Below are 71,528 nucleotides of genomic sequence, written 5' to 3'. Positions count from 1 at the left end.
ATATATAGAGAGAGAGAGAGAGAGAGAGAAAGTTTGCTTTTCGTAGAGTGTTTTTATCAGAGAATATTAATTGCCTTTCACCTTATCTCTATTTCTATTTATAAGGGACATGCCCACCCATTAACCCTAAAAGTACAAGCGCAGAGAATATTCAACGGAATATTCTCTTAAAGATCCTGCTACTAAAATAACCGTTACTACCCCTTCTGATTCTTGACCTTGGCCATCATTGTCTACTCGGAGTTGAGTCCTATTGGTTACTAATCGACCTCGGCCAAATCACTTTTGGTAGCACCACTTCTTGTCGAATATTCTTAGGCAGATTTTGACCCATACAGTTAGTCCTTCCGCTTATCGAGGCCGTCTCTCAAACAACCTCGATGAGCGGACTTTGCCGGTCGTAGTTGGGGAATTTAAGCGAGCAGGTCGAGTAGTAACGCTCTTGGCGTGATGGTAACGTGGCGCTTCATGAGCCATAACCTGCTGTTACGTCGATTCAGAATGATGTCATGACATCATGCGTCATTATTACGCGTTTTCCCGATGTATTGCATCATTTCTCGTGCCTCTACCGTTTCGATATTCGAGCTGGGCATCGACAGTTTGCATTCTCGATTATGGTGCCTGGGTTTTTATAATAAGGGACAGAAGGGCCCTCTGTCTGATCCTTTGTGTTTTCAAATATTGAGTCTCTATCTCCTTCTTTCTTCTCCATTCAGCGTTCTTGCTTTCATCACCTTCATTCTTGCATCCCTGTTTTCACCGAATTTGATAACTTCTGCTACTCATACCTCTTCTGTCTTTGCATTTTCTTCATATACAAACAACTAAAGATGGTCAATACTTCTTCCAACTCTGGGAGGGGGGAGGGGGGGGGGGTCATCTGACCCGACCCCATTGGCAGTGAGTATGCCTCCTCACGACGATGGGGCTGCCATTGTTGCAGAAAATGAAAGCTTCCCTACGGTAGAGGAAATAATTCCTCGCAACGAGAAAGCGAGGTCGGACTTCTCAAAGTGGCTCGAGGACGACCCTGAGGCCGTGGAATCTGAGATGGATGAGGCTGCCCTTGCTGACTTCAGGGCCAAGTTCAAAATATCGGCCCACATCGACCTGGTCTCGGCCGGTCATGTGCAGATTCACCACCCTGGATATTGCGCATTCTACGCATATCCATTATACGTGGGCTATTCTTTTCCCCTTACATCTACAAACTCATCCTCATGCTGACAAAACACGCGGAGTTGGCCGGCCGCAGAATCTCTATTCACCACCTGATGACCCTTTGTTTGCCGCTGCTGTGATTTTGTATGTGCCGTCCCAATTCGTTCCCTGTTTGCCCTTCCGCTGGTCTTTGCTTGCTTGTGTTTTGTCTTTGAGCATGTAGTCCCCGACTTTCAGTGGTCTGACCTTGGCCTTCTTGTTATAGTAGCGCTCTGCCTGTTGTTTTTGGGCGATCATCCTTATGTAGGCCATATCTCTCCATTCTTCGGATTCGTCGAGGTCCTGCCTTCTGCTTTCGTCGTTCCTCTACACGCTCTCATGGGAATACCTCAAATTGGGCTCTCCGACTTCAACTAGTATTACTGCATCAGTCCCATAGACTAATGAGTAAGGTGTCTCTCATGTGCTTGTCTTTGGCGTTGTGCGATATTCCCATAGCACTTCTGGCAGTAGTTCTGGCCATATTCCCTTGGCTTCCTCGAGCATTTTCTTCATGATGTTCAGTATTGATTTGTTGGAGGACTCCGCTTGCCCGTTTCCCGAGGGGGTGGTATGGGGTGAAGAGTATTCTTTTGATATGCCACTTCTCGAAAAATTCAGCGACCTTTTTTCCAGTAAATTAGGGTCCATTATAGCAGCTGATTTCTTTGGGGAGGCCGAAGCGGCACACAATGTTCTTCCATATGAAGGCGATTACTTCCTGCTCTTGCATCTGAGCGAATGCTCCTGCTTCTACCCATTTAGAAAAATAGTCAGTTAAAACCAAAAGAATACGTATGTTACCTCGTCCTGCGGGAAGAGGGCCGACGATGTCCATCCCCCACTTGATGAAAGGCCACGGGAAGAGACCGAGTGGAGGTGCTCGCCTGCTTGGTGGATCATTGGGGTGTACTTTTGGCACTGCTCGCATCTATTCACGAAGTATGCAGCCTCTTTTTTCATAGTAGGCCAGTAGTAACCTGCCCGTACTCGGTTTCGGAAATGAGCTCGGCAGTGGCCTTCATGGACTACTTCTACGCACCGCGTTTGATTCGGGCCCAGGCATTTCGCTAGGGGGCCGCCATACGTCCTCTTGTATAGATCATTGTGAATGATGCTGTACCTGGCCGCTTTCATCCGAAGTTTCTTGGCCTCCTTTTTGTCATTTGGGAGTATGCCATCTTGCAAGTATGTAACGATACGGTTGCGCCAGTACCAAGTTAGATTTATAGTCCTTACCTCAATTTTATCTATCGACGAATGGAGGAGGGTAACCACGTTTCCTTCGCTAGTTATACTTTTGGTGGCTGCCGCTAATTAGGCGAGGCCGTCGGCTTCAGTGTTTTGTGCCCGAGGGATTTGGTCGAGCTGTCATTCATCAAACTCGGGCAGTAATTTGCAGATTTCGGCTTGGTATTTTTGCAGCCTTTGCCTTTGATCTGGAAAGTCCCTGTGACTTGGTTGACAACGAGCTGCGAGTCGCAGTGTAGGATGACCCGCCTCGCTCCGTATTTGAGTGCTAACCTTAATCCTGCAATCACGGCATCATACTCGGCCTCATTGTTAGTCATGTCCGGGCACCTTATGGACTGGCGAATTACTTCACCTGTCGGGACCTCGAGCACGGGTCCCAGTCCCCCTCCAGGCGCATTGGAGCGCCGTCGATGTACAAAATCCATTGATCTTGTGTTTGCGGAGAAGCGTGGGTGGCTTTTTTTTCGACTTCGGGCATTATTTTTGTGCTAAAGTCGGCGACGAAGTCGGTGAGGACCTGTGATTTTATCGTCGTCTGTGGTTGATACGTGATATCATGCTCTCTCAGTCCTATAGCCCCTTAGCTAACCTTCCCGATAGCTCGGGTTTATGTAAAATACTTCTCAAGGGGAAAGTCGTGACTGCCGAGATGGGATGGCACTGGAAGTAGGGCCTAAGCTTTCATGAGGTGGGGGTACCACGTCTCGGTGTCGATTAAGGTTTTGCTGATGTAATAGATGGGAGATTGCGTACCTTTGTCGTCTCGGACCAGGACTGCACTCACTGCTACTTCGGATACGGCGACATAGATGAGGAGACGTTCTCCAGGTTCTGCTTTGGCGAGCAATGATGGTGATGATAGATAAGCCTTTAACTCCTTCTGGGCTTGAGCTCACTCGGTAGTCTATAGGAGACCGTTGTCATTCTTGAGTATGCCAAAAAATTTATAACACCTGTCAGACGATCGTGTGATGTACCTCGACAAGGCGGCGATGCGGCCGGTCAGCTTGAACCTGTTTTTTGTTGGTTAAGTGTTCTGGTATTCCCTCTATGGCCTTGATTTGGTTGGGGTTGACCTTGATGCCTCTTTGTGATACTAGGAAACCCAAAATTTTTCCTGAGGTTACGCCGAACGCACACTTCTCGGGGTTTAGTTTCATCCCATATCGCCTAAGTATGTCGAAGGCCTCTTTCAGGTTGTCGATATGATTTGGGCATGCCGAACACACACTTCTCGGGATTTGACCAACATATCTTCTATGTAGACCTCCATGGTTCTGCTGAGTTGGTCTTTGAACATTCTTGTCACCAACCTTTGATATGTTTCCCCCGTGTTTTTCAATCCGAAAGGCATTAACCTGTAGCAATACGTTCCTTGGTGGGTGATGAAGGTGGTCTTCTCCTTGTCTTCGTCTTCCATGGGGATCTGGTTATAGCCCGAATATGCATCTAAGAGCTCAGCAGTTGGTGCCCATCTGTTGCGTCAATGAGCTGGTTGATATTGGGTAGCGGGAATGAGTCCTTTGGGCATGCTTTGTTAAAATTTTTAAAGTCTACACACTTCGCCATTTTCCGTTCTTCTTTTTCACCATGACCACGTTGGCGACCCATTGGGGGTATTTTGATTCCCTGATGGAGCCGTTTCCAGCAATTTTTCAACCTCCTCGCGGACTGCATCGTTTATTGCAGAGTTGAATTTCCGCCTAACTTTCCTTTCCAGGGGGTAAAATGGATCGACGCTCAACTTGTGTGTCGCTATCTCCTTCGGGATACCTGGCATGTTTACATGGGAAAAGGCAAACAAGTCTGCGTTACTAGTTAAGAAATGATGGAATTTACCTGGCTCCTGAAGCTTGTGGCCGATGTAGGCTCTCTCGCTGCGGTCGTTATCATCAAGCTGGACGGGATCGAGGTCTTCTACGGTTGTTCCCGTGGCCTCTATTGTTCCGGGGTCTTTGATGAGGTCCTCCCTTTCATGTTGCTCGACCTTGACCCTGTTAATTGCTATGCTTCTTTTTCTTTACCATTCATTTGTTGGGTGTAGGTGCAATCTTGGGCGATGCGATAACATTCTCGGGAAGTGCGTTGTTCTCCTCGTATGCTGAACACTCCCAATGGGGTAGGAAATTTGATATCTTGGTACAAGCTGGAGGGGATGGCCTTCATGGCGTGTATCCAGGGTTGACCTATTATGGTATTATATGCCGTATCCTGGTCCATGATGTAGAATGTGGTTTCCAGAGTGACGCCGTCGGAAAGGACGGGGAGTGTGATTTCTCCGAAAGTTCATTCCACTGTATTATTAAAACCGGTTAGAGTGATGTAGCGTGACACTATCTTATCCTCGAGTTTCATCTGTGCAAGTAATCGAGGGTGGATAATACATGCGCCAATCCCATCGTCCACTATAATGCGCTTTACATCTGTATCTAATATTCGTAATGTGATAACAAGAGCGTCATAAAGAGGGAAAACCAAACCGTGGGTATCTGACTTATCGAAGATGATACTTTCTTCGAGTTTATTGTGCCATTCATGAATGATCAACTGTTTGAGTTTGTGGGTCGTGGTGAACTTTACGTTGTTGATCGATGCGTCGTTGCCGCCTCCGATGATCATTTGGTTGGTACGAGTTGGTGAAAGTGGTTTTGGTGGACCCTGGTGTTGTTCACGTCCTCGGGCAAAGTTGACCCTCATCGGTCGCTCAACAGCTCTTTCAAGTGCCCTTGGTGAAGCATGTTCACGACCTCTTGCCTTAGAGCGATGTAGTCCTCAGTTTTATGACCTCGCTCCTGGTGGAATTCTCAAAGGGCGTTCTACTTCCGGGTGCTTGGATCAGACCTCATCTTTTGTGGCCACTTCACTTTCGGGCCGAGCTTCTCCAACGCGTTGACTATTTTGAAGGGAAAACACAGAAACTGTGAGCAAACAGTAAAGGGGGCATACCTCTCTCGTTCCGGTGAGTCCCTGTCCTTGGTCTAGATGGGCCTTCTTCATGACAGGAGGGGGGCATGATGGCACCCCTGATATATGGTTGATGCCTTTCTCGGTTGAGTCGTGGAGCTGCCAGATCTCTTCTGGCATCATTTCTTCGGTCTTTCCTGGACTCGTCTTGTACCGAAGTCAACCGTTGGGTCGGCCAATTCAAGTTATCTTCGTCAGCACGGACTTCGGCACAGTAGGCGTTATGTATTTCGTCCCAAGTGGTTGGGGGATATTTCATAAGCCGACTTAGCAACTTTCTGGTCGCCCTCGAACTGTTTCTGTTCAGCCCGTCTTGGAAAGCTGCTACAGCCATGCCTTCTGATACATTTGGCAATGTCATCCTTACACGGTTGAACCGGGCGAAGAAGTCCCCCAGTCCCTCTCTGGGTGCTTGTTTGATTGGCGAATATGTTGTTCACTCTTGCTTCCGCCTTTTTTGCTCTAGCGTGGGCCATTACGAACTTGTTAGCCATTTCTTCGAATGTTTCAATGGAGCGCGCAGACAGCTGTGAATACCAAGTTAATGCGCCTCCAGTGAGGGTTTCGCCGAACTTTTTCAACAAGATGGAAGATACTTGTTCTTTGGCGAGACGTAGTGAGTCACATGATCTTCGTGGTCAGTCGTACTGTCATATATTTTTAGGTAGTGAGGCATTTTGAAGGGTTTGGGTATGGCATGCGGGGGCGGCCTCATCACTGTAGGGTTGTTCCACGAACCGACCAGCATCCCTTTTTGGTAAGAGTTTTGGGGCGCCTGGTTTTTTGTCTACCCTTTCTTGGTGCTCTTTCATTTGGTCTCGAAACATTTTGTTTTTGTTTTCCATTTCTTCCATGTTCCTCAGAATGGCCGTGAGGGTATCGTCACCTGCATTATTAATATTGTGTGTGGTACCTGTTGTTGGAGGGAGAGGGCCGTACTGCTCGGCCGTCATTGGCGCAACGCAAGTTGCATTTTCTCTGATTGCTTTTTGGTCAGGCTTGTCGAGGATGCCGGTCAGCGAGTTTGTTAGCCAAGCCTCAAGTAGTTTCTTCACTGTGGGTGGCGCCTCTTCCGTTGTGGACGTGGAAGCCCCTTTGCCGCGGGACGTTGTGATGCTACCATAAGGGATGGGTGAGCCACTTCGCCTGGGAGAGGCGTTTGGCGCCACATTGTCACGACCCAAAATCCACTAAGGGTCGTGATGGTGCCGGACACCGCTGTCAGGCAAGCCAACCATAAATACTTAATTAAATTCTCGTTTAAATAATTGTGAAAACTATGATTTTCCTTCAATTTGCTAGTAAAAGATAATCTTTACAAAATAAATAAAAGAATGTTTAGAAGTTAATACAGAATACCCCATAATCATCCCAGAACCCGGTGTCACAAGTGCATGAGCAGTTTCTAGGAAATAATGTAATACAACAACTGTCCAAAATATAAATTGGACAGAAAAGAAAATACAGTACAACACTCTGAAGGAGACTGTGCTGGCTGCGGGTCGTCTCGAGAGGTGCAACTCACCTAAGTCTCCATATCAACCATGCCGCTGCGCCCAACTAGGCCACTAGACATACATGTGCCTGTGCAACAAAAATGCACAACAAGTGTAGTATGAGTACAAAAACAATGTGTACCCAGTAAGTATCCCGTCTAACCTCGAAGAAGTAGAGACGAGAGGTCGACTTCGACACTTACTAGTGGTCCAATAATAATATATTAATAATGCGAATAACCATGGATTTATTAAAACGGCAGTATACTCAAGTAAGTCAAGAAACAAGTCAACTTTCCTTTTTATATTTAGAAGTCTCCAAATTCATAATCCATTATTCATCAATTTATCTCAGACCAGGGAGACAATATCAATTTGTAAATCTCAAGCAAGCATTACAAGCATGCCCAAATCATGCCGAGGTCGTACGGCCCGATCCAACAAATATTTAAATTGTGCACTGCCAGAGGGTCGAATGACGCGAACGATAGATGCATCTATTACGCCGCTCGCGAATCATACGTGCGACGCGGATAAATATAAATAATAGAGTTACCTCGCTCGCGAATCGTACGTGCGACGCAAGTACTCATAGATACACACATTCAAGCAGTCAATTAAGAATTCATCAAGAAACATTTATCTAAGGAAAAGTCAATTCTCTTAACGATTTAAGAAAATGAGGTTTAACCCTTTCTAGAAATTCTTTTACCAATTCGATATGATTTAGGCAATTTCAGTTGTTAATAAGATTACAAATATTTCAGGTATAGCATGCTTTTGGGCTACCCGGACTTAAACATAATAGTAGCTACGCACGGACTCTCGTCACCTCGTGCGTACGTAGCCCCCACAAATAGGAGCACATAACAAATTATTTCACCTATGGGGATAATTCCCTCTTACAAGGTTAGAAAGGAGACTTACCTCGCTCCGAAGTTCCATAACCGGCATTCCACGCCCTTTCGAAGACTCAAATTGATGCACAACATTACAAAACTAGCCAATAATTATGTAAACTCATTAATACATGCTCAATTACTCATAATAATCTAATTTATAGCAATCCCTAACCCCGATTGAAAAGTTGACAAAAATTCCCTCGGGCCCACGTGCCCGAATTCCGATATTTTTCGAAGATAAAGTTTACCCACAACCTCACGAACTCAAATATATAATCGGCTCTCAATTTCATGTCCAAAATCGTGGTCAAAATCCAAAAATATAAATTTCCCAGGTTTTCTTCAAAATCCCAAAATTTCTATTAATTTACATGATTTTCCATGTTAAAATCTAGATATAATCCAAGTAATTAACTTGCAATAGGTGGGAATCACTTACCTTGACATGGATGATGAAAATGGAGCTCCAAAATCGCTCCTAGGTCGGCTCCCATGGAGGAAATGAGATGAAATGAGCAAAACCCATTTCTTTACACTTATACACTGCTCAGACGACTCTTCTTCGCGTTCGCGAGACCCCCATCGCGTTCGCGAAGAAGAAAATTCCCAAAAACCATTTTCTAAACTCTTCTCAGACAGCCTCTAGTATAATGGCCATAACGTTTAGTATGAAACTCCAAATGACAAATGGTTTAAAGTTTTGAAAACTAGACACCAAGATCTACAACTTTCATGTTTTGGTAATCTCTCAATTCCTTATAGATTTTGATATATAAGCTGCCAAAGTCAGCCCTGTGCAACACAAATTTCTTCTTCATCTTCCCAGACAGCCTGTAGTGTACCAGCCATAACTTTTTGTACACAAATTCAAATGCTAAATGGTTTACTTTTCGGAAAACTAGACACAAAGGGATACAACTTTTGTTTTTGGATTCAGCCCTGTGCAACATAAATTTCTTCTTCATCTTCCCAGACAGCCTGTAGTGTACCAGCCATAACTTTTTGTACACAAATTCAAATGCTAAATGGTTTACTTTTCGGAAAACTAGACACATAGGGATACAACTTTTGTTTTTGGATCATCTCCAAATTCCTTATAGATTGCGAGATATGAGCCTCCGAACTCAGACCTGTGCAACAGAGATTTCCTTCTTCGCGAACGCGAGGATCTCTTCGCGAACGCGAAGAACAGAGTCCCTGAAGCCAAATCCTTCTACGCGAACGTGAAGAACAACACCAGACACTAGCATCAGCTATTGCAAAACAGCCCGAAATGATCCAAAACCACCCCGAAATACACCCGAGGCCCCCGGGGCCCCGTCCAATCACACAAACCAGTCCCATAACATAACACGGACCTGCTCGAGGCCTCAAATCACATCAAACAACATCAAAATCATGAATCGCACCCCAATTCAAGCTTAATGAACTTTAGAACTTCAAACCTATACATTCGATGTCGAAACATATCAAATCACGTCCAATTGATCTCAAATTTTGCACACAAGTCACATTCGACATTACAGACCTACTCCAACTTCCGGAATTGGATTCTGACCTAGATATAAAAAAGTCCACTTCCGGTCAAACTCCTCACAAACCTTTAAATTTCTATCTTTAGCCAAATGACTCCAAAATGACCCACGGACCTCCGAATTCACTTCCGATCGCGCTCCTAATACCAGAATCACCATACGGAGCTATTCCCAGACTCGGAATCCCAAACGGACATTGATAACATTGAAATGCACTTCAATCCAAACTTATGAAATTCTTCCAAAAATGCTAACTTCCACAATAGGTGCCGAAATGTTCCCGTGTCTTCTAAAACCCGATCCGGACATACGCCCAAGTCCGAAATCATCATACAAACCTGCTGGAACCTTCGAATCCCGATTCCGAGTTCGTTTACTCAAAAATCCAATCATAGTCAATTCTTTCAACTTAAAGCTTCCGAAATGAGAATTCTCTTTCCAAATCAACTTCGAACTTCCCGAAATTCAATTCTGACCATGCGTACAAGTCATAATACCTGAAGTGAAGCTGCTCATGACCTCAAGCTGTTGAACAACGCGCTAGAGCTCAAAACGACCGGTCGGGTCGTTACACACATCTTCACCTTCCATTTCAAAAACTTCGTAGATGGTGTTTAAGAGGTTGGTGGTGAGATCGGCCACTGCCTTCATATTTTCTTCTCCGTTACCTGCCATGTTAGATCTGTGTGTACAAGAGAATAGGGGGTTTTTCATTTTTTTTGGCTAGTTATAGATCTGGAAGAAACTAAAATTTTAACTAGGAAATCCTCACAGACGGCGCCAAATTGTTTGACCAAAAAATACGGATCTTTGATTAAACCAATCAAATGTGTAGAATGAGATGTTAAACCTAGTTAATAACAATAACTTATGATCTGTAACCGATTAATGTGGATAATGTAATCGATAAAAGAAGATCTAGTGCAAGGTACATTCAACGTTTTAAGACTATTAATGAGTAGGAAATATAAAGCAATAAATAACAATAAATGGAACTAGAGTAAATAAGGATAATGTTTAACCCAATATTGAATGAGGTGGATGATTCCTCCTTCTGACAATGATGGATAATAGACAAATATCAGAATATTGGGACCCTTCTCGAATCTGGTGGAAAAGGTATTGAATAATAGAAGATCGAATCTCTTTAGAAAGGTAATATTTGTATTTTATCTAGAGAAAGTTTGCTTTTCATAGAGTGTTCTTATCAGAGAATATTAAATGCCTTTCACCTTATCTTTCTTTCTATTTATAAGGGATATGCCCCCCATTAACCCTAAAAGTACAAGCGCAGAGAATATTCAACGGAATATTCTCCTAAATATCCTGCTACTAAGATAACTGTTACTACCCCTTTTGATACTTGACCTCGCCCATCATTGTCTACTCGGCGTTGAGTCCTATTGGTTACTAATCGACCTCGTGTCAAATATCCTTAGGCAGATTTTGACCCATACAAATTTCACTCAACTTGAGCTTGTACAGAATTGTGGTTTTACCAGCGGCATTGAGACCAACCATAAGAATACACTTTTCTTTCTTTGCAAAGAGGCGACTAAAGAGTTTAGTGAAAGACAACCCCATCTCTGTGAATCGAAGATCGACTGATTAGAGAGGAAAAATGAGTAGATCTCGATGGTGAAGCTACCCTTCACCACCACTCTCTTGCTCGTCCGACTCTCCCCGCTTCACGTTGAAGAAAAAAAAAGAGGAAAGAGAAAACCACAATTACCACCTAGGGCCTGCTCATGTTCTTCCCTGAGAAGACGATAAAGGTTATTCAAGGACTACGCTCTTTTATAAATTTTACTTACAACTACTTTCTTGAACTAAAAATTAGTTACCTTTTGTTTTGTACTTATATAGATTCTTGAACTTCACTTCTACATATAAATATTATAAAGAGAAAAATTAACCCACCGCTTAAACTAAAAATAATGGGTGGATGTATAACATATGTATAATTCATGGATATTATCTATATAATCAACTCATAATTTATATATATCGGTTGTTTGACCAAAAAGCATAAATCTTGGGCTAAACTAATTATTTTTATGTAATGAGGGGTTAAACCTAGTTAATAGTAATATTCCTAGATTTATAATCGGTTAACACAAATAACGTAGAACAATGTTGGTGGGGATTAAATGCAGTGTGCATTTAATATTCCAAACGGTTTGAGTAATGAGAGGTAAATATCAAGTACTCCCTCCGTTTCATATTAGATGAGGTAGTTTGACTCGGCACGGAGTTTAAGAAAAAAGAAGAAGACTTTTGAAACTTGTGGTCTTAAAAGCTTAAGGGGTGAAAGGTTTGTGGGGCCATGCCATTTGTGTGGCTATAAAAGCTTCTCATTAAAGGCAAAAAGGATAAAATGAAGAGTTTAAAGTTGAATTATTTCCAAATTTAGAAATGTGTCATTTGTTTTGGAACAGACTAAAAAGGAAAGTACCCCATTTAATATGAAACGGAGGGAGTAGTAAATAACAATAAACGACATTAGCGTAAATAAAGAGAATGATTCACCCAATATTGAATAAGGTGGATGATTTCTTCTTTCTAATACTGACGAACAACAGATAAATCCTAGAATGTTGGATATATTCTCGAATCCGGTGGAAAAGTATTGAATAATGGATGATAGAATCTTAATGAAAAGGTAATATTTCTATCTTTTCTAGAGAGAGAGTCTTCTACTTAAAAAGTGTTCTTATCAAAATGAATATTACATGCCTTTCCCCTTATTTCCTTTTCTATTTATATGAGACATACCCCCAATCAACCCTAAAAGTACAAGTAGTGAGATATTCAATGGAATACTCACCCAAATATCCTATTACAAAAACTAGTCGTTGATACTGCCCTTGATACTTGACCTCGGCCTTTATTGACTACCCGGCCATGAACCCCACTATTTACTAGTCGACCTCGGCCGCATCATTTTCCGTAATACCACTTCATGTTAAATCTCCTTGAGGCGGATTTTGACCTATGCAGTTAGTCCCTCCGCTTATTGAGGCCGACCCTGGATGATCTCGATGGGCGGACTCTGTTATGGTTGAGAAGTTTATGCGCGCAGGTTGAGTAGTAGCGTTTCAGACGGGGTGGAAACGTGGCCTTTCGTGAGCCACAACTTAGTGTCACACCTCTTTTTTTCCACACGACCCTATTACGAGGTTGAGTTAGAAGAGTTTTTTCAATTAAAGTGACGTTTTGAAAAGGAATTATTTATTATTTGGAGTCGCAACTTGGAATTGAGTTTTGGTGTTTCAAGTCACCTTTTATTTGATTCCCCTTTCAAATGGAAGGTTTGACTCTTAATTTATGGTCTGCGAAAACAGAAGACTGAGTAAGGAATTCTGTTGACCATGGGGAAGGTGTAAGGCATCCCTCGAGTATCGTGGTTCTAGCACGGTCACTTTTATTGACTAATGTAAGGCTTAAATCAATTTTTGGCTATTCTTGTATTGTATTGGTTATGATTTTCCTATTACCACTTAATTAATTATTGTATTTTATTAATTCCTTGGACCCAGATACGATACAAACACAAGGTATTTCTTTGAAATTAGATGTTAAACCAAGGTACTGAATGTACACATGGTTAAAATATAATTATTTTAAATTTAAAAGTCTCATGACGTAAGAATGCGCACATGATCCTTTTATTACTTAAGCATATCAATCCAAGGTTCGGGTATGAACACATGAGCTAATATTTAAAGTGTGTGTAAAGCTTTCCTAGTCTATTTATAGTATTTCATTCCTAACTTTGAGATTATTGTGATGCTATAATTTAGTGATATAAGGCTATGGAAAGAATATATGAAATCTTTTTGCTAAGTTATTTACCAGGTCGATTATACCACCAAGTTATAAAATAAATTAAAATTGTGACTTACTTGTCCTAGCGAATTTGGCAATTAAACGAGAATGGAGACCTCTATATATATATATATAATATATATATATATATATATATATATCTTTAACCATGTTAAAAATATAGAAAGAAACGAGCAAAAGAATGACATTCTCATTTTTATTTAACAATCTTTACGAAACTAGTGAAAATCATTATATACCAACAGAAGATAAAATAATCAATACTTAATGTTGTATAATAAAATACTTCCTATAATTAATTTTTAACCTTAATAGCAAATGAGTATTCAACTAACTATAAGTTACTTAGCATTATCTATGGCATCAGAATCACGATTAAAAAGAAACTAAGGAGATGACTAAACAATAAAAATAATATGAAATAAGATAGACATCACATTAAACATTACAAACACTAAAATACATACAAATTAAAAGACTGTAGAAACAAAGATAGAGGATATGAACCTTTGCAGAAGCTTTCAAGAATATAAATGAAGACCAAGCAATTACAAGAAAATGGATGAAGATAGCAAACGTAACCTGGACCGGAAACTCGAAATCAACCTTCGTCTCTTTCAAAAAAGCGTTTTCCCTTAATCCTTCTTAGTTAGTTCTCTGTGGAATATATCAGTCGCTTGCTATGAATATATGTCCTCCCTTTTTTCTCCAGAAAAGTCACAATATAGGCATGTATAGGAGTTGAGGGTGGAGGATGTGCAGATGAATAGTATTGATCGTGTGTATGTGTGTGATGTGGGTTGTGTGATCATGGGGTGATAGAGGGAAGAGGTTAAAATAAAAATTTGCATACAGTTAATGAACATCCAAAAATAAGATAACGTGGATGTGCAATAATCATGGGCGGGTTGAATCACGTTTGAAAGTTAAATTGGTTATCAAACTTTTAAAAGTCACGCGAATGCTTGTTATTTCTTCTTTTTTTTTTTTGTTTATTTTCTTTTATAAGTAGAATTTAATTTTAAACCATTAAGACAATAAATATTAATTAACTAACTCTAGTCTAACACAATATATATACATATAAGAAATTAAATATTTACATATACTTTAAGTAATACTAAGAAAGACTCTATAGCTTACTTAATAAAATTTTAATTAAACGAAATCATATATATATTTTTTTGTGAATTTTCATTTTCTCTTTACAAATAGAAATAAAATATGTTCTACAAGTAATGCAGCCAGGGGATGTAATACCCTGTATTGAAGATAGGGTGTTGATTCCCTATAATGAATCTAAAAATAACATGATTACATGCATATTGGAAGGAAATCATGGATTTGAGAACTTCACTTGGTTGTGTTCGTCTTTCCACGAACTGTTTTCTAAAATTGTTCTGTTCCTGTTCTGAACAAAGAAAGATTCGTTAGTTTTAAAATGGTGGTCGATTTGTGGCCTTGATTATTTCAATCTCTTGATCTCGACTCATCTTCTTCAATTATTTCAACTGCAACTGATTATTTCCTGAATACCAACTACATTTCTGACTCTGGAGAACCTTTAGCTTTTCCAAACTTTGCCATGACGGTACTTACCCTTTTTCAACTTTATGTTGGCTTTGTGGGCATTTCGCTTTTGACTTCTTTCTTCCAAATTCTTCAATTTCAGAGCATTGGGAGACTTTTGGGTTTTCAAACTTTGCCAATGACTGTTAGTCACGTGGGGCTTAACCTTTCAGCTTATTTTGCCTTTGCTGGCACTTCAATTTGATTTTCTTCTTCCAAAGTTTTCAATTTCAAAGCATCGGCCAATCATGATCAGTCGGGGTTGACTTGATGCCCTTGCCGAGGCTGGGTGCCTTCTTGAACATTGGATCATGTCAAACAAAAGTCCAGTAAATCAATCTTGCCATCCTTTCTTTGTCTTAGTTTCAGAACAGAATTAGACCGAAAGGGATTCAAAGAAAAACAAACAATGAAATGGACAAATGAACTTAGACGAGAGGTATCCCTTTCGGGGAAAGGAAAGAAGGACTTATCTGGAGTACATGCAGACTTCATTGAACATGACATGCCTCTTGGACTGGATGCCTGATCTGTGTAAACCGTCCAACTCTCAGAAATTCATCACAACAAGCCAAGAAACCTTGCCAGGGTTCTGTTGATGCCGAATGGTCGTGAGGATCCTCTTTTCGATCAGTGGCGCCCTTTGCGGGTTTTCACCAGCTAACCTCTCTCGTTTCTTTTCTTATCGTTGCCTTGTAGTGCTCTTTGCGAGTTTTCACTAAAAAGACTCTCTCATTTCAATTTATCTGCTTACCATCTCTTTACGGTACCCGGGAGGGTTTTCACCAATAAGACTCTCTCATTTTATTTCTCTCGTTTTGATTGTATCAGATCCAAACGATTGTATCCTCTAATTCTTTAAACATTCTCGCTGATTGATCGGAAGGACTTGAAAAGGATTTGGGTAAAAAGAATTTGGACTGAATTACAACTTTGGAATCTTTCAGGCAAAACCATTGCTGAAACATTATAATATCTGCCCCAGTTTCACTTTTTGGGGAATTTGGATTTTTATTTTGGTGTGACTGAACCTCAGAGAGAGGCTGCCCACGTATCCTTTCGGAATCAAGTCGAACGTAGTTCAGGGAACTTTGTTTTTTATTTTCTTTTGTTTTTCTGCTTTGTCTTTTTTCCTTTTTTTCTTTTGCTTTTTTTTTTCTTTTTTTTTCTCCTTTTTTTTTTGTTGTTGGTTTTTTTTCTTTTTCTTTCTTTTCTTTGTCATTTTTTAATAATAACTTCCAGATTCCAAAGAGGGTAATCAAAGAGAGGGAACCGACTCAAAGGGTTTGCAAAAGGGTTAATGGTGTTTGGGTAGCGAGAAAGAAAGCCCCCGTCATGCCAATTAGAGAATATTAACACCAAGTAATGAGACATAGTAACTTTTGACTGCATCTGTATTGACTGTTCTCTCGGGGACATTTCCTTTGATGTCTCCCAAATACAGCGGACCTTTGCAATTTGGAGCAAATTTTTCCTTAGCTTCTTCATGGTGCGGGAAAATGTGTCTCAGGACAAGTTGCCCCACTTCAAATTTCTTGGGATGTACTTTCTTGTTGTAAGCATGAGCCGTTCTTTGTTGTACAACTGCCCATGGCAAACTCTGGCCAATCACTTTCCATCAATTAAAGACAATGTTTCAATCGGGTCTTGACTCAATCTTCATCATCGATCTCGGCTTCAACAATGATCCAAAGAGAGGGAATCTCATTTTCGTTCCAATTTTTGTTTATTTTCTTACAAGCCTTATCTTCAACACATTATGCTTCTTGGTTCATTGTTTCAAAGTCTAACAACATTTTAGGATCTAGGCATGAAGTCCGCAAGCATGTCATGTTATTGAAATCTGCATTAACATAACTGAAAAAAGAATAAGAAAGGGACAAGATTAAGAAAAGATACATTCATGGAAGATGAAATATTAATTTTATTTCTTTGCATTTTAAGATAGAAGGGTTTATATCAGAAAGTAAGACAATAAAGTAAAACATCTAGATTACACCATGAAATATTCCGGACGCAGAAAGGACAACAAGACCGACTACCGAGATTCCCATCTAACGGAGAAATTTTCATGGCTTGGCGACCGTTTTAGGTTTCTCTTCTGTCATGGCAATGGCTACAATGGCTTTTAGTGCCGGATCAAGCTCCCTATTATCACAGATCATTCCAACGACTGGCCTATTGTTGTGAGTAGGGAAGGGATTGTTTGTCACATTAGGGGCCTCTTCTTCCATAAAAACTATTGCCTTGACCTCAATGAGGTCCTCCACTGCTCTTTTGAGAGTCAAACAGTCCTCAGTATCATGTCCGATTGTTCCAGAATGGTATTCACATATAGCATCAGCTCGGTGCGAGGGGGACTCGGGGTTTGGCCTGTTCGGGGCCACTCGCTGCAGCAGACCTAGCTTGGTTAGCTTTTGGAACAAACTTGAATACAATTCACTGATAAGGGTGAATTGATTCCTTCTTGGAGGCTCTCTTGGGCGGGGATTGTATTGGGGAATATTTTGTTGGGGATTATATGGAGCTTGGTAGGGACGAGCATTTCTGGGAGGTGGAGCTCGGCTTTGGGTGTGATTTTGTGGCCGCGTGTAAGATTGTGTGTTCATCACCGCATAGTGAGGCGGTGCCATGGCATATGCAGCATCATGATGCGGGTAGTAATGTTGTGAAGTTTTGGGTGGCATATATGATTGGCTGAATGACCTGCGGGCCTCTCTCAAGTTTGAAGCCATCATGGCTCCCTCTTCTCTCATGTTTCTGTTTTCCAAACCCCCCCGACCCATTCTAGATGGCCTGTGATATGGTTTTGAAGGTGGTTTGACTCAATATTCTTCCTATCGTCATGCCCCTATTTCTCCAATCTTAATCGCGTCAGGAAAAGGTTTGCCAATGGCGGCTAACATGTAATGGAGATAATCAGGATCCTGAGCTTGGAGAAAATAGTCAATCATCTCTGTTTCTTTCATTAGTGGTTTGACCCTAGCAGCCTGCTCCCTCCATTTGATTGCATATTCTCTGAAGCTTTCTGCAGTCTCTTCTTTATGTTGACAAGAGAGGAACAGTCAGGCACTATATCAATATTGTACTGAAACTGTTGGACAAAATCTTGAACCATGTCGTTCCAAACGTGCCAGTGAGAGATGTCTTGATCTATGAACCACTCTAAAGCAACTCCTGTCAAACTTTCCCCAAAATAGGCCACGAGCAAATCTTCTTGGCCTTCTACGCCCCTCAATTGGTTACAATACCTCTTCGAATGGGCCACAGGATCACCATGCCCATCATACTTGTCAAACTTGGGGGTCTTGAAGCCGGGTGGCAAATGAACATGTGTGGCCTCCCAAGCCCTGTATTTTTCTCATGGTTTGTTCCAAGCTCTTCATTTTTCTGGTCATTTCCTCTGATTCCATATTCTTATCGGGCTTTTCAATCTCAATTGGAAACACGTTCTGAGGAGTATGCTTGTATGAATCTGGAACCTCGAAAGTAGGTTCTGGAGATAAATGTTGGGCATCATGAACATTCAGTTGTGGATCATTGTTGGACTTTTGAGCAAGAGTCGGTTGAGGGACAGTGAAAGTATGGACAATGGATACAATAGGTGGGTCATTTCTGAGGGGCGCTATTGGAGGACGTGGAATGGAGGTGTCATGATCCAAAATCCACTAAGGGTCGTGATGGCGCCGGACACCACTGTCAGGCAAGCCAACACCAATTTACTTGTAATTTCTTGTCTTAATAATTTCGAAATCGTTTCTTTTATACATTAAACAATAAGTAATGAATTTCACTAAATAGATATTTATGTCTTTAACAAACTTAATATGAAATAATCCCATAATCATCCCAAAACCCGGTGTCACGAGTGCATGAGCAATTACTAAGAATTCGAATAAAGTACAATAACTATCCGGAATACAAATTGGACAGAAGGTAAATACAATACGCTGAAAGAGACCATACTGGCTGCGGGTCGCCTCGGGAAATTCAGCTCACCTAGTCTCCGTATAATCCATGCTGCTACGCCTAGTAGGCCATTGGAAATACATGTGCCTGTGCAACAAAAATGCACAACAAGTGTAGCATGAGTACAAAAACAAAGTGTACTCAGTAAGTATCCCGTCTAATCTCGAAGAAGTAGAGACGAGAGGTCGACTTCGACACTTACTAGTGATCCAATAATGATACACCTATAATATAATAAATTGAGAATTTTTATAAACATGATTGTAGTTCAGTAGAATGAAGCAAGTAAACAATTCTTTCTTTTATAAGAAATTCCCAAATTCCTTTTCATCATTTATACATTTATTCTCAAGCCGGGAAGAAACAATATCAACTTCAATAAATTTCAAGGCAAGCAATACAAGCATGCGCAAATCATGCCGAGGTCGTACGGCTCGATCCAATAATATTTAAACTATGCACTGCTAGAGGGTCGAATGGCGCGAACCATAGATGCATCAATTACCCCGCTCGCGAATCATACATGCGACGTGGTCAAATACAAATAAACAATCACCCTGCTCGCGAATCATACATGCGACACAGGTACACATAGAAACACATATTCAAACAGTCAATCAAGACTTCATCTAGGAAACAATTGTTCAAGGAGGTGTATATTTCTCTTTTACAAGTCAAGAAAATGAAGTTTAACTCTTTTAGAAAATGAGTTGCCACTTCGATATGATTTAAGCAAATTAAACCATCAATAAAGTTACAATTACTACAAGTAAGCATGCTTTTGGGTCCTAGACTACCCGGACATAGGCATAATAGTAGCTACGCACAGACTCTCATCACCTCGTGCGTACGTAGCCCCCACAAATAGCAGCACATATGTTCAATTAATTCACCTATGGGGACAATTCCCTCTTACAAGGTTAGAAAGGAGACTCACCTCGCTCCAAAGCTTACTTCCAATACCAAGAACGTGCTCAAACCCTCAAATTTGGAGCCGAACAATCCAAAACTAATTCAACGAGGTAGGAACTAGTTAATACAAGCTCACAAGATCGCATTCTAACTATTAAAGTAATTTTCCAACCCAAATCACAAGTTTCCTAAAATCCGACCCCGGGCCCACGCGCCCGGATTCCGAGATTTTCCGAAGAAAGTTGTTCTTTATAACCTAAGGAGCAATAATATATGATTTCTACTTCATTTCATAACAAATGTCGTGATTAAATCTAACTTTTATCAAAACCTTAGGTTTTGCTCTAACCCCATAATTTTCACTAATTTTAGTGTGTTAATCTACCCAAAACCCAAGTATTAAACTCACATTAAGTAGAAATAACCTACCTCACAATGTTAGGTTGAAATCCCCTCTTTGAAAGCTCCCAAATCGCCCAAGTGTAGAAGTGAAATGAAATAAATGGCCTAAGTCCCGTTCTTAAAAGCTATGCCCAGGCCTCTGATGTCGCATTTGCGACACCGGGTTAGCAAATGCGAGATCGCAATTGCGACAAAAGCCTCGCAAATGTGAAACCTGGGCTATGCTGCAGTGGTCGCAAATGCGACCCAGGAGTCGCAATTGCGACTTTTGATGGGATCGCAAATGCGACGGGGTTATCGCAAATATGAACTCTGCCTGGGTCGGGCTCCTTCGCAATTGCGAAGCCCTCCTCGCAAATGCGATGTTCGCATTTGCGAACAATATCTCGCAATTGCAAGATCTGCTGCAACAACCAAAAACACCAGAAATCTGGTGTGTTTTCTACTCCCAACCTATGCCCGAAACTCACCCGAGCCCTCGGGGCTCCACTCCGGACACTCATACAAGTCCAACAACATCGTACAAACTTGTTCGAGCGATCAAATCGCCAAAATAACATCTAAAACTACGGATACAACACCAAAACGCATGAAATCCTTAAGAACATTCAAATTCCTATTTTTACAATCGGACGTCCGAATCACGTCGAATCAGTCCCGTTTCTCACCAAATTTCACAGACAAGACTTAAATGTTATATTGGACCTGTACCGTGCTTCAGAACCAACATACGGGCCCGATACCAATATGATAAAGCATTATTTAATTTCATTAAATCCTTAGAATTTCAGTTTAACAATTTTTAACAAAAATTCATTACTCGGGCTAGGGACCTAGAAATTCGATTCGGGGCATACGCCCAGGTCCCATATTTTCCTACGGACCCTCCGGGACCGTCAAAACACAAGTCCGGATCCGTTTACTAAAAATGTTGACCAAAGTCAAACTTAGCCTTTTAAGAAAATCTTAGGGAAACAAGTGTGCCTATTACAACTAAAACTCTTTCAAATCCCGAACCAACCATCCCCGCAGGTCATAAATTAGTTAAAGCAAGCGCGGAAAGTCTTATTTAGGGGGGACGGGGTTCTAAAAGTAAAACGACCGGTCGGGTCGTTACAGGAGGTATTGGAGATAGTGGTAAGGTTAATGCTCGGACTAAATCCAGATCCAGGTTGGTACAATGGGTTACTTGTTATGGAGATGGGCACTTGAGTTGCAACTGACACATTATGAAGATAATCCGAATGCCCTATGGGTAGTGAGGGCGGTGCCTGTCCATTCATCCAGGCTTGATATATCTCTGCCAATTGTTGCTTCAACACTTTTACTTCTTCAACCAGTCCCGAACCTTGTTCGACCAATTATCCATGGACCTCATCATTATCTGACTCATTCTCACTGTTGTTTGTCATTCTACTTTTTCCTTTTGATCTCGTGTTGTAAGGGTGAGTCGCTAGTTTAAACCACAAACCAACCAGCTCTGTTTAACTTTATCTTTAAAATGACAAACAACAAACGTGTTAGAGTTAGGCATTTTGCAGATATTAATCATATATTGTATGTCATGCACCTAATGCCATTTTCATTTCTAAAATGAGCTTGGAAGGCTGCATGCTTCATCCCAGCTTATTGGTTTATTTCATCTTGAATTTAACGCTCTCTTTTCTTTCCTTTTTTTAAAATTTTGTCTCATCATTTTTTTTCTTTTTTTTTCCAGATTAATTATGGCTATGATCGCATGCGATTGGGATTGCCTACGTATCATGACGCTGCATGAATCAGACCATTACGTAGTTCAGGAAGATAGAGAATAAATTAAATAAACTAACTCTTTTTTGTGGGAATTTTCTAAAGAAAGACTTCTAAAGAAGATCTTTTTTTTTTTTTGGATTTTGAATTTATTTTTTGGGAATTTTTGAAAGAAAGACTTCTAAAGAAGAAAGAACATATTTTTGGATTTTGAACTTTTATTTTGAATTTATGAAAGAAAAAACTTCTACAGAAAAAAGAAAATATTTTTAAATTTTGAATATTCTTTTTAATTTTCGAAAGAAAAACTTCTGAAAAAGAACGAAAATATTTTTGAATTTTGAGAAGAAACTAAAAGAAAATATTTTTGGATTTTTGAAAATTTGGGCCGGACCCGATGAAGGATTCCTACGTATCTCACATCCGGTGAGAATCAGACCTGCGTAGTTCGGTTAGAATAACTAAAAAAAATTATTTTGAAAATTGTAATTTTACATACCAAAACCCTTCAAATTTTATTTTTAAAAAATGGGTATTTTATGAAAACTTAGAAATTTTCTCTTTCTCTCTCCTCTGTTCAATCAATCTATCCTAAAGGCGGTCAACATTTGAGTGAAGCCTACCAAATAATGCTACATATAACACATAAAGATGAACATGTTGGTCCGAAAAATTGGTACCTGTCCTAGACGGGCCCGACCCCTGTGCCGAGTCCCGCTAAATCCAATGCACATGATGCAAATAAAGCGTACCCTACTAGGGATATTCATTGGCTTGTTCTTCTAAGTTTTCAAATTCTAAAGGAGATGGTATCTAGACCTAGCTTACCCGGGCGAACAACCCGAGCCGAGGAGCATCTAGCGTCACCAGTAGTAGAATAGCACTGGCTAGCTAACGGCTCTCCCGCCTAAACATGTATGACTAAATCCTTCACCAGCAGCTGGTAGGCTAACTGGCTTTATCTCAAGACAGAAACTTTGTGATGCTGGTAGGCAAACACAATATAACTACCTATCAGAAGAGGTGCGAGAGAGGATACAATTTATATCACAGTTCAAATAAATATTAAAGCGGTAAATAAGCGCCAAATAGCACATTAGGCTCTGAAATAGAATAATATCCAAAACATGATAAAAGCCAAACAAGAATCAATATAAATAAGCTCGAATTCTAATTAATGATTCCCCAGCAGAGTCGCCAGAGCTGTCACACCTCTTTTTTTCCACACGACCCTATTACGAGGTTGAGTTAGAAGAGTTTTTCCCATTAAAGTGACGTTTCGAAAAGGGATTATTTATTATTTCGAGTCACCACTTGGAATTGAGTTTTGGTGCTCCAAGTCACCTTTTATTTGAATCCCCTTTCAAAAGGAAGGTTTGACTCTTAATTTATGGTCTGCGAAAACAGAAGACTGAGTAAGAAATTCTGTTGACCGAGGGGAAGGTGTAAGGCATCCCTCGAGTCCCGTGGTTCTAGCACTGTCGCTTTTATTGACTAATGTAAGGCTTAAATCAATTTTTGGCTATTCTTGTATTATATTGGTTATGATTTTCCTATTACCACTTAATTAATTATTGTACTTTTTTAATTGCTTGGACCCAGATGCGATACACACACAAGGTATTTCTTTGAACTTAGATGTTAAACCAAGGTACTGAATGTACACATGGTTAAAACATAATTATTTTAAATTTAAAAGTATCATGACGCGAGAATGCGCACATGATCATTTGTTACTTAAGTATATCAATCCAAGGTTCGGGTATGAACACATGGGCTAATATTTAAAGTGTGTGTAAAGCTTTTCTAGTCTATTTATAGTATTTCATTCCTAAGTTTGAGATTATTGTGATGCTATAATTTAGTGATATAAGGCTATGGAAAGAATATATGGAATCTTTTTGCTAAGTTATTTACCAGGTCGATTATACCACTAAGTTATAAAATAAATTAAAATTGTGACTTACTTGTCCTAGCAAATTTTGCAATTAAACGAGAATGGAGACCTCTAAATTTATATATATAATATATATATATATATATATATATATCTTTAACCATGTTAAAAATATAGAAAGAAACGAGCAAAAGAATGACATTCTCATTTTTATTTAACAATCTTTACGAAATTAGTGAAAATCATTATATACCAACAGAAGATAAAATAATCAATACTTAGTGTTGTATAATAAAATACTTCCTATAATTAATTTTTAACCTTAGCAGCAAATGAGTATTCAACTAACTATAAGTTACTTAGCATTATCTATGGCATCTGAATCACGATTAAAAAGAAACTAAGGAGATGACTAAACAATAAAAATAATATGAAATAAGATAAACATCACATTAAACATTACAAACACATAAAATACATACAAATTAAAAGACTGTAGAAACAAAGATAGAGGATATGAACCTTTGCAGAAGCTTTCAAGAATATAAATGAAGACCAAGCAATTACAAGAAAACGGATGAAGATAGCAAACGTAACCTGGACCGGAAACTCGAAATCAACCTTCGTCTCTTTCAAAAAAGCTTTTTCCCTTAATCCTTCTTAGTTAGTTCTCTGTGGAATATATCAGTGTCTTGTTATGAATATATGTGGCCGGTGGGTCTGTCTGCTTTGAGTTTTTATTATTTTGTGAGGGTCAACCTCTTAGTCTTTCTTCTTTTTGTTTTCAGCACCGGGATCCTCGAGGAGGCCGAGGGCTCCTGCTCCTACGTTCCACCAGAGGAACACTACAACGGGGTCTGCCCCTGCTGTTACTGTGGCCAGGCATGCCCGGTCACCCTGTTCTGTTCAGCCTCCGATTATAGCTAGATCGGCTCAACATTAACTGCCTCGATACCAAAGACTCCCGGCCTTTCCTGTGCTGCATTTAATAGATGAGTCATCACCGAGTGAGGAGGATTTGATCCCTTGCAAAAAGAGGTATGTGGACGTCGGCGATGGGACAATCCGAGCCGTGGACTCTACAATGGATGGTCGCGAGTCGGTCATCGTCTTGCCTGAAGACAGTGCAAGTCTAAAGTCCTTCTGTCGGCGAAAGTCGTAGAGGACGTGCCCCTTCCTGATGCCGACATCGGAGCTGGTGGACCATCTGCGGAGGTTCTGGATACTATGCGGCGAGATGAGCCATCGTCTTCGTAACCTGTTGATGTTCCCACCTAGTCTATCGGTGAATGAGGTAAGGGGTTGCTAAGGATGGTTATGAGATGGGCTCCGATCTCGATCCTGACGAGGTTCGGATGTTGAGCGAGGGGTTTACTCGTGTTGAAGTCAGGTTGGAAGGGTCCTCGAGGACCATCGAGGTCCCATGGATCGGGACCTATTGGTGAATACAGAGGACGTGGTTTCCTCCTTGGGTCCTCTTTGCTCCGATGTGGAAGGTAGGACCCTCGAGAAGTTAGACGATGCCGCCCTATCGATGGGTATAGCCGGCCTTGCCCTTAGAGTAAGTTTTCCCACCTTGCTAATTTCTGTAGTTTCCATGCCTTGTGCTTTGTTTTGGTTCTTTTGTTTAACTTTTATTTTCTTCTCCTCTCTTTTTTTAGACCATTATCCTGGAGATCGAGAGTGATCGCCGGGAGGAGAGGCGTAAGGCCATTTTCAAGAAGATGGAATGAAAGTACCACGAGTACCGTAGTAAACACCGCGAGATCTGCAGGCGATTTGGCGGGAGTGGCAGCTTCCAAGCTCTCCGAGACGAGCTGAAGGAAAAAGATGACGAGTTGGTAAAAGTCATCGGTAAATGCAGCGTCCTCGAGGGAGCGCTGATAGAGAAGGGGGTAGAGCTCGAGGTGAGCAAAGGGGTCGAGGCCCAATGTGCGGACCTTCAAGCCTAAGTGATTTCTCTGAGGGCCGAACTCGAGCAATGTTTGATTCGGGCCGATGCTCTGAGTGGCGCCGAGAAGACGATGGATTTGGAGAAGACCGAGTTGGCTCGGCTGGGGGCGTCGACAAAAGTGGAGGCTTTGGAGGCCGTAATCCGCGTTCTTCAATCTGAGTGGGCAAATGATTTGGAAACGACCAAACTTAGAGAAGAGCGACTCGATAAATGGATAGGGGAGCTGGAAAGAGATATTTCAAGCCTTGGTGACCAAGTCGTCGTCCTCGAGGCTGAGAAGGCGCAGTTATCGGTTCAACCGTCCTCCTCTCATACTTCCGCTTTCCCTTATATTCTGCGGGATTTTGTTTGAGAACTGGATTCGCGCTGAGGCCCAGCTGGATATATTCAGAGATTTGATGACGATGTCAAAGTTTCGGAGGCCGACTTTGAGGATGCTCCTGCTAAGGCGCATACAGCTCGGGTCACTTGTGGCTATGACCCTGATACACTAGAGGCCGGTGATGTTGAGGGAGATGTGGATAGGATTGAGCATGACGCTTGGTACGAGGATGAATATCCCGGCGGCGACGGCGATGGTGGAGAGACGGGTGGAGATGGTGATGCTGGGTTAGGTGGTGAGTAGTCGTTTTTTCTTTCTTTTTGCTTGTAACTTTTGTACAAGCTTTTGTGGGAACCTGTTCTGGCCTTTGTAAAGAATATATTTGAAGTATGGAATATCATTTTCGTTGTTCGTATCTGATTCTTTTCCTTCTGTTCGGGCTTGTATGCTTCTTTCTTTTGTTTTATCGTTTGGTCGTTTTAGTCGTAAAAACTTGGTTTATGTGTGTTGAACGAGGTTGAAACAGTGTTTAGCTTTGGTCATGGTCAGGGGCCATTAGGCGTTAATTCGAACGAGGTCCAATGTAACCTGTACTAAGTTAGTTCGAGCGAGGTCAAATGTCACTTAGTTTCGAATGAGGTCGAAAGTCACTTAGTTAATTCGAACGAGGTCAAATATCACTTAGTTAATTCGAATGAGGTCAGTTGATTCGAGCGAGGTCGAAAGTGAATTAGTTCGAGTGAGGTCGAATGTAACCCGTGTTTAATTGACTAATTCGAATAAGGTCGAATGTGAATTAATTCGAGCGAGGTCGAATGTCACTTAGTTAATTCGAACAAGGTCGAATGTGAGTTAATTCGAGCGAGGTCGAATGTAACTTAATTGTGGGCGAGGGCCGAGTAGGTGTTGATTCGAACGAGGTCGAATGTAACCCGTGTTTAATTGTGGCTAGGGGCCAGGTAGATATTGAGGCAATGTTGCTCTGGCAAAAATATGGGCGAACTTCATACATTTGTATTTTTCTCATATACGTGGAAATTTACATGTTCTTCGGGCTGGCATTCCAGTCCCAGTCTATCTAGTCCCTTCATTGGGCGACCTGGAGACGTGTTTAGAGGTTGGGAAATGAACTAACCTTCTGGTTCCTTCTCCCATTTGTATTTCAACTTAAAGTGTCCCCCTTGTCACCTCGTTAAAAACATGCTCGAGAAAACTCAATTGGGACAAAATTCAAGTAAGGGAAAAAAGAGTGCGACTTGGAGGACGCTATTTCTTAAAAGTTTAAGTACTTGAGGTGTGCGACGTTCCAGTTGTTTGGTAGTAGTTTTCCTTCCATTGTTTCTAGTTAAAATGACCTTTTATTTGCTGTTGCCGTGATTTTGTATGGACCGTCCCAATTTGTTCCTAGTTTTCCTTCCCGCGGGTCTTTGCTCGCTTGTGTTTTGGCTTTGAGCACGTAGTGTCCGACTTTGAGTGGTCTGATCTTGGCCTTTTTGTTATAATAGCGCTCTGCTTGTTGTTTCTGGGCGATCATCCTTATGTAGTCCATATTTCTCCGTTCTTCGGCTTCATCGAGCTCTTGCCTTCTACTTTCATTGTTCCTCGGCCCGCTCTCACGGAGTATCTCAAACTGGGCTCTCTGACTTCGACTGGTATTACCACGTCAGTCCCATAGACTAATGAGTAGGGTGTCTCTCCTGTGCTTGTCTTTGGCGTTGTGCGGTAGGCCCAAAACACTTCTGGTCCCTTGGCGTCCTCAAGCTTTTTCTTCATGATGTTCAATATTGATTTATTGGAGGATTCCGCTTGCCCGTTGCCCGCGGGGTGGTACGGTGTAGAGAGTATTCTTTTGATATTCCACTTCTCAGAAAATTTGGTGACTTTTTTTCCAGTAAATTGGGGTCCGTTGTCGCAACTGATCTTTTTGGGGAGGCCGAAGCGGGACATAATATTTTTCCATATGAAGGCGATCACTTCTTGTTCGAGTACCTGGGCGAATGCTCCTGCTTCAACCCATTTAGAAAAAGAATAGTCAGTTAAAACAAAAAAAACGTACATTACCTCGCCCCTCATGGAGGGGGCCTACGATGTCCATTCCCCACTTGATGAAAGGACAAGGGGAAGTATCCGAGTGGAGGTGCTCGCCTGCTTGGTGGATCATTGGGGCATATTTTTGGCATTGCTCGCATTTTTTCACGAAGTCTGTTGCCTCTATTTTCATAGTAGGCCAGTAGTAACCTGCTCGTACGAGACATCTGACCAGAGCTCGATTGCCAGAATAAGCCCCACAGTGGACTTCGTGGACTTCTTCTAGTATGCGTCGCGTTTGATTCGGGCCTAAGCATTTCGCTAGAGGGCCGCCATACGTCCTCTTGTATAGGTCATTGTGAATGATGTTGTACCTGGCCGCTTGCATTCGAAGCTTCTTGGCTTCCTTTTTATCATCTAGGAGTACGCCATCCTGCAAGTATGTAACAATACGGTTGCGACAGTCCCAAGTTCAATTTATATTCCTTACCTCGATTTGATATATCGATGAATGGAGGAGGGTGACCACGTTTCCTTTTCCGGTTATGCTTCTAGTGGCTGCCACTAATTTGGTGAGGCCGTCTGCTTTGATGTTTTGTGCTCCAAGGATCTGGTCGAGCTGCAATTCGCCAAACTCGGGCAGTAGTTTGCAGATCTCGGCCTGGTATCTTTGCAACCTTTTCTCTTTGATCTGGAAAGTCCCTGTGACTTGGTTGACGACGAGTTGAGAGTCGCAGCGTAGGATGACCTGTCTTGCCCCGTACTTGAGTGTTAGCATTAATCCTGCAATCACGGCCTCATACTCGGCCTTGTTGTTAGTCATTTCCGGGCACCTTATGGACTGGCAAATCACTTCGCCTGTCGGGACTTCGAGCACAAGTCTTAGTCCGGACCTTAACGCATTAGAAGCGCCATCGGTGCACAAAATCCAAAGACCTTGCGTTTGTGGAGAAGCGTGGGCGGAATCTTTTTTGACTTCGGGCATTATGTTTGCACTGAAGTCGGCAATGAAGTCGGCAGGGACTTGTGATTTTATCACCGTTCTCGGTTGATATGTGATATCATGCTCGCTTAATTCTATGGACCACATAGTTAACCTGCCCGATAGCTCGGGCTTATGCAAAATGCTTCTCAAGGGGAAAGTTGTGACTACCGAGATGGGGTGGCACTGAAGTAGGGTCTAAGCTTTCGTGAAGCTACGACCAAGGCCATGGATAATTTTTCGATGTGGGGGTACCTCGTCTCGGCATCGATTAAGGTTTTGCTAATGTAATAGATAGGAGATTGTGTACCTTTGTCTTCTCGGACCAGGACCGCACTCACCGCCACTTCAGATACAGCGAGGTAGACGAGGAGGTGTTCCCTAGGTTCGACTTTGGAAAGCAACGGCGGTGATGACAGGTAAGACTTTAACTCCTTCAGGTCTTGGACGCACTCGGAAGTCCACTGGAGGCTGTTATCCTTCTTGAGTACGCTGAAGAACTTGTGGCATCTGTCGGATGATCGCGAGATGAATCTCAATAGGGTGGCGATACGGCCAGTCAGCCTCTGAACATGTTTTTTGCTGGTTAAATGCTCTGGTATTCCTTCTATAGTTTTTATTTGGTCGGGGTTGACCTCGATACCTTGTTGTGATACTAGGAAGCGCAAGAATTTTCCTAAGGTCACGCCGAATGCACATTTTTCAGGATTTAGCGTCATTTCGTACCGCTTGAGTATATCGAAGGCTTCTTTCAGGTAGTTGATGTGATCTTCTTTCCTTTTGGACTTGACCAACATATCGTCTATATAGACTTTCATGGTCTTGTCGAGTTGATCTTTGAACATTTTGGTCACCAACCTTTGGTATGTCGCCCCTGCATTTTTCAGTCCGAAAGGCGTAACTCTGTAGCAGTACGTTCCTTGGTGGGTGATGAAGGTAGTCTTCTCCTCGTCCTCCTCTTCCATGAGGATCTGATTGTAGCCCGAGTAGGCATCTAAGAAGCTCAGCAGCTCATGTCCGGCCGTTGCGTCAATGAGCTGGTCGATTTGAGGTAGCGGGAATGAATCCTTGGGATATGCTTTGTTTAAATCTGTAAAGTCCACGCACATCCGCCACTTTCCGTTCTTCTTTTTCACCATGGCCATATTTGCGGCCCATTGAGGGTATTTTGATTCCCTGATGGAACCATTTTCCAGTAATTTTTTGACCTCCTCGCGGACTGCATTGTTATTGCAGAATGACCTTCCCCCTAACCTGCCTTACCGAGGGGTGGAATGGGTTAACGTTCAACTTGTGTGTGGCGATCTCCTTCAGGATACCTGGCATGTCTGCATGGGAAAAAGCAAACAAGTTTGCGTTAGCAATTAAGAATTGACGGAACTTACCTGGTTCTTGAAGCTTGCAGTCGTTGTAGGCTTTCTTGCTGTGGTCGTTATCATCAAGTTGGACGGGGTCGAGGTCTTATATGGTTGATCCCGCGGCTTTCACTATTTCTGTATCTCTGATGACGTCCTTTCTTTCATCACAGCTCAACCTCGACCCTGGTAATTGCTTTGCCTCTTTTGTTTTGCCCTTCATTTGTTGGGTAGTTGTACAATCCAGGGAGATGCGGTAGCATTCTCGAGATGTGTGTTGTTCTCCTCGTATACTGAATATTCCCCACAGGGTTGGGAATTTGATAACTTGGTACTAGCTGGAAGGGATGGCCCTCATGGCGTGTATCCAAGGTCGACCTATTATGGCGTTGTACGTCGTATCCTGGTCCATGATGTGGAATGTGGTTTCCAGGGTGAAGCCCTTGGCCAGGACGGGCAGTGTGATTTCTCCAGACTTTCTTTCAACTGCATTGTTAAAACCTGTTAGCGTGATGCAGCGCGACACTATCTTATCCTCGAGTTTCATTTGTGCAAGTACTCGAGGGTGGATAATGCACGAGACGCTCCCATCGTCCACCATAATGCGTCTTACATCTGTATCTAATATTCGTAATATGATAACAAGGGCATCATAGTGAGGAAAAACCAAACTGTGGGTATCCGACTTATCGAAGATGATACTTTCTTCGACTTCGTCATACCGTTCATGAGTGATCGACCGTTTGAGCTTGTGGGTTGTGGTGAATTTTACGCTGTTGATCGAGGCGTCGTCTCCGCCACCGATGATCATTTGAATGGTGCGAGTCGGTGAGGGTGGTTTCGGCGGTCCCTGGAGTTGTTCACGTCCTCGGTCGAAGTTGGTCCTCCCTCGGTTGCTCAGCAATTCTTTGAGGTGTCCTTGGTGAAGCATGTTTACGACCTCCTGCCTTAGAGCGATGCAATCCTCAGTTTTGTGACCTCGCCCTTGGTGGAACTCGCAGAGGGCGTTTGACTTTCTGGTGCTTGGGTATGACCTCATCTTTTGTGGCCACTTCACTTTTGGTCCGAGCTTCTCCAACGCATAGACAATTTCTGAAGGCGACACACAAAAATTGTGAGCGGATAATAAAGGGGGCATACCTCTCTCGTTCCGATGAGTCCTTGTCCTTGGTCTAGATGAGCCTTCTTCATGGCGGTAGGGAGGCATATGGCGCTTCTGATATTTGGCTGATGCCTTTCTCAGTTGGGTCGCGGCGCTGCAAGATCCCTCATGGCACCGTTTCTTCGATCCTTCCTGGATTCGGCCTGTATCGAGGTCAACCTAAGGGTTGGCCCATTCAGGTCATTTTCGTCAGCACGGACCTCGGCACAGTAGGCATTGTGTATTTCATCCCAAGTGGTTGGAGGATATTTCATAAGCCGACTTAATAATGTTTTGGTCGCCCTCGAGCCATTCCTATTTAGCCCGTTTTTGAAAGTTGCTACGACCATTCCTTCCGATACGTTTGGTAGAGTCATTCTTATTCGGTTGAATCGAGCGAGGAAGTCCCTCAATCCCTCTCCGAGTGACTGTTTGATGGCGAATATGTCGTTCACTCTTGTCTCTGCCTTTTTGGCCACAACATGGGCCGTCACGAACTTGTCGGCCATCTCTTTTAATGTTTCAATGGAGCGCGCGGGCAATTGTGAATACCAAGTTAATGCTCCTCCGCTGAGGGTCTCACCGAACTTTTTCAGCAAGATGGAGGACACTTGTTCTTTGGCGAGGTCATTACCTTTTACAGCGGTGACATAGTGTCACGTGATCTTCGGGATCGGTCGTGCCGTCATATATTTTCAGATAGGGCGGCATTTTGAAGGTCTTTGGTATGACATGCAGGGCGGCTTCGTCACTGTATGGTTGCTCAACGAACCGACCAGCATCTCTTTTTGGCAAGAGTTTTGGGGCACCCGGTATTTTGTGGACTCTTTCTTGGTGCTCTCTCATTTGGTCCCGAAGCATTTTGTTTTCATTTTCCATTTCTTTCATCTTTCTCAGAAGGGTTGTGGGGGTCTCGTCACCTGCATTATTAATATTGTGAGTGATACATGTTACTGGATGGAGAGGGTCGTGCTGCTCGGCCGTTGTCGGTGCAATGCAAGTCCTTGCGTTTTCTCTAACTGCCTCCTGGGCGGGCTTGTCGAGGATGCTGGTCAGCGTGTTTGTCAGCCAAGCCATAAGTAGTTTTTTCACTCCTGGTGGCGCCTCTTCCGTCGTGGACGTGGAAGCTCCTTTACCGCGGGACGTTGTGATACTGCCGTGAGGGAGGGGCAACACACCTCGCCTGGGAGAGGCGTTAGGCGGCATATCTTTGCCTTCTGCTTCAGAAACCTCATTGATGGTGTTCAAGAGGTTGGCAGTGAGATCGACCACTGCCTTCATTCTTTCTTCTCCATTACCTGCCATGTCAGATCTGTGCGTACAAGGAAATAGGAGTTTTCCCCTTTTTTTCTTTGTGAACTATGCTAGTTATAGATCTAGAAGAGACTCAAAATTTAACTAGGAAATTCCCATAGACGGCGCCAAATTGTTTGACCAAAAAACGTAAATCTTGGGCTAAACTAATTATTTTTATGTAATGAGGGGTTAAACCTAGTTAATGATAATAACCTTAGATTTATAACCGGTTAACACAGATAACGTAGAACAGTGTTGGTGGGGATAAAATGCAGTGTGCATTTAATATTCCAAACGGTTTAGTAATGAGAGGTAAATATCAAGTAGTAAATAACACTAAATGGCATCAACGTAAATAAAGAGAATGATTCACCCAATATTGAATGAGGTGGATGATTCTTGTTTCTGACAGTGATGAATGACAGACAAATCCTAGAATGTTGGATATATTCTCGGATCTGGTGAAAAAGTATTGAATAATGGATGATAGAATCTTAATGAAAAGGTAATGTTTGTATATTTTCTAGAGAGAGAGTCTTCTTCTCAAAAAGTGTTCTTATCAAAATAAATATTACATGCCTTTTCCCTTATTTCTTTTTCTATTTATATGGGACATACCCCTAGTCAATCCTAAAAGTACAAGTATAGAGAATATACTCCCAAATATCCTATTACAAAAACTAGCCGTTGATACTGCCCTTGATACTTGACCTCAGCCGTTATTGACTACCCGGCCATGAACCCCACTATTTACTAGTCGACCTCGGCCACATTATTTTTCGTAATACCACTTCATGCTAAATCTGCTTGAGGCGAATTTTGACCTATACAAGAAAAAGTAAATGATGAATCCAAAGGGCTATATAGATCCCATATAAAGAATACTTTAACTTACAAAAGCTTAAGTTTACCGTTGTTTGGCCCTCCACTCTACGACATTATACATTTTAAACTCCTAGTTCCTTAGTAAATTGACTTAACATAGAGTTGAATTGAGACGAAGATGGCAAGTATTTTAGGAGTACTTAAAATATCCATACACAAAATAGCCGGAGAATGTTGGGTTCATTTGCAACAAAAAGTTCCTTTCTATGAGGTAGTACGAGAATTGACTGCGAGTTGACTCTCTGTTATGTAACTATAAGTATTTTTTCTATTTATTTAATTTTTATAAGTTTGGATAAGATTTTACCGAATAAGATTGAATTTATAGAAACTGACAATGCCCATATGTTTACTACTCCTGCTACAAAATTAAATTCGAATAGGATAAGGAATGCGAAGACAGAGCCTTGCCATGCGCGTTTGATGTTCCCACTGGCGAGCTTCCCCATGGCTCTGGCGCCGCCACCGCCGCCGCCGATCTCATGCTGTCACCACCAACGCCATCGAAAGCCCCATTTTCAGACCGTCATTTTCCGTCCAAGAACCAACAAAGGCACGTTTGCAACTACCTCTCTTCCAAAATCGGCAGGCTCGCTTTGCACTCCTACACCTGATGAAGGTTCTATAACTATAACACCCCATTTAGAGAATCAGATTAAGAATCCATTAATACTGTCCGAAAAGATTGCGCAACTGTCCGAATCCAAAACCTTGTCGGAAGTTTTACCTACATTTCAAGATTACCTAAACAGTGGCTTTTACCACTCGTCTGAAAAAGCCGAGGCCTTAGGCGTACTCTTACAGGCCTGTGGTAAACAAAAGGATATTGAAACAGGCCGTAAAGTCCATGAGATGGTTTGCTCATTGACTCAGTTCAAAGATGATTCTGTACTCCGTACGCGGCTCATCACAATGTACTCAATGTGTGGGTATCCTTCTGATTCTCGCTCTGTTTTCGATCAGTTAGAAAGCAAAAACCTGTACCAATGGAATGCTCTTATTAGTGGATACACAAAGAATGAGCTTTGGTTTGATGTTATTTGTTTATTTATTGAGCTAATGACTTCATCCCAGGATAGGCCCGATAATTTTACGTTTCCTTGTGCTATTAAGGCTTGTGGAGGGCTTGTTGATGTTGGTTTAGGGGAAGCCATTCATGGGATGGCATCAAAAATGGGTTTAGTTAGGGATGTATTTGTAAACAATGCGTTAATTGCTATGTATGGCAAATTTGGTCTTATTGAAGAAGCTATGAAAGTGTTTGATCATATGCCTGAGAGGAACTTGGTTTCGTGGAATTCAATGATTTCTGGGTTCTCTTCAAATGGGTATATTGAACAAAGTTTTGGTCTTTTCAGAAATATATTTACAGGAGATGAAGTTCTTGTTCCAGACGCAACTACCATGGTTATTATGCTGCCAATATGTGCAGCAAAAGAGGAAGTGGATTTGGGAAAGATTATTCATGGTCTAACTGAAAAGCTAGGACTGGCGAACGAGTTAACAGTGATTAATTCTTTAGTGGATATGTATTGCAAAGTTGGGCTCTTTGCTGATGCCCAAATTCTGTTTGAGAAAAATGAGAGCAAAAATGTGGTCTCTTGGAATTCAATTATCGGGGGTTATTCAGGAGAAGGAGATGTTAGAGGAACATTTCATCTTATGAGAAGGATGCAAAGTGCCAGTGAATATGTGAAGGCAAATGAGGTCACTCTGTTGAATATTTTGCCTGTGTGCGTAACAGAATCAGAGCAGTTGATAGTGAAAGAACTGCATGGCTACTCGCTTAGAAATGGTCTTAAATACCATGAGTTGTTAACAAATGCTTTTATAGCCGCCTATGCAAAGTGTGGATTGCTCAGATATGCTGAGCTTGTATTCTGTGGAGTGGCAAATAAGACAGTAAGCTCTTGGAATGCACTAATAAGTGGCAATGCTCAGAGCGAGGATCCATCCAAGGCTTTGACTCTGTCCTCTGAAATGATGGGTTCTGGTTTGCTTCCTGACTGGTTCACTATTGGTAGCCTTCTTTTTGCTTGTTCCCGCTTAAAACAGCTACTATGTGGTACACAAATTCATGGTTTTGTGCTTAGAAATGGTCTAGAAACAGATACGTCTACAGGGGTTTCCCTAGTTTCATTTTACATGAATTGTGGAAAACTTGAACTTGCACAACTGCTATTTGACAGAATAGAAGATAAAAATATTGTATCCTGGAATGTGATGATAGCTGGTTACTTGCAGAATGCACTACCAGATAAAGCCTTATTTTTGTTTCGCGATATGGTATCTCTTAGATTCCAAGCTGAAGAAATTTCTGTTACAAGTGTCTTGGGGGCTTGTTCAACATTGTCTGCTGTCAAGCTGGGGAAAGAAGTTCATTGCTTTGCACTAAAAACTCACCTAATAGAGGATACTTTTGTCCATTGCTCAATCATAGACATGTATGCAAAATCTGGATTCATAGGAATGTCCAAGTATGTTTTTGACCATATTCCGCTCAAAGATATAGCATCATGGACAGCTATGGTTACAGGATATGCAGTTCATGGACTTGGAATGGAGGCCATCAAGCTATTTCAGGAAATGCAAAAATTGGACTTCACGCCTACGAGCTTGACATATGTCTCTATTTTAATGGCATGTAACCATGCCGGGCTCATTGAAGAAGGTCAACAGTATTTTAGAGAGATGCAGATCTTGCATGGTTTAAAACCTGAATTGGAACATTATGCATGTGTAATTGACATGCTGGGTCGTGCTGGACAGTTCGATGATGCCTTAAATCTTATGGCCGAGATGCCTATGCAGCCAGATACTCAAATTTGGAGCTCGTTGCTCAGTTCATCTATGATTCATGCCCACTTAAATCTTGGGAAGAAATGTGCTGAGAAGTTACTGGAATTAGAGCCAAAAAGAGCAGAAATTTATGTTTTAGTATCCAATTTTTTTGCTAGATATGGGGACTGGGATTCTGTTAGACAATTGAGGCAAAAGATGAAGGAGTTAGGCTTGCAAAAAGAAATTGGTTGCAGTCAGATTGAAATAGGAGGAAAAAGCTATAACTTCGCCTTTGGCAGTATGCTTTCCAAACCGTAAGAGCTATAGTGAGGGTAAATGTGACCAAGGGAAAGAATTGAGCTGGTTAGTACCTAAGATGATTTGGTGCTTCAGCATTTGAACAGAGAGGGTAAAGGATAAATTGAGGTAGGTTAGCAAGAGATCTTTAGGATTCTATTTCCTAGTACCATGACCAAAATCAACTGCTGCCTCCATCATCCAGCACAAAAGAAGGAAGCACAAGTTAGATGCACACTGTTGCATGATAGAATGACCTTTCCCTCTTATGGAAGTTGTTATCTCGCTCGGCATATTCCCTGGAGTTTCTCCACTGGCAGATGAATTGGGATTACAAAACACGATTAATCACTTGACTAACGTTCTTCTTGTTGATGACTCAAGGTTTTCCTCAAGGAAAGCAGTTCACTAATTACCGCAATTTGCTTTAAGTTAGTGCCCAAAATCATTGTTAGGGAGATAATCACAAGGATTGGAGTAGAGGCACTCTCACAATTTTTAAAGATGGTTCTCCTGATGAATGATACAAGGATGGAGTCAATTTGACCTGCTTTTGATTAGCCTCCCAAATTGTTCAGATGTACATATAGGCATAATCATATTCCTTATTCTGTAGTTTGGCTTCTGTTTTAATAGCAAACTGTGTTTGCTATCAAGAACGACTCACTCCATGAAGATGTTTTACTTTTCAAAATTTGAGGAGCCGTGCAGAAGATGTTTTGAAACTTAAGTTCAGCATGGAATTTCAGTTCTTATAAATGATGAGCGACATGAGGCTGGAAGTCCAAGGGTCAATTCTGTGGTAGTCTAAGAAAATTTCCGCCTGACCTTGTACATTTCTGTCGTAGAGAGACGAATCAGTCATTGATTTTAGGTGCTTGGTTATCGCATGCTGGAATCCCCTTGGTGCTTCACAGCATTGTATGTTGTTATATGTAAAACTTCGTTTTGTTGAGTGTAAAGAGAAGTTCTAAGAGTGGAATTAAATATGGAGGGATAACGTTTGTTTGGGAATACAAAGGATGTAAGATGTATGGTAAAGGAGTTGGATACTTCTTCATGCCGACTTTCAATCTTTCTAAAACTAGACGTAGAGAATGAATTATACATTACTTTTACTCTTCTTCCATCCATACCAAGTAACTTGAAGTAAATTGTTAGTACTTCAGCTAAGTGAAATGAGAATTATATTCTATGTCCTAGACCGTCCCTTCCCTTCCCAAGAATTTGTAGTCCAAATATCCAACAGTATTCTCCGTCCATTTGACATCAGTGGAAGGAGTGCAGGTATAACTTGTCAACTAGTTCGACGAGTGAAAATGTGCAAACCAAACCACATGTTCAAATGTCGCAAATAAATTGTACATTAATCTTCATTTTTTGGGTTGAGTTAAACTTCATGTAGAAACAGAAAAACAAGACCCCATTCTATGCAACATTTCCGCTAGCCAAAGCTATAGATTTTGGGTACTTGTTGATTAGAATACATGTAACAAAGTTTCTGACAGCGGTCTTGATCCTTGAGGTAACATATTACGAAGAGAAAACGATATTTCCTAAGTTTCAATATATACTATTTTATGACTATGTAAATTTTATTTCTACTAGTTTTATGCTACGCGCGTTGCGCGTGTAACCTATCTAAATGAGTATTAATTTTTTTAAAAAATTATATAAATATTATTTTTGAATTATAAAATAAATGTGTAAATTTATATTTAAAAGAATATTGATTTGTATAGCTATAATTCAATAAGGAACAGTTGTACCTTCGTTCTCTATATTTTCTTTTAGCTCTTTTACTACTACCTTAAATTGCTTATGAATATGATTTATTTCTATTAATTTCAATATATCTCACTTATCGAGTATTATAATTAGGTTTGTGATTTATATGAGTATAAATTCACAATATGTATTCAATGTATTCATATAATTAACTTAAAGTACACTATAGTACATATTACTTTAAACTAAAATACTACTATTATTTTCAAAACCTAAGCATGTCGTATTTAACTTATTTACATATATTTTCATACTCGTCTAGTATGTTATAAGTTTGGTTTACATAGTATAGTAATCTTCAATTTTTGAAGACTTAAAATTAGATCAAAGATTTTATTAGTAAATTTTTAATGTACGCTTATATACACTTTATCTAATATACATAAGGAAAAAAAAAATCACAATTACTTTACACAATATAAATACGGAAATGATTTATAAGTAATTTTTGTTTGGTCTTAAATTCCTGAAATTTAGGACTTTCTATATATATATTTATATTATATTAAAAGCATAAACTCTTAAAGCTAAAAGTCAAATTACATATTTATCCCTTTTAAAAATCTAATTACCCCACCTCTAAAAAAAGCAGCAAATTCTTTTGAAGGGATGTGATCCTTCGTAACAAATACTAATGTCCCGAAAAGTTACTGTCCTAAAAAGCTAGCCAACAACTACTTAGAAGAAAATTAAATTAAAATAACAAGTTTGTTTGAAGGGACACATACCTTCGTAATAGGTTACTATTGTTCCGAACAGTTTCTATGTACTCTTTTGAATCTTTGAGATGTTCTATTTCAAAGATCTTGTCATCATGGGATAAAAATTAACAAGGCACAATTATTTCTTTTGGATTTCATCCGCAATAATTACATGGGATAATTTAGAAGGCTGATTGACATTTAGTTACAAATCCCGCAGTCATTTCTCAAATTAGCGGTATTCCTTTGCTTCTTTTAATTATACTGATAACATTAGCGCCCCGTCATCTTAATTTTTCATTAATCCGAAAAAACGTATTAATTCAAAGGTGAAAAAGTATTATTCACATTATATTTATATATGTATTATGCATTAGTTATATCTCATTCCAAGAAAACAACTTCACTATTTGTCCTATTAGTAATGATTCAAAGCAAGTTGCCTAGCAATTTATGCTTTTCTTCTCACGTTCTCATTATACTTGATAAAATGGGAATAGATTTTGTCGAATCATTTCGCATTAGAAAGAAAGATGGAGAAATGTTACTGAACAAAAAAACTAGACAATTATCAAGTTCAAAGAAAAAGATCTTCAGAAGCATAAGAAGTTTGATAATTTAGAAGGAAGTTCAAATGTTATCCAAAGATTAGGTACACTGCTGCTAAGTTTTGAGAGTTAAAAAAAAGTTACACGAAGGGAGACGTATGCATTAAAAGGTCTTTGCCCTTTTCATGGAAAAAATTATCAATTTGTTTATTTATAATGTTTTGAATATTTTTTAAAGGCTTGAAGTTTGTGATGGAGATGTTATATTCATGCTATACTTTTCGACACTACAAAATATTTGTTAGGTTATCATGTCAATATCTTCATTCTATCTCTGAGAAGGTCAAAACATTATTTATATAAATTTTTAGTATATTAACAAATTCAAAATACTTTAATCAAAAGAAGACAAGTCAAATAAGCTTTTTTAAATAAATTATTTCTAACATATGGACTATAGATCTTTTAATGGTATAGTAGCACGAATCTAAGTACGATGAATTCACTTTTCTTGTCAAAATTGATACGATAGTGAAAATTCAAGTAGGAGCTTAATTAAGAAAAAATAGCAATGATACAAAGGAAGAGGATGAAAAGAAATAATGACGCAGATCACTCCCACAATTAATAAAATAATTCAAAATTAAAAATAAATTAGCGGCCTTTCTTTTACATGTAAATGAACTTTGAACTGATTTCATTTTAAAGTTGTATTTGTCAAAAAAGTATTATTGCTTGTGTATCAATCAAAGTATCAATTTTAGTATTTTTCTTCATATAAAAGAAAAATTGTGCTGGTATAATATTCCAAATTTGATCTGTATCCTTACCATCATCACTTAACCGATAATTCTCCTAATGCTTTTATTCTTATTAGTTTCCACAAACTATCTATTCATATTTACGCAAAAATAATTACTCAATAAAAGGATTTCTACACAATATATATTATAGGTATAAGTGAATTCTTTGTTATTATCTGTTTAGCTAAATGATTCATGATTTTCATAAATTAAGATGTCAACAACAACAACAATAACAACCCAGTATAATCTCACAAATTTGATCTGGAGAGGGTAGTGTGTACGCAGACCTTACCCCTACCTTGATGGGTATAGAGGTTGTTTTCATAGACCCTCAGTTCAAGAAGACGAAAAGAGACAATAGAACAGTAACAACAACAAAGGCCAGAAAAATAATACCAGCAACCTAAGAAGTAGAAAATTAAATGCAAAAAACAATGTCAATACCAGTAACAATGGCAAGGTACTTGGAAAATGGAGCAGAAAAATAGTATGAACACAACATAAACAACTAGCAGTCTAAGACAAGATATTATCAGACTAGCCATACACCCAGTACGGAGTAGAAAACACCTAACTACCTCCTAACCATCAACCCTAATGCTCGACCTCCACATCTTTCTATTAAGGGCCATGTTCTCGGAAAGCTGAAGCCATCTCATGTCCCACCTGATATTTAAATATCAGCTATTCATATTAATAGTTATGTAATATGAAGCATGTTATAATTTGACAACACAAGTTTTGGTAATGATAAAGCAATTGAGACACATAAAAGCAACGTATACTAAGAATATCATTTATAAGGAAGTTTATGTAAGATTCACTTTATTATGTTTTATACCTCATAAGATTGAGATAAATTAAACAATCATGTGTTTCTAATTAAACTTCGATGGTTTATCTTCATAGGTTTAAAATAATATCTAATTATATTAATCTTGACAAATAAGTCACAACACAAAAATCCACATTGATCGGTCACATAAACCTGTGGTTTAACCTTTTTATGCATAATTATATACTTATAACTTTATTTTAATAATAATAACAATATTATTAATTTGTGTACTACATGGCTTAGTATACACGTGCATCGCACGTGTCGAGAAACTAGTGTAGTTTAAATAAGGGAAGGTTTAATAACAAAATTTAGTTAATTTTAAAGTTCTAAGTATTAGGAGAATAATTAAATTATAATTATACCCAATATAAAATCTTGTTTTAAAGGGTATTGAACCTTGTTTCACCAATTGTATTTAACGTTATGATTTAAATTGTCTTGATTTTTGTTGATATAGCTAATGTCCAAGTTTTAAGTATAGATTCATCATATTTGCCGTCAAAAGTATGTTCAACGAACTTGGAAGAACTAAAAAGGATATTAGAGACAACTTTCTTTAAGAATTTTTGTTCGGATGGTAATTATAATTTTACAATAATTTAAAAGATATTAGAATTTCATACATAGTTTAAATAAGAAAAGTTTAATATGAAAAGTTTTATGTGATTTCAAAGCGGTAAACGTATAAGGAAAATAATGATCTAGTTGATTTAAAACTCCTAAATATTATGGAGAGTAATTTAATTACGATTTTGTCCTATGCAAAATTTATTTTAAAGGGCTAAAAAAGGCGAACGATATTTTACTAGGAGCCTTCGTGCTTTTAATATAGTATAAATAAATACTCAAAATAGTGTTCCTAATTTTTAGCTTCCGATTGGACATAACTTTTATTTTCAAAATTCTTTTGGAAACATTGTTGGTTCCCTGTCACCAACGAACCAGTCCTTGTCCGCTGCCTCCGCCATAAAAAAGTTCCGAAGTTTTGATTTTCTAAAAATTATTATTTATTGGAATTGAGTGTTGTTGCTAACTATCGGTAATATTCTTTGGGGTTTATATCTTAATTTTGAAAGTATTTGGTGAAGATTAGAATTGATTTTGGATAAGTTTTCAGATGAAAATTCGAAGAGGAAGAAGATGTATTAAAGTTGTATTATACTTATATCAAACTTGTATGAAAACTTATTATGTTGTCGTTGTATTTTTTGTATAAATATTGAATGAAAGTTGTAAATAAGTTATATATTATATGAATCATTATATGAAATTTGTACTTTAATTTATAAATTCTCTTCTATATAAAGTTGTATTTATGTATCAAAATTGTATTGAAGTTGCACTATAATAGTTATATGAAATTGTATGAAAGTTGTATTCTGTTGTGGTTTATTTTTTGTATGAATGTTGTACATTTATCAAAATTGTACTAAGTTATAGTTTACGAAAGTTATTTTTAAGTTGTATGATGTTGTAGTTATATTATTTTTGTATCAATGTTATATGAAAGTTATAAATAAGTTTCAATAACCAATCTCACGAGTTCGTGAATAAATTTCATGTTCCTGGAGAAAATAACCCAAAAATTAAAAATAATTTTTCAGTCATCACGATTTTGTTTGAATCACTGAATTTTTCCCATAATGTGGAAAATACTTCACGATCTACAAATTAATGACAACAATTGAAATATGTGGCATAGATTGGAATATGCAATATTTTGTAACAATCGATGGCAGCAATATGTAGCATAAATTGGCAGCAAATTAAATGAAGAGGAAGGCGACAGAAGAAGAGGGAGAGGGGAGAGGCGAGAATAAAAAAGAGTATAATTGAGACTCTTAATTGAATGCACTAATCATGGTTTGTGAGCATTTTAAAGGGTAATATATATGAATTGTAAACAATATACAATTATAGCGGCTAAATAACAAAACTGTAGAGAACTTTGGTAAATAAGTTTGAATTATGGTATAGGAACAAATTTGTTTTATTTTTCTTCCACTCACAAAACTTTAACTTTTTTAAAGTAAAATACATGTCCAAATACAACTTCAGCTTCTAAAAATTATTTTTCAACGCAGTTTTATTTTTATTTTTTTAAATTTAAACCAAATCTATGTCCAAATGCCTACTTAAACTAAATTTCATATTGCCCCTTAACTTTTTAGGGTGGAGAAATAATACTCCAGTCATATTTTGAATGGGATAGGGAGCATCCTCTTTGTATGGGGTAAAATTAGTCTGTAACCAATAATTGAACGATAGCTTGACACGTGGAACCAAAGGTAAGAAAAAAGCAAGTCAGGCAAAAACCAATACCGGGCACAACGGATATAACCAACATCAGGTAAATTTTGAAGGGAGCATTGCTAACGGGAGGAGATCAAGGGTTCGGCGTTGGATAACATTCAATGAGGGAATATTCTCTAACATTAAATGAGTGACCGTTGCAGAGAATATTTGCATTCATGCCTTGCCATTACCTATTGATCAATGACTCTTTTATTATCATTTAAGAGGAGCTTGATCCTAGGATCTATTTTCCCTAGGTAAAGCTATAAATAACATACAATTTTCTGCAGACATAAGCTATATTTTACTTTGCTCTCAATTAAACAACTTTATTTGCACTTTATCAATTTTTTCACTTTTGTCTCCGGAGGTATTGTGCTCGGAGCCAGGCTTGTCATCTTCTTCAATTTCAATTGCTAAATCTCATTTTTAATCTTATCTCATTATCATTTTCAAATCAAATCAGTTGGCTTGTCTATAAAACCACATAACAAATTTAATTGTACCGTTTTATGGGTAAAAAGTTTGACGCCCACCGTGGGGCATGGATAGCTCCATAATTGCTTTGATTCATTCGTTTACTACTAACTTGTTTGATTTTTTTCTTAGTAAGAAATCACATATGACAGCTAATGATGTCAACCTCACACACAATGTTGAGGGATGCGAAGATTTTTCCCAACATGATACTCTATCAGAGACACCCATAACGAAAGGGATGAAACAACCCCCGTTCGTGAAGGACAATACCCTCTGCATGTGCGGGAGCCAAATTTCGATGATGCGCAAGAAGAGCATGTCGTGAAAACAGTAAAAATCTTAAGAGAACAACAGAAAGCAATCATGATTCACCTATCAAGAAAGATCGGGTGATGAAGGAGTTAAAACAGGCGTTGTCAGTCGCTTCTAATAATTCAAACGGAAGAGGCCCGGTTCCTCCCAGTGTTCCTACAAATTAAACGCCTTAGAGAGTTAATAATAACACCCCAAGGGGTGAAGTCGGTTTCGACGGTGCTGGTGGGACCGGTAGCGGATCTGGGAATGATAACGGTAATGATCCCTTCAAAATCGAGCTCATGAAGTTTATGAGGGAAATAAACGAACGAATGGATCAAAATGTGAAGGAGTTTCACGCTCGGATGGATCAAATTACGGATGCACCGCCAATCCTAAAAGGTCCAGATTCGAAAAAATACACACAGTTGCCATTCACGCCGAGCACAACACCAGAGTTAATTCCCAAGAGGTTCAATATGGCGGACATACCAAAATATGATGGGACTTCAGATCCGCAGGAGCACATCACAACCTACACCATGGCTGTGAAGGGAACGATTTGGCTCAACATGAGATTGAATCGGTCTTGCTAATGAAGTTTGGTCAAACCCTCACAGAGGGGGCCCTGACATGGTATTCTCTTTTACCCGAACACTCAATTGACTCTTTTGAGATGCTTACAAACTCGTTTATCAAGGCCCATGCTGCAGCAAGGAAAGTTCAAGACAGAAAGGCGGACATATTCAAGATTGTGTAGGGCAAGTCCGAACTGCTGCGAGAGTTCGTAATCCGGTTCCAGAAAGAGCGGATGCTGCTACCAGCGGTACTAGATGAGTGGGAAGTAGAAGCATTCACAAAGGGTCTAAATCCACGGAGCTCCGATGCCTCTCGAAAGCTGAAGGAAAGCCTGCTCGAGTTTCAAGAAACCATACGGGCTGATGTACATAACCGTTACGAGTCAAAAATAAGGATAGAAGACGATCAGCTCGAATTCCCGATAACAACCAAATGACGGGATCGAGGCAAAAACTAGAACAAGTTTAAAAGCTACTTCGATGCGGATCGGCAGTCCTCTAAAGGACATTTTTTGCCATATGAAAGAACTGAGGGATGCAACAGCAAGGGGTTTCGGTCCTCGGATAGGTTTGGCCCCGATAGAAGAACCGATAGTGGCCGGAACAACATGTCATTACAAGAGAAGGAGGTACCAGGGGCCCCGGACTCCACATATCCTAGGTTATCATATTAAAACTTCAACATCAGATTAGTAGAGTTGGTATTAGCGATGAGGAATTTCAAAGAAGTGCGGTTCCGGAAGCCAATCCGATCTGATCCAAGTCAGAGAGATCCTAGTTTATGGTGTGAATACCATGGGACTCACGACCATAGAATCGGGGACTCCGACATCTTTGTGAAGAGGTGGCAACGTTGCTGAAAAATAGCCATCTTATGGGATTTTTGAGTAATCAAGCCAAGAACAATTACGGCCGAAGCCGGAACAATACAGAGCCTTCGAAGCCGAAGAAGACCCCCCCGGTTAACTATCAACATGATTTTTGGAGGATATAAAGCCAATGATGTAACCTTCTCAATGGCTAAGAAAATAAAAATATTAGTAACTCACAACAAGAGACTCTGGGAGGTCACAGAGGATGGCATCGCCTTCAAGGAGGAAGACGTTGCGGACTTCTCATGCCACACAATGACGCTATGGTAATCTCTCTCAATGTTTTAGATTTCAAAATTAAACGTGTTTTGGTTGACCAGGAAGCTCAGCCAATATGATCCAATAGAGAGTGCTGGAGCAAGCAAAGCTGACCGGAAGCATCATTCCAACGACAAAGCTCTTAGTTGGATTCAACTTGACAAGTGTGACAACCCGAGGAGAGATTTTTATGCCCACAAAAGCTGAAGGGTTGATCAAAACTACTCTATTCGAAGAGGTAGATGGCGAAATGGGTTACAATGTAATCCACGGAAGGTCGTGGATACACGAAATGAAGGTCGTGCCCTCGACATATCACCAGTTATTGAAATTTCCAACACCGGGAAGCAAAAGAGGAGACTAAACAACAGCAAGGGAAATGAATGCAAAAACTATTTATAGCAGCAAGGAGAAAGATTCCAACAAATTGCAACTATTGGAATCGATGCCTTCTCCCTTTCCAAATGAAGATGATAAAGGCAAGGAGTCATCGAAATTCCACACTAGGTGCCGAGGTATTTTTAAGTACCGGAGGATATAGATGCGACCAATTTGACCGCGGAAGAACTCGACAAGTGACCTGTTCGATGAATTTGGAAAGGAAGTTTTACTTGGGAACATGACTCAATCCCGAACTCAGGTTAGAATTTATAAATGTTCTTAAATCTTACGCATATTACTTTGCATGGTCGCACTCATATATTACATGTATCCTATTAGAGGTGGTCGTGCACAAGCTAAGCCTGGATCCAAACTTCTCATTGGTAAGGTAGAAGAAACGTCCGATTGCCGAGGTCAAGAACATGTTTGTTAAAGAAGGGGTAACCCGACTACTCAATATCGGTTACATAGGGGGGGGGGGCGTAAAATACCCAAAATGGTTAGCCAATGCAGTTGTAGTTCCGAAGAAGAATAAAAAGTTTAGGATGTGCGTAGATTATAAGGATTTAAATAAGGCGTGCCCTAAAGACTCGTTCCCATTGCCAAACATTGATGAAATGATTGATGTTGCGGTCAGGCATGAGCTAATGAGTTTCCTTGATGCTTACTCCGGGTAAAATCAAATCAAGATGAACCCGGAGGATCAGGAAAAAACCTCATAACAAACTTTAGCACATATGGCTATAATGTGATGCCATCTGGGCTTAAGAATGCCGGAGCCACTTATTAGAGGGTTGTTAACAAAATGTTTGAAAATCAGATAGGCAAAACAATGGAGGTATACAGTCAAGACATGTTAGTCAAGTCTTTTAATGTAGGAGATTATTTGAAACACCTCTAAGAGACTTTCAACTTCCTAAGGAAACATAAAGTGAAACTTAACCCGTAAAGATGTGCGTTCGGGGTTGGTTCCAGTAAGTTCTTGTGGTTTCTAGTCTCGCAAAGAGGTATCGAGGTAAATCCTGACAAAATTAAAGTCATCAAAGACATCCTGGACTTGCTAATGAGTGTAAAAGAGGTGTATACATTTACCGATAGGTTAGCAGCCTTAAGCAGGTTCATCTCAAGATCCTCCGAAAAGTGTCATCACTTCTTCTCACTTCTCAAAAAGAAGTACAATTTCGTGTGGACTTCGAAATGCCAACAAACATTGAAAGACCTAAAAAGATATTTGTCAAGCTCTCCGTTACTGGCAAAATCCGGGGAAGTCAAGCAGTTGTTAATATACTTAGCAATCTCGGAAGTGGCGGTAAGTGCCGTTTTAGTCTGAGAGGAAGAAGGTACACAAATTCCCATTTATTATGTAAGCAAAATACTGTCGGGAGCGGAGACTCGATATTCGCACCTTAAAAAGTTGGCCTTATCTCTCGTAGTCGCCTCTCAAAATCTTAGGCCTTATTTTCCGTGCAACCCGATAGCCGTTGTGACAACCTTTCCTTTATGGAATGTCCTTCACAAGCCTGAGTTGTCAGGCCATTTGTCTAAATGGGCGGTCGAAATCAGTAAATTTTACATTGAGTACAAACCCCGGACTGCGATCAAGTCACACATTTTGGCCGACTTTGTAGCTGATTTTGGTCCCAGATTAATGCCCTTAGCTATTAAGGAAGCAGTGCTGGATTCGAAAATGACTCAGGGGTTTCAACCTCGTTTATGAATGGAGCTTCCAATGTAAAAGGGTCTGGTCTCGGGATAGTTCTAGTCACACCCTCGAGGGAAAATCTGAGGCAAGCCATTAAAACTGTTCTGTTAACTAACAGTGACGCTGAGTATGAGGCTTTGGTTTCAGGACTTGAACTATTCCGAGGACGAGGGTCATCAAAATAAAGTGCGATTCCTAGCTGGTAGTAAACAAAATATACAGGATTTTTTGACACAAAGGTAGAACACATGCAATATTATGTGAACAAGGTTCAGGCATTGCTTGGACGATTCAGAGAATGGTCGATCATACACATTCCAAGGGAGGTAAATGTGAAAGCTGATGCATTGGTCAATTTGGGGTCGTCCACGGAGATGAAATGATCTGACTCTAGTACAGTTGTTCAACTTCTACATTTGGTATTGGATGTGGACAGTTACTGCGAGGTCAATTCAACCAATTTGGTCTGGGACTGGAGGAATGAGTTCGTCGAGTACCTTCGGCATGGCAAATTACCCGAATGCCCAAAAGCGTCCCGGAAATTACGAACCAAAGCAGCCGTTTACTGCCTCCTAGATGGCCAATTATGCAGAAGATCATACCAATGACCATTGGCCCGGTGTCTGGGGTCCTCGGAGGCAGACTACGTGATGAGGGATGTCCACGAAAGTGTCTGTGGGAATCACTCTAGTGCAGATTCGTTAGTTCTAAAGTTGATCAGGGCAAGTTACTATTGACCTCGGATGGAACAGGATGCAAAGACGTTTATTCAAAAGTGTGACAAATGTCAACGCCATGAGTAGTTAGTTCATCAACCAGCAGAACACCCGCACTCAGTGCTGTCCCCATGTCCATTCAAGAAATGGGAAATGGACATAGTTGGTTCTTTACCACCGGGTCCCGGAAAGGTAAGATTTCTTTTAGTTTTGATTGACTACTTCACTAAATAGGTTGAAGCAGGTCCTTACCAAAATATTCGTGAACGCGAAGTGGTTGACTTCATATGGGACTACATACCTGCGGGTTCAGAATACCGAAGGAGATTGCTTGTGACAACGGGCCGCAATTCATAGGCTCAAAAGTCACCAACTTTTTGGAAGGATTGATAATTAAAAGAATTACATCTTCACCATACCATCCAAGTGCTAACGAGCAGGCGGAATCAACCAACAAGGTAATCTTTCAAAACCTGAAGAAGAAGGTAGAAGATGCTAAGGGCAAATAGCCCGATGAGCTACCAGGAGTACTATGGGCATATCGGACAACGACGAAGTCAAGCACGAGAGAAACCACTTTCTCTCTCGTATATGGAGCGGAAGCTCTGATACCGGTAGAAGTGGGGGAGTCGACTTTACGGTTTCCCTGAACAAACGAAGAAGCAAACAATGAAGCGTTGCTGGTGAAATTGGACTTGCTCGAGGAACATAAGAACTTGGCATACGTGAGGATGGAGAGATATTATAATCGTAGGGCCAATCTCCGTCACTTCAAAGTTGGAGACTTGGTTTTGAGGAAAGTGACTTAGAACACTCGAGAAGTCAATGCCGGGAAGCTGGGATCAACATGGGAAGGTCCTTACCGAATTTTGGGTATCACCGGTAAAGGATCGTACGAGTTGGAAAATCAAGATGGAGTCAAATTTCCCAACAATTAGAATGTGACACACCTCAAAAGGTATTACTACTGATGGATCCTACTAGAAATACTGAAAGTATGTGCCGCACTCTTTTTTCCTTCGTCCAGTTTTTGTCCCAATCAGTTTTTTTGTCATGGTTTTAACGAGGCAACTACTAAAAGCATACAACGAAAGGAGAGTCATCGGGACCTTTTGACATCAAGGCATTAAAGATTTCACATCAATGGAAAAACGACTATATGGATGGTTAAATAATCTTTGATTTGATGGAAATCTTTGCCTTCCCTCACTTAAAACAAATTATTTAACAATTTATAAGTTGTTTCCACCGATGAAGCAAGACTTATAGTGTTCAAATTTGCATACTTCGCATTCGAACACTAGGGGGAGGGGGGAATAGTATAAGATACAGTGTTGCAACCACACACACACGCAAGTATACATGGTTGTCAAGTAATAAAGTAGTGAGAGTATCGTTCCTACAGAGACTTATGATTAAGTTTTGATTGATCCAAACTCAAACAACTTATTTGTTCAAAATATGTTTCAAAAAATGTGTAGGTGATTAATTAACTACCAAAGAAACTATCAAGTACTTAAATAACTAAAGAAAGACTAAAACACGTAGGCACTTTCAGATAAATTCTGTAGGAGAGGATATTCCAGGGTCATAGGTTCACTGACAATCTTGTTGCGTTCTTGGCTTAATCTGACTAATTGATTTATCTTGTTTGTTGATTGAAAGGGTTAATATAACTTGTAAGAATCTGTCGAGCTCTTACTCGCCTATTCAAGCCAACTTAATACCTATATGTCTATGGAATTAAGACTAACAAGAACGCATTTACACTTCCTATATTTCAACCAAGAAAGACAATTAGGTATATTTCTATCCTAACCGCGAATCTGTTTCTCGATGCCCTGGTTCAAGAAGTTGATCTAATTAATCCTATTTGCAATCTAGAATTACCAGTTTCGAGTTCAATTCTAGATTAGTTAGTATTTCACTATTAGCTACGCATCAAAATAATTAAGAATAGAATTAAATAAACAACCCAACATGATAAAATCAAACTCGTCAATTTAAACTTCAAATTTCAACATTCATGTAGCACTCATGACCCTAGTATAATAGGGTTATTAGACACTCATGTTCATAACAATCATCAAAATATTATTTTCAAACATAAAATCGATGAATACTAGAAGAAGAATGGAGAATTGATGAATTTCATGCTCCCGAGTGTTTCGTAATTTTGCCCCTCTCTCAAAGTAGTGCCCCCTTGCCAAAATAGGTTTAGGGTTGCTTTTATATGAGTTGAGGGTGTCTTGGGGTCGAAATAATCGAGTCCCATGCGAAATAGGACAATTTTATGTCACCAGCGCCCAGGGTAGCGTGGGGCGCTAGCCCTGGCGGTGGTTTTTTTAGAGTTTTGTTTTGTGTGCCACAGGTAGCGCCCCACGCTGCATGTGGCACTACACTGTGCACTTTTCGCTTTTCTTCCCATTTTCTCTTCAATTCACGCACCTTCGTCCCAAATTTCCTCCAGATGATTCCTACACATAGAAATACCATAAATTAGCATAAATCATTATATTATATATCCGAAATCTACGAGACATGAGCAAAATGCGAGGCAATATACATAAAAATATGCATACTTTAAGCTGAATATCAACACCCCACACTTAGACTCTTGCTCGTCCTCGAGCAATGGAACTATATCAACACCCCAAAACGTACATCTCACTAGGAATGAGCAATTCAAATTTAATTCAATCGCACACTCTACCTTTTGACTATGGTCGATACCGACAATCAAGTATGAACACACGAATTTCACATTATTCCCATGTTTAAACAAGCCCAAGTATACACAATGAGATTCAACCAACTCAACCAACCTATCCACAACCACCCTACCTCAAGAGTCGACTTGTTACCACTAAGCACCCTCAACTTGTGCACTCACTAACAAGAGAAGTTTACAACATTACCAATCCGTCATGAGACCAAGTGCCCTCACCACAAGCAACGTATGAATATAGAAATACCCCACATGTTCAAATATGCCATTGAACATAAATTAAGGACATCACACAATTGAAAAAAATTCACTCACTCTCACAATGAATTTTATGTGCATCCCGTGGCCGTACCATAATCTTGCCCATAGTATACATCTCTACTAATCTAAGCTAGCCAAATCTAGAATCAATTAGGACTTTAAGGTTGTAATGTTAGCTAATGGATGAGTAGGATAAATTTAGGAATAGTTACTAACTCTCCTAAATACTTTATTACACTAAACACAAGACTCGAGCACTTTTCTTCTCAACCAGTTCACTTGCCACAAACCATACTCAATCTAGCCATTTCTTCAATTAAGCACCCTACATCCCCACTAGCATGCATTATTAAGATTGGGAGGTGAGTGTTTTTTTTCTTCTTCTAATTTCTAATATCAACGCTGTTTCTCTTTTTTCTCTACACACACTCTATACATTAAGGCTCATCGGCTAGTGGTATTTTTCACAATTTTAGTGCACCTTGCCTTTCCATGGTTCCACTCGAAAGCTACTTCCCAAATCTCTCACCTTACTTCTTTTAGTGACTAAGTCCCTTCATAGGTAAAGGTTCAACCATCTCACATTAAGAACAAAATAGGGATGCGGCTTGTAGTGTGGGTGCCAAAGAAAAGGTCTATAGGCTCAAAGGGGCTAGCAACGAAAAAATTTTGCTTATGATTGACAAGCACCTCTATGATCAAGCAAGAACCGCCCACGTCATCTCCTAGACTAGCATAACTTAATGATTTCTCTTCGATTAACACACGAGGCAAGTTATAGCCTACACAAGATAGCATATAATACCACGAATCCTTACGCACACATTGAACATGACTCAATCAAGGCAGTTCTGTTCAACTCTCAAGTCAAGCGAGCACAGATAGATGAGAAATTTTAAGCAATACTGCACTAGGTGACATACAAGTCAAACAAATGAGAAAAAGGCGTCACAGGATAGGCTACTTATTTTACTTAGTCATTACTATTCAAATCAAATATTCAGGAAGAAAGAACGCATACCATAGCTTGAGTAAAATCCAAGGGATACTACCTAACTATTATAACAAAAACAAAAGAATCTTTTTGTATTTTTAATCGGACTTTAATCCCTCAAGAAAATTGTCCAACAGATCCATTGTCGAGAAAAGTCTGCGATTTTTCGGATTTGTTTTTTTTCCCTGTACTACAAACTAATTAGGCTATGTGGGCTCGAAACTAAACTAAAAAAGTAAAAATTTTATACAATTACAAGTCAGAAAGTATTTTTTCCACCCCACACTTAAATAATACATAGTCCCTGATGCATTAGCAAATTCAAAACAAAGTAAGGTGGAAAGAAAGAACTCCCTGCTAGTCGAATTCCTCCTCCTAAGAATGCCTACCAACTACAGCGCCGTGCTCATAATCATGGGCCCCATGACTTCATCAACAATCTCATCCTCTTCATCGCATCCTTTATGTGTGGTCTCATCCTCAGCGGGTGAATGGGACTGCCCGGTGCAATTCCCAGCATCTCCTTAGATGAACTGGAGAGATCATTGCTTACAAGCATACGCTCCTCATCCGATACCCCTAGCCTGCTCATTATCACATTGAGGGAACTATAAATATACATGTCGAAGTTTTTTTCCCTCTCATTCCTCGCAGCCCGTCTTAGCTTTGACGTAGACTCCAACAAGGACATAATGTCCAGTAATGCCTTTGGTGCCTCCACCACCTCATCATAGCCGGGGTACTCCGGTACCCTATGATAAGTGGAGATTTTGACTACTTATTAGCACCTTTTAGCTTTTGTTTTAGTCTAAAAGCGTTCAATTATGTTCCCAAAAACTGATGAAATGTGCTTAATTGCAGGAATATCGAAAAGTGAACTCCCGAGATGAAATCGAACTCAAGAAGGAGTAGTCTGAACTCAAGGACACAAAAGGAACAAAAGCTCAGAAGTGCGGACCGCAAAATATCATTTGCGGCCACAAAGTATGAAGGAAGGGCCATCAGAAAAAGTTGAAAAGTGCGGTCCACACATTAATTATGCGGCCACAGAAGTTGGGTTAAGAGCGAAGTTCAGAGAGTCTACATTTCAAGATCATCAAAAGTGAGGACCGCATAATTATTGTGCGACCACAGAAGAAAAGCTATTCCGTAGTTACAATTGTGCGGACCGCAGAAGAGCAAGGTGCGGCCACAGTTACAATTGTGCGGACCGCAGAAAAAGTACATTGCGGTCGCAGTCCAGAATTATACAGCCGCAGACTTCCAATCATGTCAAGCTGAAGAAAAATGCGGACCGCACATGGAATTGTGTGGCCGCAGAACCTCCGAAAGGGCATTCTTGTCCGAACTTTCCAGCCCCATATTAATAGAAGAGTTTCACTTTTTTAGGTTAACTTTTGACATCAGCAGCTACAGTAGCCGTTTCTCTTTACTTCTTTTAGTAGTTTTTCATCTTTTGGCTTATTTTAACATAGAATTTGTCATTTTAATTTTGCAATATGAAGTTTAATTATCATCTCTTCTATTTCTTCAGTTTCAAGCATGAGTTGCTAGATTTTTATTAGGATTGTAACCCAACCCTAGTGTGTAAACCTTATGGGTGTTTGATTTAGTGCTTGTTTATGGTTGGGTGTTTATTATTTAGCCTTATTCATGCTTTAATTTGTCGAATTAATGGTTGCAAACTTTAGTTCATGCCCATTTGACTCAGTCTCTACTTGAGAAAGAGAGCCTTAATCTAGGAAAACTTTGCTAACAAGAAATTGGGTCAATCAAGAGATTGATAATCCCAATTAAAGGGTTCAACCTAGAGATAGTAATAACCTAACTTGAGCTTTTATCAACCATTTTGTGCAACACTCATTTGAACTTGAGAAAGCCAAATTGGGCAAAGTCACTCTCTGACCGAGAGGTATTGAGTGGGTAATTGAGTGTTGATAGCTATAATACACCCCGACCAATAAAACAAGCATTAAGGTTTATATCCCATTAGGCAAACACCTAGGTGATGGTCATAGCCCTAGGCTCTTTACAAAACTTGAAAAACAACCAAAAACAATTTCCTAATTTCATTTCTTAGTTTAAATTAGACTTAGAAACTACCCAAATTTGTGGAAGTGTAAATTGAAATATTCCAAGCTCATACACTGCAATATATAATCTAAGTGCCATTCGTAGCTCCCTGTGGAAAATCAACCCCGACTCCTTGTTGGGTACTACTATTGCATCGACCGTTTCATAACCTTAAATAGAGGTGTGACTTGGATGAGATCAATTTTTGGTGCCGTTGCCGGGGAGCTAAAAAGGGATTTTGCTATATATTTGGTTTTGTGTGTGAAATATCTTCTTTTCCTTCCATGTTACTGATTTTTGTGAGTCAATTGTAGGTGAAACAATGGCTCTGAACAATGATCAACTTAGAAACATGGCTTTGGGGGATGTGGACGTTGATGATGACCAAGTCGATGAGGTTCCTCTTAAACCTCAAGCAATTAGATGAGGCCGGACGCCTCAAGACAACGTCCCAGTTCCACCCCCACCTCCACCAAGAGCGGCTCCACACCAGGTGTTGCCGAATGAAGGGTATGCAAGCTCCATAGTCTCGGCCTGCATTAGGGCACGAAACTTTCAAATCACAAATGTAACGCTCACATTGCTAGAGCAACGGGGATTCTTCACCGAAGCTCCGAGTCAAAATGCATACAAACACATGAAGGGGTTTGTAGCCACCTGTTGGGGGAGTAAACAAACAGATGTCTCTGAGGATGCTTTAAGGTTAAGGATTTTCCCTTCTCTCTATGGGGGAAAGCCTTGGACTGGTTAGAGAGATTGCCAAACCATTCCATCCATACATGGGATGAGTTGGCGGATGATAAGTGGGGATTTTGACTACTTATTAGCGCCTTTTAGCTTTTGTTTTAGTCCAAAAGTATTTAATTGTATTCCCGAAAACTGATGAAATATGCTTAATGCAGAAATATTGGAAAATGAGCCACTAAGATGAAATCCAACTCAAGAAGGAGTAATTTGAACTCAAGGACAAAATCAGGCACAAAAGCTCAAAGTGCAGACCGCAGATTTCCATATGTGGCCGCAGAATGTGAAGGAAAGTTTATCAGAGACTAAGTGCAAAGTGCGGTCCGCACATGTAATGTGCGGCTGCAGAAGCTAACCAAGAGCAAAAGTTCAGAGAGTTCTCAATTCAAGATTAAAGGAAGTGCGGACCGTACAATTATTGTGCGTCCGCAGAAGAGCCCTACGTGGCCGCACACAGAAATGTGCGGTCCGCAGAAGAGCCCTACGCAGCCGCACCCAGAATTGTGTGGACCGTAGAATATGAGAGATGCGGTCGTATTTCAGAATTGTGCGGCTGCAAAGATCCAATCCTGTGAAGCTGGAGCAAAGTGCGGACCGCACATGGAATTGTGCAGCCGTAGAACCTCCGAAAGGGCATTTTTGTCCGAAAATTCCAGCTTTGTATAAATAGAATAATTTCACAAAATTAGGTCACGTTTTGAATATTCAAAGTGTTGTACCCGTTTTTCCTTGCTTCTTTAGGCAACTTTAGCTTATTTTGGTGATTTAACATTGGATTTTTATCTTTTAATCTTTCAATATGATTTTTATTATCTTTTCTTCTTTGTTTTCTTCTTTACCCACTATGAGTCGCTAGATTTTTTACTAGGGTTGTGACCCAACCCTAGTGTGTAAACCTTATGGGTGATTAATATGCTTGTTTATGAATGGGTGTTTGTTATTTAGCTAGGTTTGTGCTTCAATTGTGAAATTAATGATTGTAAACATTGATTTATGCCTATTTAACTTAGTCTCTTCTTGAGAAAGAGAGACCTAGTCTAATTTAACTTAGCTAACAAGGAATTGGGTCAATTGAGAGATTGATTAACCCAATTAAAGGGTTCAACCTAGAGATAGTAACAACCTGACTTGAGCTCTTATCAAACGTTTTGGTAAATACCCATTTGGTCTTGAGAAAGCCAAATTGGGCAAAACGACTCTCTGACCGAGAGGTATTGAGTGGACAACATAGCGTTGTGAGCTATAATACACCCCAGTCAATAAACAACATAAAAGTCTTTATCCCATTAGGCAAACACCTAGGTCATGGTCACAACCCTAGGCCTTTTTATATCTTTGAAAAACAACCAAAAACAATCATCTCTAGTTTTATTCCTTTAGTTTGCAATCTTTAGTTAATATTAGAAGTAAAAATAAAACCCTATTTCTGGAAGTGCAATCTAGATACTTCACGTACTCACTCCAAATATATACTACTAATTCCCATCTTAGCTCCCTGTGGATTCGATCCCGACTCCTATTATTGCAAACGACCGTGTCATACCTCGTTAGAGGCATGCATTTGGACGTGATCAATTTTCCCCAAACTTAAGCTTTTACTTGTCCTCAAGCAAATAAGGCAATTCCCACCTCCACAAGTTAATAGCTATTCCAGCTAATCTAAGGTGCATCAATCACACATCAATTGGGACCAACAATTACCCACAACACTTATTAATTATCAACAAGACAATGATTTTAATTTTAAGCACAAATAGTTCTAATGTGACACTTGAGCATCAAAAGTTGACTTTATTCATCAAGGAAGCTCTCTCTTTCATGTAGTCATTGTGGATCCCAAACTACTCCTCCTCTACTCTCCGTTAGCATATCTCACTTAAGAATGCTCAATTTAAAGATTTGTGAGAAGTTCGCTCATCTCTCTCAAAAGAATGTCACAAGTACGGCTCTAAGTACCATATGCTTGCCCCTCATGTAGATCACTACTAATGCAAGTTCACTCGACTTGAAATCACGTAGGGCTTTTTTGGAATGCAATGAAGGCTTTTGGACTAAGGCTGGATATGTTGGAATAGAACGGGTTCATATTTCATTAAGCACTCCATCTTCTCTTTTTGGATCATGTTTTGCTGACTCTTTGAGGCATTTTATTTTTCCTTAGGGGAACTAGAGAGACTTAACATCACTCTTTCTTGGTCATGATAGTCATTTTCTCCTTCTTTGTTTTCTCCTTGCTTTGCACTGTTACTTTTCTTTGAATCCTTTCAACTCTTCAACTTATTCACTTTTTTTTTGCATTTTTCTTTTTGTTATTTCCTTCTTTTTCTTTGCCTTTCCTTTTCTTCATTTCTTTTCTCTTTTTGTGCCTTGATGCCTTTTTCAAACTCCTCGACTCTCTCCCAAACTTATGTTTTAGCCAATTATTTCTCAAGCGTGTTAAGGAAAGCTCGGGTGCCAAGAGAGGGTCACTACAGAACGGGTAAAGGCTTGTAACATGGTTGTCAAATGAGAATGGTTTTAGGCTCAAATGGGTTGACTAGGGATAACAACATTGGTGGGATATGGAAAATTTCAAGCGGGTCAAGGAGAGCCTACAACCACTTCTCAAGCCAAGCAAAACATAAAATTTTGCCTAGAAACACATTCGGGGCAAGTTCTAGACCATTTGCATGGGTACTTGGACTTGCAACAAAACATCTCACCCCTCAAGTTGGATTGTTAAAGAGGATAGAGTCGATGGCCCACAACAACCATATTCAAGATTGAAAATCACTAATGGTTCGACTAAACCACTCGATGATTGCTTAAGTCAACACATGAGTCAGAAGGTCACTAACTAGAGCTATTGCTTTCCAATGACTTGTTTTTAATCATAAGCACGTAGTTAAGTGTGTTGGTACCAAGTGAAGCATGTTTGACTCTTCTAGCCTGACTTAATTAGGTCTTTTTATTCATTATTACCACTATTCTTACCTAAATATAAAAAACAGACTCAATCCCTTAAGAAGGTTGTCACGCCATCCATCATTGGGAAGAGTCACCCGGTTCACACAAAAACTACCTTTGGAAAGAACCGTGGCATTAAGAAAACCAAAGGCTTATTATTCACTTAAACATGAAAAGAAACTACTAGATTAAGAAGAAGCTACTAGAGTAAAACAAGAAGGTATTAAATTAAACATTGACTACTATGAAAACAAAATAAAGAAACTACAAAGCAAGCCACTGAAAGCATAAATGAATATACAAAATGAGAGAAGAAGAGAGAGAATATACATCAATAGGGAGAGAGAATAACATATTCATGAATAAAAAGAAAAAGAAAAGAAAATGTTATCACTTATTACAGGCTAATGTCAAATATCAAATCAAATAAACTCCACCCCTCGAATAAGAATAAGCATTGTCCCTAATGCTTAACATAATAAGAATAAGGAAGGGAAAGAGTAAAGAGGACTCCCTATGTGATCTTGGACATCTTTATGTCCATAGCAGCATCACCGCTCTCAGTCTCCTCCAACTGGATCTCATCATCCTCTGCTAGGGGAGTAGCTGGGTTGGCGAACAACTATCGCACCGCCTCAGTAGTGTTGGCAGCAAGGTCTGGCTCCTCAGACTGGCCAGCTGGTGCCACTGATGCTGATAGTACTGTTGGAGCTATCTCCATCAGCAAGTCAAATGGAAGGTCCCCAGCGGCTGCTACCTTGGTGATCTCTCTCCTCAATCTGTCCACTGATTTTTTGGACACCTGGGATTTTCTCATCTTCTTTACCTTCTTCCCAAGATCCTCAATCGCTCCTCCATGTGCCACCAAAGTGTTCATGGTGGTCCTCTGGTTCTCCAAAATCATCTTCAAAGTGTCCTCCACTATCGGAGGAATCTCGAATGCCGGGGTGGATGTCTGGACTGTAACAGCACTGGATAGGTCAGAGAGCTTTGCAGTAGTTGTCTGTATCTAGTTGTTGAGACTCGTCAGTGTCTAGGAGACTCGCAACGTAGAAAGTGGATGAGCAGTCATAGGCACCAGCCTCAAAGTATAAGCGGAAAGAACTGATGCTGACGACCCTAAAGATGGAGGTAGAGGCATGGTGGGTGTACTAGTGGAAGGACCGATTGCTGTAGAAGGCATGGCTGCTGAATCTTCAACTACCACCAAGGGCTCATCAGACTGGCCTACGGTAGTAGTCGATGACCCTTATTCTTCGGGTTCTTCGGGTCTTTCAGAGAGTACCAAGTGAAGGGCTTCTTTGCTCGAACCTTCGTGTCAAAACTCTTGGACTCCACCCCGCATCCATAAGATACTCCGTGATAGTGTTGGGATACGGGTAGGAGCTGCCACCTTGCCTTCCAACCAGAGACATGTTGGCTGACATGATGGCACCCGCATTGATAGGGTACCCGGCCATGATGGAAGCAACTAGAACTGCCCGTGGGATTGGGAGATTGATTTTATTCTGGCATGGATCTAGTCGACTGCACAAAAAGGTCTGCCATCCTTTTGCTTCAAAGTTGAGGGTGTTCCGCTGCATAGGAACCCCTACTGTGATCCATGGTGGTGGTGGTCTCGGAGCTGCCAAAATCTCAGCTAGCCATGGGCGAGCTACATCACCCAGTGCGAACTTCTCCAAATATTGCACCAGCTCCACATCCTCAAGCCCCAAATATGTGTTCAGGGTGCTCTGATCGAATCTCACTTTTAAGTTCCTCACTTTCATCACCTTGGTCCCCTTCTTGATATGCGCCACATTGGCGTAGAATTCCTGGACCAAGTTCTCCTTGGCATCCACCTCACTTTGAGTGAACCATGTCCACCTTTTTTATCCCGAAATTGTCTTGACGCATTTAGGTTGTACCTATCCAAATCTTTCAATAGAAACTGACGCTCAAGAGTGAGCGATCTCTGAGGCCACCACTTTCAGAATCTGTTGAATGCAGTCAAGCTCGCAAACCTATCTTCCCAAACTTCTTTCTTTGACCTTTCAAGGCCAGCAACTCTGATAACACCCCCTCGACCATCATCCGGAATATCATCATCATCAACTGTAGTAGCTGGTGCGTCGAGGGCATGCGAAGAAGAGGGATCTATACCCTGACTATCATCTTCCGAACCTTCGGAAGTGCTTGCTAAGGTGGAAGGCTCATCTCGAAGCTGAAATCTCCCTTGAAACTGCCGTGGCTGTGATTGAGCATCAGACTGCTCTTGCATAGAGTTTCTCTCCGATGTTTCCCTAGACGGGACAGATGAACTAGACTCAGCAGGCTCTGGAGCTCTCCCGGCTGTCGCCTTTTTGGCTATAACTCTTTGCATGGAGAGTGGTAGATTACTCTTGCCTCGGCCTTGGGAGGATTCACCCCTCCCCTCTGATGTATCATCACGTCCCCGAGATCTAACCATTTTCTGCCATAAACAGCAACATGAGTCAGTTGTAGTTCAAGTGCAAAATAGCAGACTATTGCAGAACAAAATAGTATGCAGGGTAGGGAAGTGCAGTCCGCACATTTTTAAGTGCGGTCGCATATGGGGTTGTGCGGACCGCACAATTTGAAAGTGCGGCCGTATTGATGATTCTACGGTCCGCACAATTTTGAGTGCGACCGCACATCAGAATTGCGGTCCGCACAATGAAACCTCCCAAATGACAACTATTTGAAGACAGAGAATTGCTTGATCTGCGGCCGCACACACTTTCTACGGCCGCGGTTGAATTTCTGTGGACCGCATAGTTTCAAGTGCGGTCTGCACAATCAGTCTACACCAAATGCCCTAGCCTACTGATCTGCGGACCGCACAATTCCTTGTGACAATTCAAAATCAAAACGGGCAGAATCTTGGGGTTTTTTAATTTTAAGCATAAATTGGACATGGTAATAGCGATTAAACATGATAAACAATCTACCCATTCCCCATCTAACAAGTAAAAGATTACCCACACAATCTATAGTCTACATGGTTATGAATTTGACAATTGGTCTAACAAATTATAAACCAAATTATGAAAAATGAAAAATTCTAAAGTTGAATTGAACATACCAGTGATGAAGTGGTGTTAAGGAATGATCAAAGATGATAAACTAAGTGTCAGATGAGTGAATCAATTGAGTGCAATGTTTTTGCCTTTGTTTTAGTTCTCAGAGAGTGTAAAGTTCTAACAGTAGAGTGAAGGCCACTATTTATACTTAACGGGTTGGGCAAGAGTTCAAGAGATGAGTGCGGCCGCAAAATTTCTTCTGCGGTCCGCACTCTGATACCTGTTTTGCAATCTCCCTTTAATGATCTGCGGTCCGCAGAATTACTTGTGCGACCACAGATTTAAGTGCGGACTGCACATTTCCTTGTGCGGCCGCACTTTGGCCATTTCTCTGATAGGCAAACTTCAGAGAGTGTGCAATTTTTGCTTTCTAAGAATTGTGCGGCCGCAGATCCCTTCTGCTGTGGCATTCCAAATTGTAAGGTCCGTATGATAAATGTGCGGTCCGCACTTTTTCCATACTTAACCAATTTTTTCTAAGCACAGTCCCTGTAAAGCACACTCATTTCTGCAACACACTTAAAAACCAGTTAGCACAAAATAAAACCATTCTAAAGAAGAAGAAAAAGAAACATTGGTTGCCTCCCAAGAAGAGCCTGATTTAACGGCGGCACAGCGCAAATTACCATCACCTGAAATGAATTACCACCACGACGTGGCCATCACCAATTTTTCCTAGATAATGCTTCACCCGGCAACCATTGACTCTAAACACCTCATCATTTTTATTCAAGTCCAATGCACCAAAGGGTGTTACACTCACAACCTCAGACGGCCACTCCATTTAGACTTTACCTTTCCCAGAAACATATGTAATCGAGAGTTGAACAACAACACAAGATCACCTTCTTTAAACTCCTTGTTTCGAATGTACTTGTCATGGAGGTACTTCATCTTCTCCTTGTATAAGGACGAACTTGTGTATGCATGGTACCGGAATTCATCCAACTCATTCAATTATGCCACCCTTAAGTTAGTGGCAACATTCCACTCACGATTCAATTTCTTTAACGCCCACATGGCTTTGTGCTCAAGTTCCACTGGAAGATGACAAGCTTTTCCGAACACCAACCGGTATGGAGATATTCCGATCAATGTTTTGTAAGCACTCCTATAAGCCCATAAAGCATCATCAAGTTTCTTGGACCAATCCGTCCGGTTAGCATTCACCGTTTTGGACAAAATACTCTTTATCTACCAGTTGGAGACTTCCACTTGACCGCTTGCTTTAGGATGATAGGGGCTCATGACTTTATGAGTGACACCATACTTGGTGAGTAAGGTATCGAAAGCTTTGTTGCAAAAATGCGATCCCCCATCACTTATGGTAGCCCTTGGAGTACCAAATCTTGTAAAAATATTCGTCTTCAAAAATGCCACCACACTTCTCACTTCATTTTGGGCAAAGCAACGGCCTCAACCCATTTGGACACATAATCAACCGCGGCAAAGATGTAGGTGTTTCCACAAGAACTCACAAAAGGACCCATGAAGTCAATACCACACACGTTGAAAATATCAATCTCCAAAATGGTGGTGAGGGATATTTCATTTTTCTTTGAGATTCCACCGTCCTTTTGACATTCATCATAATGCTTGACGAGATCACTTGCATCCTTGTAAAGAGTGGGCCAATAGAAACCACAACTTAACACTTTGGTCGTCGTTCTTGCTCCACCATGGCGACCACCATACGGTGAAGAATGACAAGCCCCAAGAATTTCAACTTATTCCTCCTCCTGTACGCATCTTCTAATCACTCGATCCGTACAAATCCGGGAAAGGTACGGTTCATCCCAATAATAGTCTTGACAATCCTGTTTGAGCTTCTTCCTTTGGTTTGAAGAGAACTCAACCAGAATGATACCACTCACAAGATAATTTGCTAGATCCGCGAACCAAGGCACCTCTTTCATTGAAATAGCCAAGAGTTGCTCATCGGAGAAGGAGTCATTGATTTCAAGGCCATCTACGACCTCCCCTCCTCCTCTAAATGAGCCAAGTGGTCCGCCACTTGGTTTTCACTCCCTTTTTGATCTTGGATGTCTACATCAAACCTTGCAGCAAAAGTGCCAATCTCATCAACCGGGCTTCGGAATTTTTCTTGCTCATGAGATAACGAAGTGCCGCATGATCCGTATGGACAATTACTTTTACACCCATCAAGTATGGGCGGAACTTCTCAATAGCAAACACAATGGCAAAGAAGCTCTTTCTCTGTAACGGTGCAGTTGACGTAGGCACTATTCATGGTCTTACTTGCATAATAAACCGGATAAAAAATTTTGTTGATGCGTTGCCCCAAAATAGCCCTTACCGCTATATCACTTGCATCGCACCTGAGCTCAAAAGGAATACTCCAATTTGGAGCGGTGATGATGGGAGTAGTAGTCAACTTGAGCTTTAGAACATTAAAGGCTCTCATGAAATCATCATTGAAATTGAACTTAGCATCTTTCTCCAAAAGCTTGCACAACGGGTTTACCACTTTAGAGAAGTCCTTGATGAAACGCCGGTAAAATCCCGCGTGGCCTAAGAAACTCCGCATGCCTTTCACTGAAGCTGGAGGTGAAAGTTTGGAAATAACCTCAATCTTTGTCTTGTCGACTTCAATACCATTATTTGAGATCTTGTGGCCAAGGACAATGCCTTCCTCAACCATGAAATGACATTTCTCCCAATTGAGCACCAAGTTTGTTACTTCACATCTTGCCAAAACTTTATCCAAGTTTGCTAGACAATCATCAAAATAATTCCCGACCACCGAAAAGTCCTCCATGAAGACTTCAAGGTAATCCTACACCATGCCCATGAAGATTGCCATCATACACCTTTGAAAAGTCACCGGTGCATTGCACAACCCAAATGGCATCCGCGAGAATGAGAAAGTACCATATCGACATGTAAAGGTAGTTTTCTCTTGATCCTCCGAAGCAATAAGAATTTGTTTGTAGCTGGCATACCCATTAATGAATAATAGAAAGCACGGCCGGCCAATCTATCAAGCATTTGATCTAGGAACGGAAGTGGGAAATGATCCTTCCTTGTGGCTTTGTTGATCTTGCAATAGTCCATACACACTCTCCACCCAGTCACCGTTCCTGCAGAAATCAACTCATTCTTATCATTGGTGACCACCGTCATGCCCCTTTCTTTGGGAAACATTGAATCGGAGAAGTCCACGAACTATCGAAAATGGGGTAAACAACCCCGACATCCAACCACTTGATGATCTCCTTTTTGACAACCTTTTACATGGCTTCATTGAGTCTCCTTTGATGTTCAATAGATGGTTTGGTACCTTCCTCCAAGTTAATCTTGTGCATGCAAAATACGAGGCTTATTCCCCGAATATCCATCAATGTCCATCCAATAGCCCTTTTCCTCTTTTTTAGCACCGCAAATGTAGAATCTACATGCACGTTAGCCAAACAAGAGGAAAGAATTAACCGGTAAAGTAGAAGAAGGGACAAGAAATTCATACGAAGATGTGGAGGCAATGGCTTCAACTCCAAGATGGGAGGCTCCTCAATTGAAGGCTTTGTTGGAGGAGTGGTTCTATTTTCAAGATCAAAGGACAATCTGCGGGGCTCATAAGTGTACGACCCTATTCCTTACAAAGAGTTCACACATTCAACATAACCCTCCATCTCTTCATCCTCACAGTTGAGCAAGACGACCTCCAATGTATCATCAATACTCATCACAGCACTTGTTTCATCAACAATCACATCGGTCCGCGAAAGAGCACACCTCATTGCTTTTGGGTTGCTTCATAGACAAACACATGGAAAACCACTTTTTCATCACCAACCCGAAAGGTAAGTTCTCCAGCTTCAACATCAACTAAATCCTTCCCCGCAGCAAGGAAAGGTCTCCCCAGAATAATCGACACCTCATAATCAACCTCACAATCAAGAATAATAAAATCCGCCGGAAGAATGAATTTATCAACACGATCCAACACATCATCGATCACTCCCAACGTCTCTTCATGGTACGATCCGCCATTTGTAATCTCATAGATGTGGGTCTTGGTTGCCCAATTCCCAATGTCTTGAACACCAAATACCGCATCAAATTGATACTTGCCCCAAGATCAGAAAGAGCTTTAGCAAATTTGGCATTTCCAATGGTACAAGGGATTGTGAAAGCGCCGGGATCTTCCAATTTAGGAGCCATTGAATGCACAATTGCACTCAGTTGATGAGTCATCGTTACAGTTTCACAATTCATCGACCGCTTCTTTATCACCAAGTCCTTCATGAACTTTGCATAACCGGGCATTTGCTCCATAGCCTCAACCAATGGCACATTAATGGATAGACTCTTTATCATGTCAATGAACTTTTTGAATTGATTCTCTCCATTTCTCTTGGCAAGCCTTTGAGGATATGGAGGAGGAGGCCTAGGCATTGGTGCCTTAGCCTTTTTCACTACCGGTTCCGGTATGTCAACAATGTGCTCCCTAGACGCGTTCACTTCCTCTTGAGTCTCTTCCACATTGTCATCAATATCAATCCGTACTTCATCATTTTCTTGCACCACATTGTTCGGAATCTCATCTTCTTGTACCATTTGCTCCTCATCCACAAGTTTCCTTTGACTTGAGGTGGGTGTATCCCCACCTTTTCCACTCCTTGTAGTAACGGCCATGGCATGTCCCGTGTTGTTCCCACCCTTTGGGTTCACCACCGTGTCACTTGGTAGTGCCCCCTTAGGATGAGTGTTTAAAGATTGGGAGATTTGCCCCAATTGAACTTCGAAGTTGCAAATTGACGTGTTGTGTGAGGCTAGTTGAGCATCAGAGTCGGCATTCTTCTCCAATATTTGTTTGAACATATTCTCAATTCATCCCATCTCATTGTTGGAAGAACTTGGACCATGGGCGGATAAGGAGGCGGGTTGTTCGGTTGTTGATACATCGAGGGCCTTTGAAAGCCCGACCCTCGATTGCCTTGGTTATTGTTCTATTCCCTTTGGTTGTTACCAACCCAATATTCTTGATTATTGCCACTCCAATTGCCTTGTTTATTTTGACTATCCAATTTCCTTGATTGTTTCTACTATTCCAATTCCCTTGGTTGTTAGAATTCCAATTCCCTTGATTACCTTGAGGTTGCCATTGTTGTTGATTCGGGCCGTGAGAGTTGTTTCTTTTCCCTTGAAAGTTGTTCACATATTGTACTTCCTCCTTTTGTTCATTGTAAGATTCATCTTGATCAAACCCGCTATCTTCTTGCACATAATTTTCCACACGGTTTTGCACTTGTGGACCCTTTTGCCTTCTCTTGTTGACCATCATACTAACTCCCTCCATTGCAGTGACTTGCTTAGGACCTTGCACTTGTTGAAGTTGAGCCTTAGCTAATTGATTCATCATGGTGGTCAACTCGGCAATGGCTTGTCCATGATCATGCAATTCTTTATGTAGGTGAATGACATTCGGATCACCTTGAGGAACATTTACGCTCTACTTTGTCATGCCGATGAATTATCTACCATCTAATTTACAATCTCACAAGCTTCTGCATATGGTGTTGTCATGAAATTTTCACCTGCAAGTTGGTTGACCACACATTGATTTGTAGTATTGATCCCCCGATAGAAAGTTTGTTGAATCATAGCCTCCGTCATATCATTATTGGGGCAATCCTTGACCATTGTTCAGTACCTCTACCATATTTCATGCAATGGCTCATTGGGATCTTGTTTGAATGCCAGAATCTCATCTCTAAGAGTAGCCATATGCCCGAGAGAAAAGAACTTGGAAATATTTCTCCACCAATTCATCCCATGTTTGGATGGAATGGTTTGGCAATATCTCTAACCAATCCAAGGCTTTTCCCCGTAGAGAGAAAGGAAATAGCCTCAACCTTAAAGCATCCTCGGAGATGTTTGTCTACTTACTCCTTCAACAAGTGTCCACAAACCCCTTCGAGTGTTTGTATGCATTTTGATGTGGAGCCCCGATGAAGAATCCCTGTTGCTCTAGCAATGTGAGCATTACATTCGTGATTTGAATGTTGCCCGCCCTAATGCGGGGCGGGAATATGGCACTTGCATACCCTTTATTCGGCAACATCCAGTGTGGAGCCGCTCTTGGTGGAGGTGGGGATGGAACTGGGACATTGTCTTGAGGCTGTCGGCCTCTTCTATTTGCTTGAGGTTTAAGAGGAACCTCTTCAACTTGGTCGTCCTCAACGCCCACATCCCCCATAGGCATGTTTCCGAATGGTTCATTGTTGTTGAGAGCCATTGTTGCACCTACAATTGTTTCACAAAGAAGATTAGTAACATGGAAGGAAAAGAAGACAATTCACACACAAAGCCAAATATATAGCTAAATCCGTTTTTAGCTCCCCAGCAACAGCGCCAAAATCTGATCATGTCCAAATGCACGCCTCTAACGAGGTATGACACGGTCGTTTGCAATAATAAAACCCAACAAGAATTCATGATCAAATCCATAGGGAGATGAGATGGGAATTAGTAGTATATATTTGGAGTGAGTACATGAAGTATCTAGAGTGCACTTGCACAAACAGGGTTTTGTTTTTACTTCTAATATAAACTAAAGATTTCAAATCTAAAGGAATATAACTAGAGATGATTGTTTTTGGTTGTTTTTCAAAGATATAAAAGGCCTAGGGCAGTGACCATGACCTAGGTGTTTGTCTAATGGGATAAAGACTTTTATGCTGTTTAATTGACTGGGGTGTATTATAGCTCACAACGCTACGTTGCCCACTCAATACCTCTCGGTCAGAGGGTGATTTCGCCCAATTTGGCTTTCTAAAGACCAAATGGGTATCTACCCAAACGGTTGATAAGAGCTCAAGTCTGGTTGTTACTATCTCTAGGTTGAACCCTTTAATTGGGTTAATCAATCTCTCAATTGACCCAATTCCTTGTTAGCTAAGTTAACCTAGACTAGGTATCTCTTTCTCAAGAAGAGACTAAGTCAAATAGGCATAAATCAATGTTTGCAACCATTAATTTCACAATTGAAGCACAAACCTAGCTAAATAACAAACACCCATTCATAAACAAGCATAAAATTAATCACACATAAAGTTTACACACTAAGGGTTGGGTCACAACCCTAGTAAAAAATTCTAGCTACTCATAGAGGGTAAAGAAGAAAACAAAGAAGAAAAGATAATAAAACTCATAATGTTAAATCACCAAAATAAGTTAAAGTTGCCTAAAGAAGCAAGGAAAAACGGCTACAGAACTTTGAATATTCAAAACTTGACCTAATTTTGTGAAACTATTCTATTTATTCAAAGCTGGAATTTTTGAACTAAAATGCCATTTCGAAGGTTCTGCGGCCGCACAATTCCATGTACGGTCCGCACTTTGCTTCAGCTTCACAGGATTGGATCTTTGCGTCCGCACAATTCTGAAATGCGGCCGCATCTCTCATATTCTGTGGTCCGCACATTTGTGGGTGCTGCCTTGTAGGGCTCTTATGCGGACCGCACATTTCTGAGTGCGGCCGCGTAGGGCTCTTCTGCGGATGCACAATAATTGTGCGGTCCCGCACTTCCTTTAATCTTGAACTGAGAACTCTCTAAACTTTTGCTATTGGTTAGCTTCTGTGGCCGCACATTTCATGTGCAGATCGCACTTTGCACTTGGTCTCTGATAAGCTTTCCTTCACATTCTGCGGCCGCTGATGAAAATCTGTGGTCCGCATTTTGAGCTTTTGTGCCTGATTTTGTCCTTGAGTTCAGATCAGTCCTTCTTGAGTTGTATTTCATCTTAGTGGTTCATTTTCCAATATTCCTAAAATTAAACATATTTCATCAGTTTTCGGGAATACAATTAAACACTTTTGGACTAAAACAAAAGCTAAAAGGTGCTAATAAGTAGTCAAATTCCCCACTTATCATCGGAGAAATTTATTTCCAAGTTCTTTTCTCCCGGGCATATGGCTACTCTTAGAGACAAGATTCTAGCATTCAAATAAGAGTCCAATGAGCCATTACATGAGATATGGGAACGGTATAGGACAATGATCAATGAGTACCCCAATAATGACATGACGGAAGCTATGATTCAACAAACTTTCTATTGGGGGATTAATACGACCAATCAGTGCGTGGTAAATCAACTTGCTGGTGGAAATTTCATGACAACGCCATATGCGGAAGCTTGTGAGATTTTAGATTAAATGGCGGATACATCATCGGCATGGCAAAGTCGGGCTAATGTTCCTCAAGGTGATCCGAACGTGATTCACTTCCATAAAGAGTTGCATGATCGTGGGCAAGCCATTGCCGAATTGACCACCACAATGAATCAATTAGCCAAGGCTTAACTTCAACAAGTGCAAGGTCCTAAGCAAGTCAATGCCATGGAAGTAGTAAGTATGATGGTGAAAAAAGAAGGACCAAAGAGTCCACAAGTGCAAAACCGCATGGAGAACTATGTGCAAGAATATAGTGGGTTTGATCAAGATGAATCTTACAATGAACAAGAGGAGGGAGTGCAATATGTGAACAACTTTCAAAGGCAAAGAAACAACTCTCAAGGGCGGAATCAACAACAATGGCGAACTCAAGGTAATCAAGGTAATTGGAATTCTAACAACCAAGATAATTAGAGTGATGAAAATAACCAAGGCAATTAGAGTGACAACAACCAAGGATATTGGGAAGGCAACAGCCAAGGGGGATGGAACAATAATCAAGGCAATCGAGGGTCGGGTATTCAAAGGCCCCCGATGTTTCAACAACCAAATAACCCGCCTCCTTATCCTTCCCATGGTCCAAGTTCTTCCAACAATGAAATGGGGCATATTAAGAATATGTTCAAGCAAATGATGGAGAATAATGCCGATTCCGATGCCCAACTTGCTTCCCACAATACATCAATTCGTAACTTGAAAGTTCAAATGGGGAAAATCTCTCAAGCCCTAAACACTCGTCCTAAGGCGGCACTGCTACGTGACACGATGGTGAACCCAAAGGGTGGGAACAACACGAGACATGCCATGGCCGTTACTACAAGGAGTGAAAAATGCGGGAATGCACCCTGTTGATACCCAATTTTTCCCTATAATATTTTTGAAATGCATATATACCTTTAAAACTATGCATTAGCATTAGTTGGTATTTTTCCATAATTTTTACTTTTTTTAAATTAGTTTATCTCAATATTTTATTCATATAAATAAGTACAAAATTGCATTATAGATGATTTTAAAACATCTCTTGATTTAATATTACCATTTATGGTCCTACTAAGTTCCAATTATCTCACAAATGGCCAGATTTACATCTTTTGGTTACAATTGCAATAATTTTGCAATTATAGCCCATGCATACATCACTGCATTATTTTACCAGAAATTAGCCCGTTATATTTTTAAAATATTGAATAATTATTTTAAAGCATCTCCGCGCATGAAAAATTATTTTTTTTCTCATTGTTAATTATTTTATAAAATAATTTATTCGAATACCTGGGTATTTAACAAATAGCTCCCTTATTTCGGATTTAGCCTAATTGAACAACCCAATTTCAACCCCTAACCCACTAAGACCAAGCCCACATCGGTCAAACCCACCCCCAATTAATCTAAAACCCGACCCAGGCCTCCCAAAATCCTGGCCGTTGATCTTTGAGATCAACGGTCCGTATTTGTTCATACCCTAATTAACCTAATGACCCCCCCTCCTAACCTAAT

At 40.5% G+C, this 71,528-nt stretch overlaps 1 protein-coding gene across 1 annotated transcript; it reads left to right on the top strand.

Annotated features, from left to right (window-relative positions):
* The first annotated feature begins 34,007 nt into the window (after positions 1 to 34,007).
* LOC109238830 (pentatricopeptide repeat-containing protein At1g18485-like) lies at positions 34,008 to 37,808 on the top strand. Its single transcript, XM_019405311.1, has one exon. It carries the CDS (start codon positions 34,010 to 34,012, stop codon positions 36,761 to 36,763), a length of 2,754 nt encoding a protein of 917 aa, XP_019260856.1. The 5' UTR covers positions 34,008 to 34,009; the 3' UTR covers positions 36,764 to 37,808.
* Positions 37,809 to 71,528: the final 33,720 nt, after the last annotated feature.

The sequence above is a fragment of the Nicotiana attenuata genome, unplaced genomic scaffold (genome assembly GCF_001879085.1).
Source record: "Nicotiana attenuata strain UT unplaced genomic scaffold, NIATTr2, whole genome shotgun sequence".
Lineage (NCBI taxonomy): Eukaryota > Viridiplantae > Streptophyta > Magnoliopsida > Solanales > Solanaceae > Nicotiana > Nicotiana attenuata.
The sequence above is the reverse complement of the archived record's forward strand: the minus strand, read 5'-3'. Positions and strand labels throughout refer to the sequence as shown.

What these genes read in the sequence shown, in the direction of transcription:
- LOC109238830 (XM_019405311.1), top strand. Translation starts at nt 34,010, where the DNA reads ATGTTTACTACTCCTGCTACAAAATTAAATTCGAATAGGATAAGGAAT.